The sequence below is a fragment of the Sipha flava genome, unplaced genomic scaffold, assembly GCF_003268045.1.
Source record: "Sipha flava isolate LNK unplaced genomic scaffold, YSA_version1 121_pilon_pilon, whole genome shotgun sequence".
Taxonomy (NCBI): domain Eukaryota; kingdom Metazoa; phylum Arthropoda; class Insecta; order Hemiptera; family Aphididae; genus Sipha; species Sipha flava.
Window position 1 is genome coordinate 1,790,271 of NW_020271747.1, and position 72,089 is coordinate 1,862,359.

Genomic DNA, 72,089 nt, shown 5'->3' on the forward strand with positions numbered 1-72,089 from the left:
TTGATATTTTATAACTATTAAATTAAAAAAATATGTTCAGATATCAACAAATATTGGCTTTTTATTTTATATTTGTAGCAATATTAAGTTATTATAATAAAATATGTGTACAAAAATCTTTCATTGTCTAATATTGGTGATCAAACCGTATATAAACTAGTGTACTTTATTTTTAACCATAAAAATTTAACAAAAATTATGTGAATAAATAATACTTTATGTATACATAGCAACGTATTTATAAATGGATAAAATAATATTACGAAATCAACATTAGATGTTTTCAATTCATTCTTATGCAACCCATCTTACTAATAATATTGTTTCTCGTTTAAATTTATTAAATTTAATCAATATAACAATAATCAAGTTACGCAAAACGTAATTTTTCGCAATCTAATTAGAAAGTTTCTAGTATTATACCAGATATAATGTCAAGTGACAGGAAAACGACAAAAATGGTGGATGAAGACACTGGATTTGTTAGAAAAGAGTTCAAGGCAAAGAACTTTAATGCGTTTTTCGCCAAACCAAGGACGTCTTTGTTGGACAAGTTACACAAAAAACCGAATCCATATGAAACAGATACTAAGCCATTTAGAGACCAAAAGTCAAGTATACTTCAACAAAAACCAAAAATGACTGACAAAAATTTACAAAAAATAGAAACAACAGCTACAACAGTCGACGTTAAAATAAATAAATGTGAAAATATTCTTAAAACATCGAAGAATTACAGGAAAAAAGCGTCCAAAATACGTTCAGGTACGGAGGACATCTCGTTGGTAAAACGTATTGTTGACAAAAATGAGACAAATTCCAGTCTCAGTCTTGGAGGTTTACACTCAAAAAAACAGGAATTAAGGAAAAGTCGTATCAAGTATACAAAGTTATACGAATTAACAGAAATTCCGGACAGAGCCAATATTCACACGTGTCAAATATCATCCAATGTACATAAAATGCTAATAAGTCCACAGCGAAAATCTGTTGATAAACCATTACTTTTAAAAAAATATACATTGAATAATGAAATAGTGGAGAAATCGCCGGTGAAACCAATCACCCCCGTTGATACATCAAGAAGTAAGTTATTGATATGAAAAGAATACGAATCTTACTAATAAAATAACTTATAAAATTACAAAAACTATTTCAATTTCAGAAGAGGCTATTGATGCACCAGGTCATTTGTTAGAAAAAATTTCAAATGCCTCTGCCGTTAAGACAGAGCAATCCGAAAATACCGAAAAGACATCAAAAAATAAACGGAAAAAAATACTGAAAGCAGGTTTAGGAGACGTGATTTTAAAAGAACCTCTCACTGTAAAAAATCCGGCAAATCAAAACCAGGCATATTTTAGTGATATACCTAGGAGTTTAAACTCTAAAACACAGAACAAGAAGAGAATTCGTATTAAATACACAAAATTGTATGAAATAACTGAGCTTCCGGACAAATTCTCTATTCCCACATATTGTACACCCAAAACACCACCCAATATGGACAAAATCCATATAAATCCACGAAGAGAATCGGTTGATAAGCTAGAGCTTGTCAACAATTATACAGTTTTGAATAAGGAAAAAAGTATTGAATTCGTTGGTGGAGCGAATCGCCTTCGTAACCAGCCAGAAAGTAGGTTTTCGATGTGCAAAAATGCAATACGAATCGTATTTTTAAGGTGGTAAAAATAAAAAACAATATTATTTTAATTTCAGAAGGAACTATCTTACCTATTCCTGAACTCGGAATGTCAAAGAGATAAACTGTCACTGTCATTGATGTTAAGACAAAGAAATGTGTAAGTACACCCAAAATATCAGAGAATTACTCGAAGGAAATGTCAAAATTTATGAAATGCGGTAAAGGACAATAAAGCGTAAAGAGTTTAGAGAATGACAATATATAATATAACGATGTAGAATTTATAATAAATTGAATGACTATAAAAAAATGTTGTCACAATATTAATTGTTACTTCCGCCTCACCACAAGTGAGAAAATGTATATATAAACATTTGTACTACTACCATTTTGCGCTTGCGTGAAACATTTCTATAGTACCACCACCAGTTATTTGTGTAGCGCCAAAATTAATTCACATACATTTGTAAAAAAAATAAAAATATAGTACAAATTCAAAAATCTTCAGTAACTAGAGAAAAAAAATTAAGTTCGAAGAGGGGGCGTTGGAGTAATGTACATACTTTTGCTCCTCCCCCAAGGTAGATGTTTTCGCTGCCGATAGGAAGGATACATGAGTAGCAAGGGTCAACAACCAATCGTAATAAAAATCGTAAAACAATTTTGCAGAACAACAATGCCAAGTATCATATTAATAAATTTACATTTTTTTTTTTTTACTTTTATTTTGTACTATTAGAAAATTAGATCATTAATATAATAAAGAAACAATACGGAAACAATAAATAATTATTAGACTTTTTTTTGCTCGTAAAACAAATCCCTTCCTAAAAATCTTTTTAAAATTTCGAATGTAGCTAACTGTTCGAAAAGGTTGGTGAACCCTGTTATTTAGTGATGATTGATAATTACAATCAAAATCTTATTACCGTCGTTATTAATTTCCCTTCAATTTCAATAAAGTAAACTAATACTGTACGAGTGTCGCTTGACTCGGATACGCTACTGCAGATTCGAGGTTCCTTTCCATTTATCCAAAAACGTATAGTAACTGTTGGGGCACACAAACGTCATTCTTAGACTTCGGCAGTGAACTTTATTTTTTTAAGGAAATAAATAACAGTAAAACACTTCATAAATATTATACATAATATATGTGTGTGTGAGAGAGAGAAAGAGTATATAACATATTGCGTTATATGTACATACCAATTTGTAATATATCGAACACACACACATACACACACACGCATATATATATATATATATTGTTATTATATTATGTACATAATATAATGCGAATGTCGGCGGCAAAGGTGGAGATAACAAACACCGTCAGTTCGAGTCATTTGTCCCAGTTAAATAACGTCATAAAATCACGCACGACTAGTCGGCAAACGCGTGTACATATTATTATATATACTCATACATAATTTAGCTAGCGCGCCTTTCACTGAGCCCCGGCGTAACTGTTGCAGCTGCCCCACTGGTCAGCGTTTTCTGACAGCATTTTCCACCTCATCGCACTCCAGACAAACAGTTTATAAAATATCATTTCGTTTTTGATAAAACTTATATAATAATAGTAATAATAATATAATAATACAGTGTGTGTGTGTGTGTGTGTGTGTGTATATAAAAAAGAACAAACGAGAGCCCTAAACCATATATACGTGCGTCCTTTACAAATAATAATTGCGGGTCGAAGAAGGGAACACCTGAGTCCGTCGTATACATGTGCTATATCCATATTATAACCACCTACGCACTAGAAGTTGATTTTCTCATGATCTTTTCCGTCGACTAACGGCCACCGCCGATCTCATGTTCAAAAACATTTGATTGTAGGTATTCATATTTTATAATGTATATATATACATATATGTGGTGTGCATGCGTATGTGTACCTGTGAGTGCGTACGCCCGCGCTTTTATGTGTGTGGATGAGATGTTAAATATAAACACTATTGAAATAATCTAAATCCATTGAAAATACTTTATAAATGTAATTATTGTAATGTTATAAACATACCCATATTTTTCTATAAACTTTAATTTGTATAGTTGAAATAAGTGTGATAAACACACTTTGCCAGTGGCAATGATATGAATTTTTTGTGATTCAATTTAATTTTTTTCTTGTTTATAGACACAAAAACTATCAATATTTTTGTGGGATTTGCTTATGGATTTGATATATTTTTTTTATTATTCATAAGGTTGTGGGGATATTGTTTTTGATTATAATATATCAAAATTATTTTATATAACATTATAGTTTTTGTAATTCACTTAAGTTTTTTTTTTTTTTTACCATGCGCCACTATCTAAAAACCGAAAACTTTTATTGGATACATTATAAACTAGTATTGCTATTTGATTACCAATAAGTTTCATAAACTGTTTTATTGTTAAGAAATATTATTTATATATTATAAAATTACATTAAATATAATTTTTTTTTACTATGAATATTCAAATTTTCCGACAGTACAATCGGATTCAAGCATTTAGAATTATCTAATGTATAAGTACTTGATATGTGGATTTAAATTAAACACCAATAAATGTAAACATATATTTTTATCAATAACCACATATAAATTTCAATGCTAACCTGAATGGTGATTCAATAATAATATCAATAACCAGTATAGCTACACTTATCTCAAATTATAGTTAATGATTTGGCTGATGGTGTACATTGCAATCCCAGGTATTTGACTGAAGGTGCAAACGCAACATTGTTTTGAACTACTGGATATTTTACTTAATATTTATTATTTGGTTTTCTATTTGAAAATGTTTATTGATGACAGTTGGTTTTTGGCTATAATTTTCATTATAAATTATAAATATTTATTATAAATACAATATATAAATTATAGTAATTATACAAACATAATTATAATATTGTAATACACTTCCGAATTCAAACTAATTTTAAATCTACAGATTGAATGGAAAATGTTATTTAATTAAAATAGTCAACCCACGAGTTATGATTTATAGTCTTGCACGTTCTGCAGTTTGCTGTCTTTGTAATTACGAAACTGCAGATATTATAACTGCAACAATATTCGAATAAGCAATTCATTAACCCGTCTTGTTGGTGATCACTTGTGAATGGCATTAGAACGCGAAGAAATACTTATGGAACAAGTTATTGTTCTGGTCATCCACGAATTGTGTTAATTTCTTTTGGTAGTTTAGTTTGTACGATTACGTCTCGATAAAAGACAATTTAAAATTCACTTCAGTGTTCTACGAGCAATAATCAATAATTGTATTATATTATTTTATTACGTGTAATACGTGGATAAAAGGGCTGTTGTTTAGATAGTTTTTGTTGTAATGGCAGTTTTTCCAGCTGGCCCTATAAGAGCGGTGCGCGCCCAAAAAGGTCAGATCTTAACCGCTGGCGACATAGCGTCGGCACCGACAGTGGCGGTCCTGTAATCAACAAGACGAAGAGCATGTGCAAAACCGTGTCGGTACGAATCAAAGGACGCCGATACCGTGTAATGTGTGTGTGCGAGCGCGCGCCTGGTTTTCGTATTATACATCGTTTTTGGGTGCATTACGACAAAAAAACAGGAACCCGAAAATCATAGCACGTGCCTCGTACGTGTATGCAATATTGTTTGTTCAAAGAATCGGATTACTCGAGGTAATAGGTTAAAATTTGAAACTAATTAGTTCGTTTATTATTGTCAATTATTGCAGACGTATATGTTTGAGGAATTGGACGAAGAACGAGAAAAAGGTACTAGATACGTTGAATTCATAGTTTCTCTGAGTTAATTTTAGTGATATAAGCATACATACGGTTTTATTATTATTATTCTCTAATGAGCGGAGTATAATTTAGAAATGAATTGAACATTTTAAAAATCATATAAATATATATATACTCGTATATGTATTAAAAATATCAAGCTTTGCACTGAACAATCATAGTCGGAGTAAAAATTATACCAAAAATGAAGTGTGAACTAAGTTCAGAGTTTTATGTATTTTCGTACTCTTTATCACTTAAATTTCGGACAAGTATACTAGTGCACGCTTTATAAAAATTAAAATTTTATAAATATTAACTATAACAGATATTATTATTATTATATTAAATAATAAAATAATAGCTATACTGGCCGAAATTTTACTAATTTTTGTACTAAGTAAATAAATAAAACGAAAATAGAAACGTTTTTGACAGTTCATACACTAATTTGTTTTTAAAAATTGTATTTAAATTTTATAAAGTTTAAACCAATAAATTATATTATGATTTTTAATACGCATTTAAATGTTGATCAAGATGGTAATTGATTACAGATCTATGGTTGAATTTAAAAAGATAATTAACTAAAGTTAGAATAATTTAGCAAAAATTTACTGTAGTTATTATGTATTGAAATAATTCAGCAATAGTAACTATTGAGTAAACTGTTAACTATAGTTAATATTATTAGTATTTTGATCAGAGAATTAAATGTTATGATTACTTAAGTAAAAATAAATTAATAATTTAGTGTACAATACGATGTATAATACGAAAGATACCACTTCTGATAGTCTAAAACCATGGTAAAATCCACTAACATTATTTTAAATTGCTCAGGAATATTTGACGTAGATTAAATAACAATTTATATATATCCTGTCTATTGTTTTAATTTTTTGTTGGATCATTCCAAAATTTCTGTCACATGGTAGCAACGAATGTCCTCGGATACGAAAAAACAGTTTTGTTTTCTGAAACTATGGAGTTCCTCAGTATCATTTGACACGAAATTTTTCTAATAGTGAAATAGAAACAAAATAATATAGTCAGGAAACTTTCGCTTAACTATTAATATTCCGTATTATTTTTTTCGTTTTCTAATAAGAACTTCTTCATCGTCGTTCTCCAATATATATATATTTTTTAATAAAGCGTGATTATTTTTTAATCAAAACGATAATATTATATTTTTACAATAAAATATATTGATTTACAAGAATTACAAGTATAGTGAAACAAACAAAATAACATAAATAAATAATGAAATTAAATAAAGTTGGCTGATAACAATAAGGTTTAAATTAAAATTGTATTGTCAAAGTAATTGGAATATTTAGTGCAAAAAGAGGATAATATATCCTAAGCTTGTCTCTTTTCTATACTAAGCACTTATTTTAACAACTGTTATTTCCATAAAAGTTTGACGGACCAGTCCCGTTTTTACACAAAATGTGTATTTAAGGTATATATAGTAAATCCATGCCGCCTCGTGACAATGAAAGAAAAACCTATGTGCACTACTTGCGGAAAGTAATTACTAGTTAGGTTAACTAGTCAGTCAATCAAATTTTCACAGAATGTTCCTAGTACAGAGACGAATTTAACTACTTCAACATTTCAACGCCTAGGATGCACAGCACTCAGTCTGAACACAGACACCATCAATCAAGTTATAATATTCCTAAAAAAAATCTGAATTATATAATTTTATATAATTTTAAAAAAAAAATCAAGCTATTTCAAAACTGTAAATCATTTTAACTAATGACTATTGTTGTCGATGTTTATAAAAAGAACACAAATAATGAAATTAAAAAATTCATCATCAAGTATAAAAAAAATCAATAAAATATATGTATTTATCTGATGATGAAATTTTTATTCGAAACCTGTCGTACATTACAAATATAATAAAACTCCAGGCTAATAATTTATTTATTTTTTTATATAAACTATTCATTTTTATATTAATATATTAATATATGAGTATTTATTATTTATTAATTTTTATTTTATTTCGTATAATTTGATTGTGGTTTAATATTCAAGTCCATATATTTTTTTTAAAACTCGTTCAAATTTCTAGGATTTAAGACAATCCCTATTGACTACTGTAAATTTACTATTTATATATATATATATATATATATAAAATTTGTTAATTTATGAGTATGTGGAAGTGTAGCAATATAATATAATATAATTTTTCAACATTTTAAAAAGGTATGTTAAAGATTTATTTATTTTCTCAAATTTCTCAGAATTTATTTTAAATTCTCGTAAAATATTTTATGTTTAACCGAAGGTTAAGGTAGATCTTCCAAAAAGAGGGATAAGGCACGTACCGTGTATAGTTTTCTTTAATTCAATACAATTGGATACAGTCAGATTTAGGCGTGGTCGAATTGGCGTGGTTTTTTTTTGGCGCCAGTAGATTTAGCAGGTGGTCGCATCACACAGCGTGAAACAATATTTTAATACAGCTATTATTGCTGTTTGATTTGATGTATCTAAAATCTAATGATTTTTCGAAGTCTAACTAATTTGTTACCGGCGAAGCAACTAGTAAATAACCAATTAACATAGTTAAAAATAAATTGTAGTTGATTCGTGGTTTATTGCTGTTAACGATTGCTTGTAAAAAAATATATATTTATTCTAAATAAACATTAACCACTAAACTTTTTTTTCTGAGTGTAACGAGAAATGTATTGGTTTTACCATAATGTGTATTTTTTTTTATTATTTTTTATGTTTGCGCTCACAATATCGACCGAAAGGATTACTCCAATCATCACCAAACAAAATGGATTCTAACTTATACTTTTAGAGGTCTTTTTTTGAATTTTTCTACAGTTTTCCAAAACATTGAGTAAAACGAAGAAAAGATTACAAAAAACATACATTTCGATCAAGGTTCGAACACTTTACCCCTATTATTTTGTCTTGCACTATTTTTATTTTGCGTCCATATATCTGTATACTTACAAGAATTTTAATACTAAGATTATTCTGAACATCACAATAATAGGAGATTCCCGATAAAAAAATATAGTATAGTTAGTACTTTGAAGGAGTAATAATTCATTTTTCCAAATAAATGCAAAAAGTTTACGAAAACTTGCGCAACATTTAAGGCCTAGCGGTTTTCGATAAAATCGACATTTTATCTTTGCTATAACTCAAAAATAAATAATCGTAGATACCTGAAATGTTCACTGAATGCTTATATAATCTTTTGCTAAAGACTTTTATTAGCTATTTGTAAATAGTGAGTTGAAGTATTTTTTATGCTTCATAACTATTTTTCGAAAATGTCGATAAAATAGTTATGGTTTGACAAAATTTTACCAAAATATAATCCCCAAAGTTCCTCCTATTTTTATTAATGATTGAAGAAAAAAGATTGCGTTTAATATTCAAAAAAAAAAAAAAAAATTATGAACAAAATATTGAATATCTGCGATTAATATTAACAAAACGATAAACATCAAGAAAAGCTGCTGCATTTGACATTTGAAATTTTCGATTTTTCCCAATTTTTAACCAGTTATAATACAGGAGAATAAAACAACATTTTACAATCAATGTTATTAATAAACTTTTTCCAGTAAATTGGAAAAATAATCCGTTGAATAAAAATTAAGACTGATTATTATAATTTAATTTAAAATAATTACAAACCATTTAAAATATTGAATTATTATTTGTAGATTTTATAGAAGAAAGAAGTTGGACTCTTAAATTGCTAGATCATTAAAATAGAGCAGACAAATCATTGATGCTGTAGAAACATTTTTCTCTTATGTACGACCCCAGCAAGAAAGTCGATATAACTACGTTTTTTTCACAAAAATTAATGTATTAACGTCTGACAACGTATTGTTACAATTGCGACGTAAAAAATTATAGGTTAAGATTTTACGATTTCGTACAGATATTATAGTATAATAATATATTATGTAAAGTATGAATTTCTGTATCGATCTCGCCCGACATACATATAACTCCATTAAATATCTCGCTGCACAACCATAAAGCTGTCTTTTCGATGTCTTATTTCTTTATATCCACAATCCATTCACGCCCGTACAGCATGTTATATACGTGTACGTATGTACGACTAACTCGTGGATTATTTGTGCGCGTGAAGGAAAAAAAAAAGATCAAGCGAGGTGGTGCCCGTAGTAAAACTTCACGGCCGACTAAGTAAAAACGCTTATTTGAATTCCGATTCCGCCTTGCGAATATTTGCAGAAATCTCGGTGTAGCCAAACAACGCGAGATACGTGTATTGTTGTTTAACGCGCGTCTGTGTATCTCACGTTACACCGCGCATCCTAAAAAGACGTTCGAACCGTATTATAATATGATCCGGGACACCGTACATCCCTGCCAATGCAGCTGAACGTCACACCGCGTGTACGCGGAGTGTGAAACTTCCGAAAAGCTTCATCGATGCGTTAAACGCGTACAATGGGACACGTATCACACCTTTTGAAAAAATAAGGAACCCGTTCAGACCAAATATGTACGTGTATACCCATATTTATATACGTACGTACCTAGTAAATGTGCATTATTATGCGTTTTCGATGAAGTAGCTACAGTAAGCAGGTACATTATAGGCGTGTAGAGCTGGTACACCGAATATAATACGCCATATTATTATGTACTGAAAAGGTGTGTGTGCGGTTTCTGTTTGCTAATCCTCGTCGCCTCGTGAAACCAATAGGACGGTTGACTGGTGCTTATTTGGTCCTTGTGAAAACAACCCTTTGAAGCCACCGAGAACACTATACTTATACGCGCGTTCAACCAACCACTTGTCCTCACACATCAGATATAAGCCCGTACGCAGCGATAATGATACAACGGCGTAGTGTAGTATATTATTATACTTCGTAGGTATCCATAAACATCTATACACCTGTGATAAATCTTAACACTTTTATTTTCAACGGATCAAAGTGAAAATATTGCTACTTAGGGGGGGGGGGAGCTGTAGATACACTATTATAAACGTTTGTATAAAACAATATTTTTTATTTTTTGTTTTTTTATAATTTTTTTTTTTTTTTTAATGAATAAAATAAGAGTTTATGAAACGGCCAACAGGATTTTAAAACTAGTTAATTTTATTGTTGATCATCAAAACAGATGACTTCTTAATACTTTATTCTTTATATGCTTCTAATATACCAATAAAAACGTTTTAGCTTAAAATTTATACGTAACAACTAAGGAATCAACGACGACGTCTTCATATTTTTAAATTACGACAATTTGCCGGTAAACATAATAATGATTATAATAGAATACAACATTGTTATCAATATATTTCTTGTATTTAACAAAAACCGAATAAATATGTTAACCGTTTACACTGAACATCGAGCAAGATGCGGCCCACTCGTAATAGTTATCGTTTGGAATATCGTGTTTATAGAACTTCTCATTAAATATTTTAATGTGAACTAATCGCAGTAAAGTGATCAGGATAAGCTTGTTTGGAAATCGTTATGCAACTAGACAGAACCTTTATGTGAACACTGACGTGTGTGACTAATAATCTGGTGACTGGCCCAATGAACCATTACATGTTTTTCTTGTTTTTCTTGGTCTATTTCTGCCTAATTGGGGTAGGTCGAATACCATTATACTAACGATGAACAGGAAACCAATAAACAACATCATATAATGGAATTGTTTTGGTTGTAATATATTACGCTGTGGTATACGATAATTACAAATGAATATCGATGGGACATGTTTTGTAGAAGAAAATAACGAGGACCATAAAAAATCTAACGATTTGAACCATTAAAAAAAACAAAAAGTAAAAAAGAATAAACCACAATTTATTCATTTTATTTCAAATAGGTGGAACACAAAAACCTAATTGTTATCTTTAATGAAAATCTACGTTTTATAAAATATATTATTTGAGAATTGAATTCAAATAAATCTGTTGTTAAATTTGTTAAATGAATAAATTTAAGGTATTATTATAATAATATGATATTATCATAAACCGCATTGTAGAGAGTTTTAAAACAAATAAAACTTTAAATCATTATCAGATTAATGAATCAATTGCAAAACTTGTTTTATAATCACTTTTTAAAACATTCTACTAGTCATACATTTTTAATAAACGAAATCGTATGCAATAACAGCATATCAAATTTTGATGGTGTAATATTTGATTATAATGATATTGGTTTATAAATATTATCAAAGGAAAATGTTTGCACTTATTGTTATCTACTTATTTACACTTTTTAGATGAATGTTTTTTATACAATTTTTAACTGTACGGTATCTGTAAGTTTTTGTGTGAAACGAGTAGAAACTACATTTTAGAACAGGTGAAAATATTTTTTGCCTCGGTTATCGCGATAAATCAATGCATTTTCGAGAACGCGTTAAAAGTATACCAAGATTAATGCGTTTTTGTTTTTAAAACACGATAATGTACATTAATGTAGATTATTTTTATGGTAGTTTCGAGTGTTGACTTGTCCCGAGAGCGATGCAGTGATGGGCGCGCGCAACCATTGCAGACAGGGCCGGGCATTGAATGATGTTCGTTTGTGTGATTCAACGGATAATCAACGGACGACCACGGCTTTAATTTCGATAGCCGATGTCAATTAAAACAAGATAACGTCCATTTTTCTGTTCGTACGGTCGTCAGCTATAGCGCACTGTGACGGCCCTCGTTAAAAATAATATGTGTTTTGATCACTGCGGAGAGGGTTTAGTTATCACAATGACCTCCAAAGTTCCCAGTTTTCATCAGGGCCTGACCTCGAGGTTGACGCCCCTAAGAATAATCTCCTTTTTCGGTGACTGGCAGGACATTGTGGCACCACCACCCACCGTGATCGCTGACAGGGTCGTCACACTCCGTCAGGCTCGTGAACGATATAACAGCACGTGTGTTGTCGTTATCTAGAACTAGGCGCAGGGTCCATCAACCGAGTCCCGTTTCGGACGTTTCATCGGGCGCAGAACATCACGTGTCATGCATCTGACAAACGGCTGAGGCGAGGCAATGTGACGGAGCCGATCGCTTGGTATCAATATATTATTTCTATTAAATTGTGTTATTTTTACTTTTATATTTTAAATATATAAAATATTTAGTTATAAATATATGTACACCAAGTTAGTGCTGAATTATCGGATTTTGCCCGGTTGATATTTTACTATTTTAAATAAAAGCAATTACAAATCCTCAACCTAAAAATGTTAGGATGATAAAGCGAACAATTGTCGTATATTCATATGGTATTTATTTTTATTAACTTATACTACATTCATTTACTTAAACGTAAATCGGTAATCGTTAGGGTCAACACATTGAATGATATAAAATATTCCCCAGGTAATCAAAAAGTGAAAAAATTAACACATTAACTGAAAACTGTTTCGACAGTGGATACTTAAAAATCTCTTCTCATCACATGTCTGAAGTATTAGAAAAACTATGTTAAATTTCAAATTCATACGTTTTCTCATTTTCGAGATTCATAGTAATCAGTGAGTGGAGTGAATGGAATATGAATTGTATAAATTATCATAAGCGAAATTTTGGTGATATTAGTGGGGAGGCTGAGCATCATTTGATTATTACACCTATAGGTACCCCTGTACTCAATTATTCATTTTAACAAGGCAATTTACAACGTTTGAGTATTTGACATACTCAACAATTAAGGTAAAAAAAACAATTAGGTGCCTTATCTTAAACATTGTTAGAGTAGGTATTCTAAACAGGAATTATTAATTAATTAAATTAAACAACCAATGTAGGTATTATTACATATTATTAATATTACATTAATTACGATCGTTCTAAGTTATGATAATAAGTTTATAAAATCATACGAATTTGATTTAATTTTTATTACAGAATATTTTTTATTAATTCAGTTATTAAAAATGCATTTTACAATTATAATAATTATTGTATTTTTAGTCACTTAACAACTTTTAAGGCTATGGGGGCTAATACCTGTATTTTACATTTCTGGAGGGGCTTAGTTCTCTCAAGCCCCCCCCTTTCTGATTTCCGCCTATGTATATTTTATAGATTATTTATTTTCACAATTTTATTCGCATAAAATATACTAGCTTCCAGCTCATAAAAAATGTGATTAAAATCATTATAACATAGTCAGCCATCGAATGACGTTGATATTAAAGCAATTATAACTAAAAAATTAACCAAAATAATGTCTTCATATATTTGTAAAAACCAACATGGATTTAGACCAAAAATGTCGATTTCAACTAATTTATTACTTTTTCAGTCTAAGATACTTGATTCCGTTAATAACCATGCCTAATTATAAATTAATAATTTATACTGATTTTCAAAAGGCATTCGATAAAGTAAACCACAGTCTAATTCTAAATAAATTAGTTTCATTCGGTATCCATGGTAGTTTTTTAGATTGGATAAAATCTTATATTAACTCTCGTACTCAAGCAGTAAAAGTATCTTTTAATATTTCAAATGACTTTTTAGTAACTTCTAGAGTGCCCCAAGGTTCTCACCTGAGCACTCTCTTATTTATATTATTTATTAATGATCTACGTTCCATATTTGATAGCTCAGTGGAAGTTCTCTTATTTTTTGATGATGCAAAGATATTCTCAATAGTTAGATCTCCTGAAGATACTTTAAATTTACAATCGCATTTGTATAGGTTTGCAATTTGGAGCTGTCATAATTGCCTACCCTTAAATATAAGTAAATGTAGTGTTATTACTTTTTCTCGATTAAATAATGGAATTTCTTATAATTATAAAATTGATAACTGTGTCATAACGCGTGACAATTCTGTTAGAGATCTAGGAATTGATATCGAAAGCAATATGTCTTTTTCAATACATATTAATACCATAATTAAAAAAAGCCTTTAAAATGTTATGGTTCATTAATAGAAGAAATAAAAACTTTAAAAATCTTTATACATTTAAAACATTATTCTTTTCTCTTGTCAGATCTCATCTTGAGTTTGGTTCTGTAGTCTGGTCTCCAAGTTATTCTTCATATAAAAAGGTGATTGAAAAAGTCCAATATAAATTTTTAAAACTTATATGTTATAAATTAAATATACCTATTACAACCAATTAGCAAAACTCGGTTTTCGGATTTACAAGTTGTAAATTAAGAAGGAATGTTTCATATATTATGTTCTTATTTGATTTACTGAACGGTCTTATTGATTCCCCGGAATTGCTATCTTTGATTGGTTTTAAATCACCAAATCGTTATTTAAAAAAATCAAATTTTTTTCATGTACCATTTTATAAAAACAACTACAATTCCGCATCTTTTTTCCCTAGAGCTCTCTCATTATGTAATGTTATAGCTGATCACATAGATTTCTTCTTTATGTCACGTAATTTATTTAAACAAAATGTATACTTTGGTTTAAATCTAGCAATATATTAAATACCATGTTTATTATTATACAGATTAAGGTATGGTAAATATTAAAGTTAAAACGTGTTATTATCTATTAACCAAATTGTATAGTACTAAATTAAATTAATTCATGTCATAAATTATTAATTTTATTCATTATTATTACTATTTTATTTTATTGTATTCATATTCTATTATTACCATTATCCTAATTATTGTTAACTCATATATTGTCATTATGAAACTTTAGACATTCAGTACTGTTAATACCAAAAGGTACTTACCCGTTTATAATATATAAATAAAAATAAATAAAATAAATTATTAGAAGTTTTAATCAGTCTAAAATACGTTACACCTGCCCGGGACTCCAGTTTGCGCTAATAATTATAAAAACATAGATTATTTATATTATTTGATTATAATTACTGGTTCGTCAACAGGAATCCTATTTGAAAAATAAATTATATTTAATTTTATTTAAAAAGTATCGTTAATTAGTAAATAGTACATACGTTGTTCTATAATGTAAAACACGTTATAAAATATCTTAACGTTAATTTATTTTTATTTGTTGTAGACTTAGTTAAAACTATTAGTCTCGATATTTTATAAATATCGATATGATCAAATGATTGCATATTATTAAATAATAATTACGTATGGTAGTAACTTATAAGTTTGTTACACCAATGTCTAGACACAAAGACACAAAATTATTGTTATTTTAATGGATCAGTTACACTGACTGTACATCCCCATTTATTTATTTTTCAACTTTTCAATGGATTTACTATGTTATGAATTTTTTTTTTTAAATTAATAACGCTAAATCACGTGAATAACATTAATTCATGTGAACACGGATAGTAAACTCAAGTGTATTAAATATACGTGATTGTAAATTTCCATTACGTAAAAACGAACTCCATATTCACGTACATATTAATTCACGTTTTCAAACGAGACCTCTAGTATATAGTAATTTTAAATGTATATATATTTTAGGCGGAATCGATATATAAAAATATTCGGCGCAATCGATAGGTTTCTTAAAGGTAAAAAGAATTTGTCAAAAGGGCCCATATAAAATTTCAGCCCCGGGGCCCAAAAAGTGCTTGATCCGGCCTTGCCTGTGTTCACGCCTATGGTTATGGTACAATTAATAACGCAAAAAAAAATTTGAAAAAGTTCATTATATGTGGTTTTTGGGTATTTGGTCAACGCAATCGCAATTGCATAGAAAGGAGCGTTCAAAAATTAGCATTCAATTCAATGTTGGAACGCCATCTATGCACGTGAACGCAAAATGTATCAGCATACCGCTACCGTAATAACCTAACCTAAAAATAATTTCAAAAAATTTAAACCTATCATTCATTCTCTGTACTCATTCGTTTCTCATGGCGACATATGATAGGCTTTTGTTTTCTATTACCTTGTGAGAAGCAAAACCTAAATTACTTAAGATTTTTGAACTCAACATTTCAAATTTCATAATCACACGGAGAATATTTACAGAATTCTTTCGCCGGGTCTTTTATCCACCGAGCAAAATGGCACAGACTGAAGCTGCAATAAAAGTAAGAAAAATTACGTCCAAATAGTTATAATCGATATGAGAACGTATTAATTAATTAAGCAGATTTTTGACTTCTATTTACTTTGTTTACATACCACTTCTATCAAAACTAGTTACTAATATGGAAAGTACATGCAATAGTACAATAATATACATGCAATTTAAATTATTTGATGTATTATGGGATTCTTGACCTAATCATTATTAAACAGTCTCCATAATTTACCTATTGCAATTTCCTACATTATACTTGTTTTTATTAATAATAGCTTATTTAATATTTTATATTCATTAATTCAAACATTGTGTTTATTTTTAATGCAAAGGATCATTTAAAAATTATTAACTCGTTTTTATATTTTTCAGGCTAAAGAATTCCATGAAACATTGAAGGTTGATGTATGTATGAAAATGATTTATGTTTTCAGTGTTAAATTATCTGCTTGGATATGCAATTATTTTAAAATTATCATTCAATGATTCAAATTATGTTTTGTTTATATTTATTTAATATTAAGTACTGTCTACATTACAAGAATGGCAAATGCCTATTGTATACATTGAATCTTTTTACTTTTGCATTGATTATTACATTTAAAATTTTAAAATATTGTTTAACAAAAAAAATTCCTTTTTTTGGTTAATACTCTTTAAATATTAATGAGAACTTAATTATAAAAAAATAATTTAATTTTATAATTATTAAATTTCCTATTTTACTTTTATACTTAAACTATTTATGATGCATAATTTATTTTTACGGGCGAACTAAGTCTAAACATTTTTGATTTTAAATAAAGTTACTTTAATGTTATGTTTATTAAATGTATGTCTAAATCACTTAATTTGGTGCCAATTTATTTTAATTAAAAAAAAATATATATATATATCAGATTTAGTATTTTTAAAATTATTTTTGCCTTTTCATTTGATTAATTTATCTTGAATATATTTATAATTTAATATTTAAAATTAGATACGTAAGTTTGTAAAGAAAATATTTTTATGTATCATTTTATTATGATTATTATTAATAAAACTTCCCAAAATAAATGTATTAATGTATAATATTAGAGAAATATATAATAACTGTATTAATTTTAATTTACAAATTTTTCCATAAAACATTATTAATTCTAATACTTCTTTGTTTTGTTTTTATGTCAATTATAGGCAGAAAATCGAATAGTTCAAAAATTTCCTGAACGAATTATTCATTTAAATGAATTATTAACCAAACCAGAATTTCGTATTGCTGAAATGGATATAAAATGTAATTTAAATGTCCCTTCAATGATGAAAATAGAAAACAATGTAAACAAGTAGGTTAAAATTGCATGTTTTTATTTTAATTAATAATAGTTGTATATTAAATATAATAGTGATATTGTTATGGAATTACTCAAGACCAAGAACATTTTCAAATTTAAATATATTTTTATTAAAGTAATCTGTATCATTTGGAAATGTTATAATTTTATCTTATTTATTATTTTCTACTTATTTGATTTAACATTATACTACTACATATCAAATATTTTTTTATTTATAGTTGTGAAGGGAAAAATCCTGGAAAAAGACCACGTTTAGATTCAAATTCTCATGATGCAATTCCAGAACAAATGCTCATACCATCTAATAAAAACCTTACTGAAGTTATTAAAATTCTTAAACCTAATATCAAACAATTAGTTGAAGACACCAATGCTGTAAGTGGAATATTTGATGCATGTAATAATTTACAACTAGTATAAATATTTATTATTTTCAGTTAAAAATGTGGGTATCGTTATTAATACCAAAAATTGAAGATGGTAACAATTTTGGAGTATCTGTACAAGAAGATACCCTAGCTGAGATACAACAAGTCGAAGTTGAAGCTACAAATTATCTTGAACAAGTATCTCGCTATTATGTTTCTCGTGGAAAATTAATTACAAAGGTTTGTACTTAAAATACAAATTTCATTAAAAGTAAATATTAAATTGATAATTACTCCTTGGTATTTAATTTGATATTTTAGCAATAAATTATGTCCTTTACTTAATTTTGTTTATTGTTGTTTTGGCACTTTTAAGTGCATATACTTCTTATTTCTTGGTTTAGGCCTTTAAGACAATACCGTTAAATACAAAACTTGCCATATATTCCTGTCTTTTGATGCTTCTCTCCAATTGATTTTTTTAACGTCCACAGTCTTCCCATCTTAATTTTGATTTCCCTAACAGACTTTTTCCCATAGGTATTTCTTCTATCATCCTCTTAATAATAGATTCTTATTTACATCTTGCATGGCCTGCCAGATCAATCTCACAGCGATTTATTTAATTATATTGAGCCTCTGGAATAGTTTTTGGATTTTATCATGTGTTTTCTCCATTCTTTTATTCCACTATCGAAGACTGGGCCATACATTTTTCGTAGAACTTTTTTTTCAAATATTTTTGGTCTTAATTCTACTGTTTTTCTCAGTGCCTATGTTACAGCGCCGTATAGGACAATCGATTTTAATAATGTCATGTACATTCTTATTTTTAAGATTTTGGATAAAGCCCTAGATTTCAATACTTCTTCTAATTCATTTAACCTTTATTTGTTGTATTCTGGACGACACCTATGTATTAACCTCATTATTCTCTGTTATAATCAATCCCAGGTATTTAAATTGTAACACTTTTGAATTTATGTTCTTCTATTTCAATATGTTCTTGTCCACAATTCTTACTTCTTCAACTAACCATTAGGTATTCAGTTTTATCATCATTAATGGTAAGACCTACCTTTTTTACCGTATTTCAAAACAAATCAAAGTTAAAATGATTCATTCTCTGGTGTTTATGTATATTAAAAAAGATAAAACTTAAATAATAAGGTTTATATAGGTGTAATATCTTCTTCTTATCGTGTCCAGGCTATAATATAGGTGTTTTGTTATAATCTCTTTTTACTCCTTTGATTGGCTACTTGTATTGCCTTTAGTATAATATACTTGTATAGCTGCGTCTGTATTCGCCAGATCATCAGGTGTGCTTGGCACAGGGTAATATGACTTCGCCAATCCAACATCGTGGTACCCTGTATGGTATGTTAGATTGTATGAGCTCAGCCACATCACCAAGGGTTTGTTTGCATGTATAATGGGACATCTTAAATGTTACTTAAATGTTAAGGAATACAAAATTCTAATATAATTTTGCATTTCTTAATAATATTTAAGTATTTAACAGAGTCTGATATTCAGATATTTTATACTAATTGAAATTGCTTTTTTTTAACTTATTATTTAATTCTAGAATTTTACCATTAAGGTAATTTTTATCTATAGACAATTTGTATGCAAATATAAATTACCTCAAGATGCAGGTATTATTCCACATTTCAACCAATTTATTTAAAATCAGGAAACTTAAATAATACTCTAGTTGAGGATTTTGCGTTTATAAAGTCATATAAGTAGGGCTGTGAATTTATAGGAAAGTGCATTTTTTTTTTTTTTGTGATTGTAAAATATAACTTTGTAAATATATAATTTGAAATTAAACTATGAATCCATTTATACATGTGAATAGCATTAAGTATAGAAAATATCAATCAACTTTTTATTATTATTATTATTATTATTTTTTTATTGATCCAATTAAATTCAAACCTGGATACAAATTTGATTCATGTTCTACTGAATCAAATAATACTATTTTCACTTTCCATATTTTTGAAATATTAAGAATATAAACCCATATTTCAGTATATTTTCCAACTCTAAAAAAACATTTAAATTAACGGGTAGACAAATGATAAATTATCAACCTATATGCTTGTAATTATCCCAAATATCATGTTTAATCAAATGAAAAAACCATTGTATCACAGTGTAATGCTCATATTGTAAATCAGTTAATACTTTATATTACAAAATTATATAATATAAAAACAACAACTTATATAAATAAATATATACTTATAAATTATAATGCATATTTGGTAATTTTTCAGTGCATAAACATCCGAATACTAATTATTAAATACAGTGGAATCTCGATAAGTCGAAATTTAAGGGAAATGCAATTTTTTTTCGACTTATCGAGGTTTCATCTTCTTAAGATTTTCGAGTTACCAAGGTTTAAAATAAAAAAAATTGACTCAAAGAGTTATTAAAGTATATTTATGTATTAAAGTTATTATGTAATATTAAATACAATGTAAAATGTGAGTATGTACTTTATTTAAATTTAAAAAAAATCATTATGAAAAAAATATAATAAATAAAACACGTGTTGCAACTTTATAATAGATGATTTGTTATTTTACTTTGACTAAAAATTTAAGATTTGCTACTACATTTAAAGCAGTGTACACTTTATCGTCCGTATTACTTAATTGTTCGGTGAATGTCCTTAGCAATATTAGTGCTGTTGCATTGAAACACGATGCGTAGGCTTAAATGATGCTTCTTCGACGTCATCAACATCTTCAGTATCACGAACGGAGTCAGTTATATCGTCGTCTGTCAGAACACCAGAAAGGCAACGTCATTATCGATTTCAACAAAATCATCAAAGGTTTCTTCTGCGATTCCATAACGACTTGTATCCGCGCCCATTATTTGTTATCCGTATCACTATTTTTGATTATAGGCATCAATGTGCCGTCTTTCTCAGCTTCAAGTACGAATCTAAAGCACGATTGTTGTCATTGTTACGTTTCTCCACGTTTTATCAACAATGCGCTTAGCTTGAAGAATATCGATTACTGTAGATTTTTTGTCATCCATATCACTTATAATTTTCCTCACTATTTCTTTTCTATAAAGCGTCTTGAACGTTTTAATAATTCCTTGGTCCAAAGGTTGCGATTTTGAAGTGGTATTTGGCGTTAAAAAATTTACTTTTACAGCTTGACAAGTCGATATAATATTGTGAGCCTGGCAATTGTCTGTAAACAATAAAATTTACATTTTTGTATTTTCATTTGTTTGTCTATTCGTAATAACCATTTCGTAAACAATTCACTAGTAACCCATGCCTTCTTATTTGCTGTGTAGTCATCATCATTTAACACCAGCAAAAGACCTAAGTTTTTTCGATTTTCCAATTATTAAAGGTTTCAGTTTATCTGTACCAGTCATGTTAACAGCCAATAATAGTGTGAGTCGTTCATTGCTATGTTTACCACCGTTACATTTCTCATTTTTGAATGTTAAAGTTTTATTTGGCATACATTTGTAAAAAGTGCAGTTTCGTCTGCATTAAATATATTACATGATTTATATCCTTCCAGTAGCTCACTGAAATTTATTTTCCATTTATTTACAACATCATCACTGACAGTTGTACTTTCACCACAAACTTTTTAAAAACAATATCGTGTCGTTTTTTAAAATGTTCAAGCCACCCGTTACAGGCCTTAAATTGTTCGTGGCCTAATGACTGCGAAATGTTGTGCTTTTTCTATTAAAATAGGACCTCCGATACTGACATTGGGATCTCTGCATTGTTTAAACCACTTAACCACACATTCTTCTATGACTGAAAAATCAGGGCCTCTCTTCCTTTTCTGGTGTGTTGGACAGTTGAAATCAATTTCTTTACTATTCTTTATAGTGATAGATAATGTATTGGCTGGTATTCCAAATTCTTCGGCGATTTCCTTCTTCCTTCCACTTTTCACTACTTCAAGAACCTTTTGTTTTTCTGCAATAGTAAGCGTTTTTAATTTACTAGGAATTTCTACATTCATTACTGTACATAGACACCGCACACGCGTAACCGATACAAATGAAAAATACTGTTGTGTGCCGAGGTTAGTTAATACATACGATAATAAACACAATAAACGCTATTAGAAAAAATCATCGGAACGTTTAGACAATTGTTTATAAAGCTATCCGTCATTATTCGTCTATATTCGGAGCACAATATGTTCGAGTTATCTGTAGTTTTTTTTTTTTTTGTATAATCAAGGTTTACGCTAGGAAACAGGATTTTTTCGTCTTGTCAAGGTTTTCGACTCATCGAGGTTCCACTGTATTTTTATTGTTCCATTGGGTGTTATGGATATTTCAAAAAATATGAAATTTAATCATGTTAAAAATAGTTTCAAAATTTAAACAGAAACATTTGATTTTAACCTAATAAAAAATAAATAGTATTTTATTATTTTTATAGCATAAAAAAACTTCAATTTGCATTAATATTAACCCAGACTCCTTTAAACCGTTGTTAATTATATTTTGTTATTATAGTTATAATTTATATATTTTTTTTTAATTTTCAGGTTGTGAAATATCCATTTGTAGAAGATTATCGCCGAGCTGTAGAAGAGCTTGATGAAAGACAATATTTATCCATGTCCCTTACCATGCATGAAATCCGAAACCGTTATTCTACATTACATGATATTGTCATCAAGAATTTTGACAAAATAAAAAAGCCACGATCTTCAAACACCGACAGCTTGTACTAAGAACATTAAAATTATACATAAAACTTTTAAACAAAAATTTTTATCCTTATCATTCCTCTAAATTTTTAAGTTTTTGTCAAAATAAAAAAAAATTATAAAATTAAAAATGAACTCGAGAAAGAGATGTTACCTCCAACTTGAAATTAAATATGTGTAAGATATAATTAGTATATCTTTAATGTCTGTAATTACATATTTCCTAATCCTCTTCAGTTCTAGATTTTCAAAATCCATAATAAAATAGTAGCAGTTATCATGAAATATTTTTCTGTTATTAACTATTGTTTTAAGGTATTTTAAAAATAAGTTCTACTATTAGTTAACATTTTTTTATTTATTTTCTTTAATTTCTTATAAAACAAGTTTTTTTTTGATTCTGTTTAAAATATCAAATTAAAATTAAAAATTTCAAATTATAATATATCAAATTTTATATCAAAGTATCAAATTTTGAGACTTTGATTTTTATAAATAAACATAAAATGTATTAATAATTAGTAACTTGGGTATCCCATTTAAATATTACAAATGTTCCTATTAAGTGTATTTAATTCTCTTATTTTGCTGAAATCACAATTTGACACCACGTTTTAAACTATAACTTACATGTCAAATTTGTGTGGCAGATTCTGTTAACCATAATTGTTGTCTAAAAAGTATAATGTGTCATTTTAATATGTTAAATTTGTTAACTTTGTTTTAACTCATAGGGTTGATTTTGTTGCTCAATGTTTTTTTATAAAATGAACAAAGAGACTATGTTTTTTAGTGGCTAATATGTTTCTCTTAGTTTGTGAACACCAGTTTAATATATTTATTAGAACATTGTAAGTTTTACAATAATGTTTTATCAATAATATTTTATCATCATTGTCAAAAATGTAGCAGGTAGATTCTTATTATTTAAATTTTAAAGGTAACATTGTTAGGTTTCCATCAAACCAAATGTTTAACATTGAAATATGAAAAGAAAAAATATTTACTTTATAATATTTCTTAATATAACAAATAGTTACATAAAATCTTTAATTATAGCGGAGATCAATTTTCCCAACCAAATATACTAATCTTAGTCATTCAAATTAGTAATATATTTAAACACTGAAAATCGATGTAAATTTGTTATTATGGCAATTGGTATCAATCAAAAGTCTATTTTTTCCTAATTTCTTTCCCTAACTATGTTTCTCAGAGATATTATTTTAAATGATAAATACTTAGATTTTAAATTAAAAATCTTAAAATGTGAACAGATTAAGATCAATTTTCAGAAATATTGCATTGATAGATTGCTACATATTAATAGTTTGTGATAGACTGATCATACATTAAACTATAAATATTAACATAATACTATTATGTTACATTTATAAATATCTTGTTTATATTTGTACATTCTATATTGTTATCATTTTTAATATTTTTGTCAAGGTGTAATTTCAGTGGGTTTTTTATCTAAAAGGTTTCAAGCAGACTATTTAAAATTGTTTGGGGCCATAAGAAAATAATTTCATTATCCTACTTTTATTTTTCTTCCGTAAATTATGAACAGTATATCAACATAAGTAGTAAAATTACAATTTAAGAATTGAAAGAAAAGAATTAATAACTTTATCTAAAAATTAGTAAGGTATGAACAATTTGATGAAAAATATGCAGCTAAAATAAAATAATTAAAAAGATAACCTCAATATTTAGTTTTATGTTTATTAAATATTTTTATGTTTACTAAATTACATTTCTTAAAATTGTTTTGTATAATATACAAGTATATAACTAAGTAAACTATCTGACCTGATGACAAACGTCCTATTTTAAATGCGAATATTGAATTCGAAATAATTAAAAAATAATTATTTTTCCAAAACGTAGTTTATTATTTTAATAATTTTTATCAAGATTCTTAGTTTTATTTTTAGGCGCGTAATGCATAGTTTTGTTGTTATTCCGACATGGGAACAGATAAAATATAATTCTGCATGTGAAAAACATAGATTTTTTCACACATTTTCGGCTATCGATACAATTTTAATTATAGTTTAGAACCGCGGTCGCCAACCTTTTGGACCTCACGGACCACTAAATACATACTCAAAATTCTACGAACCACTTTTAGCTTAAAATAGCTTTTTATATAAATACCGTTAAATAAATCGATGAGACATAAGCGTGTGCAGACATAACTGGCAGGGTAGTCAAACATAACACATTATCATTTAATATTAACAAAAAATTTGCATTCGTAACTTCATTTAATTTAAAAACTATATTTCTCCCGTATTCTTACATTTTTTTTAACGTTAACTAATGTTTCGAAGTGGTTGAAAATAATATGTTTATTTATTATTGTGATCATATTGAATATTTTGGTGAGGGTGGGAAGTTTCACAGAATAGTCAAGTACCTACCCTGACTACCCCGTGTGCACGCTTATGCGATGAGATATTTTTTTTCGGTCATACTTAACTTGTTATTTTAATTATTTGCTGCAAATGGATCTATTATCCACTTAATACCATTTCTAGGGTTTTATTTTTTGGGGAAATGGGTAACGACAAAAATATTGTGTAAGTAACATTTAAATTTTTCTGCGGACCATCTGAATTTTTTCGCGGACCATCGGTTGGCAACCACTGGTTTAGAAGAAATATGGATGATATAGATTTAGGTTGTCATGAGTTATTTTCGACGTCTAATATTAATTAGAACATAATCAAATTAACTTAAAAATTAGCTGTCATTGGCAATTTCTTAAGGTAATTGAATTTAATATTCTAATTTATACAAAAAAAATAAAAAAATGTATCCAAGTAGGTAAGTAAATAACATTATTATTTTCTTCAGTGTTATCTAATCGATTACAATTTGAAAAAAATTGAAAATGCTTAAGCATCACAAAGTTCATTACATATTTCAAAACTTTAAAGTGTCTAAAATTGCTAGTATAAGTATTCACTATTCAGTAAATGCTTCGAGTCAAAAATATGAGCTTTTTAACTAAAAAAATGTAACGGATTTTCGTGATATCATTATTTAGTGTATATTATATTAATCAAGTATTAAGGTACGGTTTTCAAGCTTTTACTAGCTGAATCGACCGCATGATAGAGTAAATTCTTTATCGTGATTTCCAACGTCCGATCGTGTCAACAATAAGCAAAACTACGGTTTTAGTCTAATTTTCGAGTGCATTAAATTAAATTTAAATTTATCATATTATAAAATATAATTTACCACTTGTAGTGAAATATGAATCGAGAAAAATAATTGCTCGATGTTTCAAACAACCAATTAAAAATGATTATCAAACTATCAAAGATTCGATGATAAATTCCAAATCCTAATTTTACGGTATTTAATAAAATCATTGACATAAACATAAAATGTAATATTTTTCATACCATGCTTCAGTTCTGTACACTTCTCAAACTCAATATTTAAGCAGTAAAGCAGTTGTGCAAACGATAATATAGTGTAAATGTTTATTATTTGTTCCAATAATGAAAATAACCCATACCTACTTTTTGTTTAACTGTGTTATGTGCTCTTATTCAAAATGTTAAACTATATATAGTTATCGACGAGCTATCAGCCACTTTTCCCTTTCGAGCAAACATCAATGTTAATACTGTTAATTAGATCAAACAATATGCTTCATAATATAACGGTACATTCATTATATTGATATTTATAAAACACAAATACTATATTTAGAACTCATACTATCAAGAATAATTACCTGTAGGTATATTGTTATCGAGACCACCAGTGGAGTGGCGATCAACAATTTCAGAGACAATTGCTTTTGAAATTTTTTATAATAGTGGGTGGGTAGTAGCGTGAAGTAGTAGTATAAAACAAAAATATTAAATCATGTTGGATTGAATCATATAATATTTATTTGCTATAACTAGTGATAATCAATAGTAAGTATTACTAAATAGTAAGTGCACAACATACCATCAATAAGGTAACAGTGTAACACTAATAACACCGATTAACCAATATATGATAGATATAGTTTCCAGTGTTTCGAGGAAAAAAAATATCATTAGGCTAAAAATAATCCAAAATGTTCTATCGTCTTCATCGGTTTACGACGTGTACTACGTGAGTTCGGCGAGTGCGATAAACGCGTTGCGGTGCGTACGATGCGGTGACCGAAATAAACATACCTGTGGTAAAATGTGAGCTTTTCCGGGAATTCTTGAGTTGGGTCTCAAGATATTTGATTGCTTAAAAAAAACACGAGTTCGGTCCGCGGTGTTATATAATACTTAATCGTTGAGTGTTATTACTCGAATTGGGTCTATGGTTGATTTTATCTTGTTGTTATCTTAATAACCCAACTTAATTTTTCCCAGTGAAAGATGTGTGTTATAAATTTCTTCCGTAATTTTAACTATATACCAGGCAGGCCCTATTTTTATATGCACCCCGATACACAATGTGCACCACGAATGTACAAGTGTGCCCTACGGTCTACAAAACAAAAATTAAATAATAAACCAACTACTAGGAAATATAAGTATTATTGAATTTCTTAAAATGTAATGCATATATTATGTATGTAATATATTCCTTTTTCCAAGACAGTAGCGAAACTAAATTTTCATTTAACGCAGTAAAATCAAGTGTGCAGTGCGAAATTGTACAAATAATAGGGCCTGATACCAGGTGTGGCGAACCTATGGCATGCGTGCCAAATATATCACGTTGACCAAATTTTAATGGCACGCGCAAAATATTGAAAAATTGTACAAAAAATTTTTTTTCTTTTTATAAAATGTTGCTTGTAAGAAATTCAAATAAACAAATTATATATGTTTTAAAAATGACAATATTCCTTATGATTTCAAATTTTTCGTCAAACTATGTTCATGAAAGCTTATTCGCCATAAAAAATGTTAATAAATCGAAGGAATGAAAGGTTTTGACCAACGAAACAATTGCTGCTTGTGTTTCACTAAGATTGACTAAAATTTAATAAAAATAATGTAATAAGTCTATAATTTTGTTTATAGTCTTAGAAAATATAATTTTCTTTGGGCACGTAAACGATTTTCAAAACCTAAAAAGGAAAAATTTGGTACTTGAACCTAAAGAGGTTCGCCACCCCTGCTATATACCTACCTAATTATAAATAAACTATTAGTGACAAAAATAAATTGCAATATATTTAAATTTACTGTATTTCCGAACTGATACAGGAAATTTTTTTGGCCGAACTTCAGCAACATTACTTACCGATTCTGCTGGTGATGTTACAACTAGTGATGAGAATAATCTAATGATTTTAATAATTGAAATAATGGTAACAGTAAATAAAAGTAAATAGTCAAAAGTAAATAAATTAAATTATTCAAAAAATTGCGTGTTTTATTAATTTCCCAATGGGTACTAAATTAAGAAGTCAACTGTCCATCAATATTGTATTTTAATTGCTAAAAATAATAAAATTACTGAATTTAACTGAAACTACAAGGACGTACACCGTTTGGGCGAATCGACTCAAAATATAGTCTGTTTGGGTGAATAAATATATACCGTTTGCAGGCGCGGATCCAGGGGGGGTGGTAGCCCCCCCCCCCGTCAGCCGTATCAAAATGTGTTGTACCTAATTTGTTATACTATTAAATTACATTATTTTGTGTTATAGCATTCTAATGTATTATTAATTGTTATTGTCACAAATTTTCGTCTTTTATTTTTATAACATAAATATATAAAGTGTCGATAACAACAATATTATTGCTACCGTATGAGTGACGACAACCACCAGCCGGCCAGCCTAACCGACTCATAGAGTTTTGTTCTAAAAATAGTATGATATTCCATGTTTATTTTGTTTACAGATATTAAAATCTTCCTTATTCCTGACTGCCTGAAATATACATATTTATAATACAGATATCAGTTTATTTCTAGCAGTACCTATAATAGTAATAATTGTTGTGTTGACTGTTGACATTAGATTAGACACTCTTTAGTCTTTAGTTTGACAACCGTAGATATACACGCGTACTTGTATTACGTATAATTTTCTTAGTAATCGAAATTATATTTCTCGTAATACGCTGTTAAAAGTGACCGCGATTTATTCTTTTAATTTAATTGGTGACGTTTGTATTATAGTTGTAAGTTGTTATACTGTAATTATTTCATTTTATTCGTTTATTGAACAAAAACATAATGTCTAAGACGAAAAATGTCGATATTACACATTTTTTTTAAAAAAAAAGTGCAACTTGTGCAAGTACTGTGGAAAATGATGATCGAACAACTGAGGAAAATAAAAATCGAATTGCAGTGGATTCAAGTGAGTCGTCTTTACCATCCAAAAAAAGTATTCATTATAAATTTATAAATAATCAGGAATTGCATTATGTACTATTGCATTTATAACTATTTATATATATATAATAATAATAATACAATATAATATACTCGTATTTAGCAGTAGGTATCTAAATATGTATACTTATTTATAATCCCCCCCCCCCGTTAAGGTAGGCTGGATCCGCGCCTGACCGTTTGGGCGAGGATTATTTAACTAAAAATACCGTTTGGATGGTATAAAAATGGTTATAATATACACTCAACAATTATTTAACAAAATTATATAAAATATAAATAATTAACAATAAGTTATATTTAAAAAAAATATTGATATAATATTATTATATTTATTATATAACTATATAAGTAGAATACTTATAGAATAGTAGTATACGAGTACTTGCTAACTACTTATATCGTTAGTAATCTACAGTCAAAAAATTATAAATACAATTACATATAATATAATTAGTTATTAGATAAATTACGGGTATGTCACTGATATACATATGGTTACATGAATAAATTATGGATATAACAATAAAATTAAGTACATAACAATTCGAGAAACAAAACGAAGAATACAAAATATTATTATTAAAAATTTGAATGGTGGGTCTTCATTAGCCTGGCACAGTAGCGAAATCAGGAATTTTTCATGGGGGGGGGGTCTGACAAAATAAACTAATATACAAATAATAAAAAATTATAATATATATATATCTAGAATATGATATTAATATACTATTATACGTACCAAGGGGGGGGGTCCAGACCCGGAGTCCACCCCCCTGGTTGCGCCACTGGCCTGGCACATAAAACGAATAAGCGGAGAATTTTGGATATAGTTGGAAGACAAATATGGAACATAAAAATGGGCGGAATTTCTATTCTGACGAGCAGGAACTCCAAGATTAATATTACGTCGAATACAGGTAAAGAAAAAAAACTGGCAGAATTTACATTAGACCTTTTATTACCTTTTTATCTTAACTGATATTCTGGCGGAGTTTATAATCGCCCTAGAAAATAGACCAAAGAATTAAAGACGTTTGTTCGATGGCCATCGCGCAGTTTGTTAGAAGTATAAGATTAACTGTAACATATTTTAACGGGTGCGTGGTCCATCGCATGAATCGGAGTTTATAATCATTATTTATTATTTTATTTTGACTTGCGTTTCATAATTTCTACAATAATATTACAATTTTACTATGCGTTTTGAAAATATATATTTCGGACGATTTTAAGTATTTGTATCTATGAATAATTTTCTTAACATTTTTTCTCATAATTTATATCTTTATCTCTCTCTCCAGTCTTCAATCCTTAGATTGGTTTGCTGCAGTTCTCCATGCTTCCCTATCATTACTCAATTCCTTTAGTTTTTTATAACTATTCTTCCCCATGTCACTTATTATTTGCTTCATATACTCCATCCTTGGTCTTCCTCTTCCTATATGGCCTTCCACATCGCCTTATATGACGGTTTTTGTTAGACTCTCATGGCGTAGTAGATGTCCTATCATTTTAGTTCTTCTTACTTTTACGGTATGCCATAGTATTTTCTTTTCTTTTATTCTATTTAGTACTGCTTCATTCGTTATTCTATCAATCCATTTAATTCTTAACATTTTACGATAACACCACATTTCGAAGGCCTCTAGTTTTCTTTTCTCTATTGCACTGATTAATATCTTTATACACCATTGATCGTACAATTAAATTTGATCTCCTTTTAGCTTTCAGTCAATGGCTGGATTCAATAACGAATCGATATAGTGGAACCCAATATTTCGATAACAGATTTATACTAGATAGCAGCACTTATTTTTAATTCAACGTGGTAAAATTATTTTGTCGAACCGTCCAAAGGAGTGGTGAGATGAATTAACGCGTAGTTAAGGATAACTCGATTGCGTTGCCAGAAGGCGGAATATTTCAAAGAACGTTACCGTACAAGCGACTTTATTGCGAATACATGCGGTGTCATTTAAATAGTCAAATGATCAACCCTAAGCGACTAAACTCTGTGTATTAAAATCATCTTAAATAATTACGTCATCGTATTGTACGTAATCACGGCGTGTTCCTTTTGTGTATAAATTATTATACACATTCAACGCATGATTCTAAGTATAATGTATACTTTAAACTTATTATACTTGTAACCGGTTTGTATTCGTACACGATACGCGCAGTAATATATTATTTCTATTCAAAACGTCTATTATAGCGCGTGAAGAAACGTTAACCTAGATAGATGTCGATGGCTTCGCTTGGTTATCATTTCTACGCCAAGCCTACAAACATGTAAGACAAAATCAGTACCGATCAGTACCAATTAAAGTATTTCAACGAAACCGAAATAAGACCGTATCTACCGTGTCCGTAGATAATTTTAAGCGTTCCAATCGTGTCGCCGTATAGTTCTTCGAATATATACCATCGGTGAACTGACGCATTATTACAACGCACGCAGTGTTGTTGTTGTAGGTGTCGGGCTTATAATTTATTTTTTTGGATTTTGTGTGCTCTGGATAGTACGACGTACATAGAACGAGAACAGTTCAATCCTATTGTACATTGATTTCATTGCGCCCATACTTTTGTACACAATAGAAATCGAAAACCGCCGCGAGTTGGCACTCGTTTCTTGTGTTCACTCGAATGCGCATGTATTATTGATCACAACAAAATCAATTGTCGCCGTCGAGAATGACCTTCACGCGCGCGCTTATTCTAATGGCACAAAATCGTGGTGCCTGTACCAATAGATTATATGGATTATCACACCTGTACGTCGCGCAAACGGCAGTATCAACACGTTTTCCCGAGGGACAGTAGCATCTGCGACCGGGCAACAGGAGCCTCTCCGATCTGTATGGAATTACCAACGAAAACCCATAGCGTAACACGACCGTAACATGTCCCGAAGAAAGGTAACACGTAAGACCCAAGGGATAAAGCCGACATTAAGGATACCATTCGCATCGCGATATCGAAACATTCACGCACGTGGAGCGACTTCTTTCGCGTTAGGTACACGCAGTAGCAACCGAATATTGCGGCCGACGCGCGAAACTTCAAAACGCGCCTTTGTGTATTTTATATTTAAAAATATTATAATCATTAGATAAAATTGTCAACAGTCAAACTAATACAAAGGACGTTGCGGTTTTCGTAAATATAACATATTTGTTGTCAATTTTTAACATTAAATGCAAACATTCCATTTTTGCGCCCTCCCAGGAATTGCGCCCGGGGCGTAGGCGCCTCGCGTTCATTTAGACATCCGTCCAGGTAACTGAACTTCACAACTAGGAGCGCGATAAATGCCTCACCCCATCGGGTCCGAAGCTAATATTATACACTATCGGGGTTGTTTTATTATACAATGACTACATACACACGCACGCACATGTATTTATAAATATATAATATTACTTACCAATGTTGCTACTTGCGTTATTATTATTGCTATTATATGCCCTTCCGGACGAACAGTCTTTTGTGATCGTGAAATGTGCGTGTATGTTTTGGCCCGTTGCATATGTGTGCACGATTCAATTCAGGAACAGTGGGCGATCCGAACGAATAATAATCGCATGCGAACGTGCACGTATTTAGCAGTGCACCGACAAAGGACGTCGTACATGGATCGACAAACGCATAATGCCCACGTATAGATACTACCTACGTCCTACTTATGTATAGGTATATGTGGTGTATTAATTACACGACCTTCGAGGATTCGAGTCTTCCATTTCGATTATTATTATACTGTTTGCACTGTTTGATGCCCCGAAAGTACGTACCTGCGTTATGTGCACGGTGTACGCAATGCAGCGCTTATTTTACTCTCGATTTTTTTTTCTTATTATCATTGTTATTATTATATTTTATTACGGCAATCCAAACCGTATTATTCGGCCTGTACACTTTATTCAGTGAACCAAATAAGACAAATAAGAGTATCATCACCCTCGGATAGTTTTTATGAAAAAGAATTATGTAAATTGTTTACTGTTAAAGGTGTACTACGTCTGTAAAAAATAAAAATACTCTCGAATAATTCGTGCATACTTTTTTATTCTCGTAGTTTTTTTTTTTTTTTATCTAGATGGTATACCAAAAATCTATTCAGATAAAGGTAAAAATAAGCTTAACTAAAATTATCTTTATAAAATATACAACACAATCATAATTCATCTAGATAAAAAGCAAATACATTTTTAAAAAATAATGATTTTATATTAAAGTATAAAAAAAACAAAAAAAAATATTAAACCTATCATGAATAAAACATTTTGTATTTATTTGAGATTGAAAACATTTAGAAAATTTTATTTATATAGAATAAAAAACTGTAGGCAACAATTTGATATTACATATTTATTTCTGAATTTCATTTAAGCGTTGACGTTTTCCGTGGTTAGACCAATCGTGCTGGAAAAACACTAGTGAACGGTTACTGGTGATAGATGAGCAATAGTTCGCTTAGCTCGATGATCCACTTAGCTTGTCACGATATTTAACAATTTATAAATATAAAACTAACGAAAAGTAAACTGCTTCGCATGAATCAAAGAATTTATTTTTAACATTTTAATAGTTTTTACTAAAAAACATTAGTTGATGACAACGTTGATTGTTAATTATTATCCATTACCCAAAAATCTATTATTGTCATTATTACCTATATTATATATATGTATATATTATATATATACCTATATATATTATATATATGTGACAAATAATAGCTACATTTGGTCAAAATGTTATCCCCAAATGAGTCAATACTCATTAGGGTATAAAAGTTCCTCAAAATTAAGAAAAACGTATCAGTAGTTTTTCTATCTTATTAATTTTAACTACATAATTTTATTGTTGAATATTATTTTCGCAACTACCCAGATGATACGCGGCTAAATTCCTGAGTTCCCGAAGCATTCAAAATATTAATTAAATATTATGCATAAAAAAATATGTCTAGATAAAAAAAATTAGTTCATCTAAGATTTATAAATAGATAAAGTTTAGATTTCTATCTAAATTCAATAATTGATAGTTAATATTTTTATCTAGAAAAATATATCTAAACAAGTCTCAACACTGATTACGACGATAAAAACCGTCTAGTGTAATAATGATATTGATAAATGTATAAATATTTTTAACGCAAAGTGAGCTTGTGCTGCGTTTCGTCGATCATTTTTTATAGTCTGTTCGATGGTAAAATTCAATCTGTACCGTGATTACCGTGATCAAATCCGATAAAAAAACGTGACAAAAATGAACTTTAACCATCTGCTATTGATGTACTTCAAAGTACAATGTGAAGAGGGAAAGGTATAATAGAAAAAATAATACCTGCACCTCCTTGTGAATATTCACATACGGATATATCATAAGGGCCATATAGTAAGTCAATAACTGAAAGTTCACTTTTCAAATCATACTTCAATCAATTATCGTGATCAGAATGTGGTTAATACAATTCAGTAACAACTTGGAATTTCAGTTCTTAACTGATGGTCACGAGACAACGTTCAAAATCTGTTCACTCGAACAGAATCCAGTACAAAGCCTAGGACTAGGGGTTTATTGGTACGTATACGCGAGTATACGTCGCACAGTGGGAGGAATTGCATTTCTAGCTGACCAAAAATAGAAAATTTAGGTATGGTGATTAACGATTACAACCAGGAATATTTGTTACCACTGATATGACGATGGTAAATATATCAAATTATGTAATAATTGTTAATTAATGAACTGATAGGAGTAGGTAAAGTACTGAAAGATTATTGAATTTAGCATATCATATGGTAATCGCTTGTTATTCACGCAGTTTTCATTTTAGTTTGTCCATTGTTGTTATTTCATAAGTAAAAATCTAATTGTTTTTTGCTAAATCAAAAATAGATTAACCAATAGAAATAATTAAGTTACATTTGTTCTCAGTACTATTTATTAATTAAAATGTCGTAATAAAAATCATAGATATCATGAATTTAAAGAAATTCAAATTTATTTAATTTTCATTTTGTAGACATTTTTTTTAGAGGCTCTTAGAGGTGTGAATTATTTTTTAGTTTAAGCTTATATATATACACTTTGAAATATGACATTTATAAGTTGCCCCAATTTGCCCCTTATTGAAATAAATATATTTTTCTAGATGAAAGAAGCAACGTAAAAAATCGCTGTTTATTCGAAGTTTTGAAAAATAATGTTTTTGCATCAAGTACTTATGAATCACGAAACACAATGATTACTTACAAAACTCATAGGCTGGGAGAAAAGTGGGAGTTTAGAAGGCAACGAGAAATTTGATTAATGTATTAAAAAAAGTTGAAGAATTTAGTAGTAAGTTAAATAAGAAATAGTTAGACTCAAATCACTTTTTGACTAAATTTTTTTTAAAAAAAATGATGTGGTAGGATTTAAAATTTAAAACTTTTTTATTGAATAAATGTAAAGAATAGTATGAATCTTTTACAAGTTCTGATAGACCACGTTAATCTTTTTTAGAGTCAAGTGATCGTTCTAAGCGCAGACAAATAAAAAAACTTGAGAGAAATAACTTCATCATATAAATGAATCTGTACAGTAAAATTGACATTTTATGTTGAAGAAAAACGTGCTGCATTCGATCTTGTTTCCCTCGCAACCGAGTATTCTCCTCAATGTGTGATAACGATTAGAAAATTTTATAAAAATGAAGCGAAAAATAAATATAGTTCTTACACAGATGATAAGGATGTAGCATTTATCATTAATACTCGCATGACTAAAAATTCGTATCACAAAACTAGATTAGGTGTTAAAAAACATGAGGTTGATATATATCCTTCGTATGGTAGAGTTCAGTTAGCTAAAGATAGATGATAACCTGAAAATATTATTATAAGCGAAATAATTCCACTTTAGAGGCAAGGGAAAGTCAAAGGAAGATGCCCAAGAGGCAAGTACCTAATAAAAACTATAATCGATTCAGAGTACATTATTCTCGAAAATCATAACGTATTTATACAAACACATATTTTTTTAATTTCTTATTAGTGTCATCTGATCTATTAATTACAAGTTTAAGAACACAACTTAACAAATCAAAAACTAAATTACCTCCAGAAGCCATTAATTTACTTGATATCGAAAGCTCAGAACAGAAAAAAATAGAAACTTGTAACAGTGAAATAAGTAGTAGTTATTCTGAATTTTTATTTTTATTAATTTTTTTGTTATCCGATTAAGTATCAGATAAATTAAATATTTGAAAATAATGCATTTTTTTTAAATTTCTTACATAAATTTTTATTGTTAAAAAATAAAATTATTGTGTTTGTAATATTATCTAACTTCATAATTTGAATGTTTACTTGCCTCAACTGTATTTTCTAAACAGTTATCTATATCGAGATAAGTATTTTAGTAAGTTATTAAAATTAAAGTAAGAAAATATTTGTGCATATTAAATCAATAAAAAAAATATTTATTTGTGAGTGTCGAACTTTGTTTGATAGGTGCTAAATTTTTGGCCAGCTAGAAATGCAATTCCCCCACTGTGCGTCGTATGCCCTTCAGCAGATTTTCGATTTTTGGCGTATACTTAATGTGAAATATTATTTTAAGAGTATGAGCTAGAAGCTTTTAGAAAAATAACAATAAAATAAAAAAAAAAATATTATTATTATAGTTTACTGGAAAAAATTATTATAAATTATGAAGTTTGAGTGAAATATTTATCTGTTAAAGATTTCAGTATAAGCTGTATTTAATATATTTTAATTTCAATTTAGTAAAAAAAATTTTGAAAAATATATGTTATCAAATTTAATATGGAGTATGGATATTCAATCGATGGTTCTTAAATCTGCATCATGCAATTTGTATAACGCACGGCAAACGTACGAGTATGTATATCTTGTGGTGTTGTACTTTATAGTCTTATTAAGTTATAAACATGTAAGGAATTCATTTAATTTATTCGAATGTAGAGAGAAAAAAAATTGTTAGGTGAAGCGAGAAATCCATATTTTTTAATGCATAAATATATTTACTAATACACCACTACCTAGGATTGTCGCTATCGCATTTCGCCTTTCGAACTGGACTGCAAGAACACGTAACACATCTTAATGTTATATATAACTCGATATATTTTTTATTGGTGGGGGGATTTATTTTTCAGGGACGTATATAATTATTTTTTTATTCTTCGCGATACTGCTCGTAAGCTTAGTGCCTTAGCAAGTCCATAGTAACATTTATTCCCAGCTTGAATTCTTGCTGCTACCTCATTTACTATATTATTTTTTCAGTCAAAATAGTACCGAGATATTTGAACTGTTCTTCCCTTTTAAATTCATAGTGATCTATTATTATGGATTGAAAATACGATAGCCTCCGTCTACTAAAAAAACATGTACTCGATTTTTCCTTCGTTTGCACAAGCCCTACTTTTGATGCTGTTTTATACAGCGGCTGTATTACAGCCTACTGAATAACATCTTCAACCTGTCCTGAGACTCTTTCATCAATACTATCTCAGCATAATTGCAAGTATAAGCAATTACAAGTAAACCTATCGACGTGTCTTGTAGTCTAATACCCTCATTTGGTCTAATTTTAATTTCTATTATTACCTTTTCCAAACTACGTTGGACAGAATCGACAACAACGAATCACCTAGTCTTAGCCCCGAGTTCACTGTAACTGGGTCAGTTATTGAATTTCCCACCTGAACCCTGAACCCAAGGTCTCCCTCAATGAATATCATCATACGCTTTTTTGAAATCCACGAAAATTGTATGCATTTATTTATCAAACTCTTATGATTTTGATACAACTGCCTAATTATAAACATCTGGTCCGTCATGGATCTGCCAGCTCAAAACCCTCCTTAATAGTGTTCTATTATTTGATATGCTTTATCTTTAATTCTGTCTAAAACACAATTCGAGAATATTTTATACGCTACATTGAACAAGGATATTTCGCGGTAGTTGTTGCAATCTTGCTTATCTCCTTTTTTGTGAATTGGACATACCACCGCCACTTTTCAATCATCTGGAAGTTTCTCAGTTGTCCATACACTGCTAATCACTTATCAGATCCCTCGTATAACTTCTTCTCCTCCCTTTTTTAAGAGTTCCATTTGGACGCAATCCTTCCCTGGGGATTTGTGATTTTTTAATCTATGTACTTATACTTACCACTCCGATCACTTATGATCAGGGTGGGGCCATTGTAGCATCCAATGAAGAGCTCTAGTCGAGGGGGACGCCACTTTTCCAACGCCGTTATAACTCGATATATATGTAGTTAAAATTAATTTGATCTGTTCGAGGATGCCAATACAATATTAATTTAGTTATTGGAAGAGCGAAAAACATTAGGTACGAAAACTTGTCAATGATGGATAGAAATATGTATTTTGGCTATTAAAACATACCGTTCTAAACGAATTATTTTTCTTTAAACCGTATTGGTCAAACCAACATAGGTCATCTAGCTATATAGTTCTGCTAGAAGTGTATTCTACATACGTTTTACATATATACAAGAAAATCACACGAAAAGTTATGTAAATGCGTTACTCACCACGAAAGGGTGTAACGTTTTCAAAGTGAAAATACTAGTCAGGAATGTTTTGAGAATATGTATATGAACTTCGAGTTCATTTGCAATATATGCAGTCCGTTATTAATTTATCGACAATTAAAATCTTTCTTTCTAAAAATGTTGTGCTTTATCATTGTGTTGTGATACACACCTTAGCATACATTATTGTAGTACATACTTTCTTGCTTCGTTCTTTAATCTACTCATATATTATATACCCATTAACAATAATAATAATAATACAACATAATGAACACACACACACGAGTATAATTAAAACTTAAGGATTTTTTTACCTGAAAACATTTTGTCGAAAAATGACGACGGGGCGTATCGTGTAACTAATAGCCTATGCTACATATATATTATACGACCCGAGTAACTGTTGGTCATTATCATTTGGGATACAAGTATTTACGTGCAATTATGTTGGCGACACCAATCCCGATAATCTTTATGATGTCGCATTCCCAATGGTCTAACCTACTGTATTTTTATTTTTATTTTCTTGTCCCCTTAAAAATACACGTTCTGGTCTCGGTTTTGAGTTTGGTTTTACACTATTACGTTCAAACTCTAACTATAAACACCGTAGCTGCCCACGAATCGGCGCCATTTTATAAAATAGTACCTTAACTGCGAACAATAATTTTTTTTCGATACCATTATTCCGCAAATAATATTTTTAAAATTATAATAATTAACAAGAAAAAATTACATTATCTTATAATTATTATAAGCATTTCACATATTTATACGTGTCTAGTTTATTTTCGTTGTATAATTCTATTTTTTTTATTCACATCTAATTATCCGACATTCAATTTTATTAACGATCGAAATATGTGATTTACTCGTACGGCGAGATTTTATGCTCATATACAGAGTGGTATTTAGACTTACTTCTAGGGGGGGGGGGGGCTCAAATTTTTTCTTCAATTCAGACTCAAAATGTACAAGTTAAACTTTTGGTAATATTTAAATCAGGTGAATCCTTAATATTTGTGGTTTTTTTTTTTTTTAATCTAATGCCGGATCCACTTAGAATCAACTTTTATGTAGTTCTTTTTTAATACGTCTGTGTTTTGAATGTTATGCTTATGTTTTATTGATTTTTCACTAAGTATAGACCCGACAAAAAGCCCAATTCAGTATTCACAGCAACGTGTAATTTGATTTCTATAAAATAATTCACATTGAAAAAATTTGAAATGTGTATCTCACATATAATCGATTTCTTAAATACGGATTCAGGGGGGGGGGGGGCGATCGCCCCTTCGCCACCCCTAAAATAGGCCCATGTACACATACAAAGCATAATCCTATCCGTAACAGTATCAAGGCTTGTACAAAAACTAGGTTAGGCTTAGACTATAATTCCCTTGGGGTGAAGCCCTTCCCCCTATCACCACTAAAAATGCCACGTAGTGGCACTCGAGTTTGCGAGTGGAGCTGGTAGGCGTAACGAGCGAAATCCTAAAATTTTAAAAATTTAAGTTTGAACGTATATGTTGATAAATGTGTAGAGCTCCAGTATATCAGATATTTGAAACAATTTTATGTCATGCGAATTTTTTGGCATTATAAATATTTTTAGAATGCGGAACTACGGTGCGTTGATTTTTTCGACCGTGCGGAAATACGGTGCATGCGAATTCACAAAATATTTGTATCCATGTGGAGCTATGATGCGTTCATTATAAGGGCGTCCGTCGATTGCGTTTGTGATGCGTGTAGGTTTTTATTGAAAACAATAACAATAATTTTTTATATTTACAGTCTTTTAAACTACGTATATTATATTAACATTGTTACAACCACCATTAACAGCGACAGTAAAACGCGCATATCATTAAGAACTAATGACATTTCACTAAGCCACTGTATAATAATATATTCAATATATTACGTAGTATAGTAGAATTATAAAAAACGAAGATTTAGGGATAGTAATAATAATAATAATAATAATATTGTCTGTGCGTCATAAAATAATATGATTTTTCGAGTTAATGTTTATTTCTATTGCATGGCATTTGTGTGCAACAGCAGTCGTATATGCGCCTGTATTTATTCTCGCCCGGTCTGTCTGGTCTTAAAATATTTTTTTTTAATTTTTACCCACACGCAGATTGCCATCTGTGCAACAAAATCATAATAAAAACAAATGCATTCAAAACATTAACATCGAGGTCATTTTCCCTAATAGGATACAATATCTTCGTGTTTTTTTTTTTTTTTTAATGCATTTGAAGAGGTTTTGTTTTTGTTATGTTGCCAAATGGCTGTGTAAGTAGAAATAAAGAATGGTTTAAAAACACTAATACTAGATATCACTTTCTGTTTTCAAATTAATCATTTTGATTTGTAATAATCGGCAATCGCCGAATGTCTCGCATACAATTTTTTTATTATTATTATTACTTTTAATACTTTTTTATCGGTTTCAATAACACATATTTTATATCGTATAATGTATCTGGAATCGCATTGCAGGATTATATTATATTATTTTTTTATATTATTATTATTTTCAAACAGCATCACGATGACGAGTTAGCCGTCGGACGATGAAAAACCAGTTTGGTTGTCATTCCCCAACAATAATTTTCTACTACACGCACTCTCACACACACACACAACCCCCACGACCTACCAAAGATATTACCTGGTCACATGGAGTTCAGTGACCATGTCAAGGATTTACTACACACAAACGCGCGCGCGTACTCACAAACATTATCTGGACGCTGCGAGCGAGAAACCTGTTGCGTGCATGTCCGTACAGGACGAGTCCCCACTACAGAGTCCTGCTCTACTCACGTACGCACTCACGGACGGTATATATGTGTATACACTGTCCTATGGTCGAGTCGTGCCGGATAATATTTTATACGTAAAAATACAAACCGGTTTTTCGACCGTACAGCTTAGAAAAAAAAATGCTTTATATTATTATTATTATTACTATTATACATGTACGGATTTATTTATAAACACGCGGGTGTGTGTACGCGTTCGCGTACAGGGTCATGCAAAAGTCACGGGGTCGATGAAAGAGTAACGCAATACGTTATACCATGCGCACCGCGGGAATAAGGACGAAGGATTTGCACCATAGACGTAACAATGCCTGAGCGTTGAACAAGGGAATAATCCACCGGTCAAGGGGGCCCCCGTGTACCGTTTAACCCGGAATCGTTCTTCTCCGTCGTCGTTCTCTTCGAATCCGTCCGAATGGTCTAGACCAGATTATTAGCATCGTATGGCACCCCCGAGTTTCAAACAAGAAAGAACTCAAAGGATACCTCAGGTGATTTATTACGCAAACAATACCGTGCTTGTAACACGTAACATAATCTAAACATCTCCGAATTTAATACCTAATGCGCGTGCCTACGATTAACATAGAATATACTGGCCGGAAAGTAGTCGCTGCTCGTGTACACATTATCGACGTGCAACATAATATATAGGTGACGGTGAAGGCTTGCGCGTACCGTCATTTTGCGTCCACCCTGTACATTGCTACTACCCATACGGCCGGAGAAAATACATTACACCATTACACGTATATACACGCACATCTACATCACACACTCACACACACACACACACACTCATATATGAATATATATACATTATATATATATGTGTGTGTGTGTGTGTACCTGTATACGTGTATAAAATTCTGGCTACCGCGCTTTAAACACGGTATACACACGCGTTCGTATGTGTATACGAGTAAACAGTAGCTAACTCAGTTTTTTCTTTTTACTCTCTCCAAAGCACCCGACCATTAATCAATACTATTGTGTGTACGGCAACGGTCGTATATTACATAATATTATATACGATTTGTACGTATATATGTACACTCGCGCACACGTACCTGTACAATATCCATTTAAAAAGGAAACGTTGGCTTTATTATTTTTTACGCGTGTAGCTAATCCTAAAAAAAAAAATCGATGCCGTCTTAAGTACACATACCTATTGTACGAATTCGAATTCGTTTTCAATATGATATTTGAAAACGTTTTCAATGTCCCGTACATCCGGGGTTGATACTGCTCACCGTTTTCATCCGATCCCGATCAAAACTACACGCGAACTACGTTGTATCATTATGGTATTCAGCATTTTAGCGTTATAATTTTTTTCACGAACAACTATAACCGTTAAAAACGTATCGAAATAAAAAAAAAAACATTATTTAATTATTTTATTTCTTTTTTGATTTACCGTGTTGGTGTACTAAATGGTTCAACATATACATTAAAAAAATAACAATTGTACAGGTACATTGTGTATAATATGACGTGTACGTACGTGCATGTACGGGAAAATTATATTCCGAATTCGCTCCTAACATTGTTAATTATCATTGTTGCACACTTACATTACTGTTACATCATAACTAATAACATAGTCATATTTATGCACCACAGAAGATCGATGTAGCGACGTAAATATTTTTCAGTCACGTCATTAACCGTCATAATAATATTTCGAATTGATATGCAACGTAATATAAACACCTATGTCGAACGCGAATTCCTCAACAAGTATCAGTGCTCAATAATATTATGCAAAACCCGTGACTGTGTTTAATAATAATAATTATATTATAATAAACCTCTTCTGGTTGAAGTGTTTTTTCTTTTTTTTTTGTTGTACGATTTTTTCCCTTCCTATTGTCCATTTAATATAATTTATCAGCTTCGAATTTCGTTTATTTATAAACACAAAAATAAAACCTAGTAACCTGCCAACATACAAAGAATATTAGAAAAAAAAATTTAACGAAACGCATTGTTCAACACAACTGCAGTGACCAGAACTAGTGACTAGCACTTCTGACATCCGAGTGGCAAATCTGATTAACTTAATTTTTAACCAGGATTATATTTTCACCGGTCAGCCACAAGTATCCAGAGGGGTTCGTAATCCCCGGGTTTTGTATCATGACACCGGAAGAATAGAATTACTGTGTGTATATATAAATATTTAATGTTTAATGCGGAAACAAAGAAATAATAATTACTTAATTAAGCTAATGAAACCTATTTTGACCATCTCCCGTCAAAAAAAATTGACCTATTACACAGCCTACAACTGAAAACCATTAATTACCCAAAACATAGGAATTATATTGTATGCAAATTAAATTATAGGAACCCGTTACATCCAATTTATATTGTATATTCATGCGGAGTTCCCCCAACGTCGTTAAAGTGATCAACCTTGGTCAAGTGAGATATTGTTTATAATGAAATATAAATTTGAACCACTTAAAACCATCAACACCTCAACTATAAAAAAAAAAGTTAATGATTATAATGAAAACAAAACCGAAAAAATAAATAAATAAATAAAATCCAAGAGGACCTCATGTCGTAAAATTATTATTACGATTTCTACAGATCAACACGAGGTTGCGTGTGAGTACAGCTTATGCGTTCGATAATTAAAACGCAAATGTAAACGTATTGAAAGTCATAATAGCAATGGTAGTGCAAGTACCCCAACGATGAAGTTACACGCTCACCGACGTATCGCGAGAAGTAAGATGTACAATTGCAATTTTAATACATGCGACAAATTATTTTCCGCGGTGCGACGCTGCACCCAGTGGCACAGCAAGGGTACGGCGAACTGTGCTTAAGTAGTATTTTTATCCTACAATCAAATCGAAAATTTTCCACTGTACTTTTTGAAATACGTAGGTGTTGTCTATTTGTACACACTACGTATGAGTTTAATGATGAAATTATGAAAATAGCACAAGAGCATTTAAATAAAAAATTTCTTATGAAGAAATTATCGATGAATTTGCTAGTCACAAAGTGAGAAAAGCAAATTTTCGAAGTTTAAAATTAACAGTATAATAATAACTTTTAAATATAAATTGTATACTTAAAAAAATTAGTAAAATTAAAGGTTAAACAAAAATATCGTAACATCAAATTTTAATTGGTTAAAATTAGTTTTTTTCTAAGTTTGCCAGGGACACTAGCGAGTCTTCCTACGCTACTGGTTGCACCGAAAACGCGGACAACGGACAGTGGCGATATCCGGATCGGGGAATTGTTTTGGGGATGAATTACGTTCGTAATATTTCTCGATAATCGGGTAATAATTGTGCGAGCACAGCGGCAGAACGTAGTAAAAAAAAATAATAAAATCCCCAATCACTACACATAATATGTTCAATGTAACCAATTATATACGCGCAACAGATTGAGTTCGAAGTACGCAGAGGTCAAACCGAAAACTGTGCAGCGGTTACGGAGACGTACATAATAAGCTTTATCCTTTACCGGAATGTGAATAATTCGTTGGTTCGGTAACGTTCGGGTTAGTAAACAGTCGCTGTTTAGCCGTGTGTGAAACGAACATAAATACAATTTATACAATTGAAACGGCATTCACGGCAATGTTGTATTAAACGGGCCGCGCGTTATAATATAGACCATGCGATGCGCTTGGAGTGAATGGGACACATAAAAATAACAAAGTAGAACGGGTCCGGGAGACGTATAAGGGAAGATTGTCGAAGAAAAATACGCGATTGTCGTTTGTAACTAAGTCATTCAGAAATAAATAATTCAACAATGAAATGAATTATATTGACAGGTGAGAGGTGATTATGTTAATCTTGGTCTGCGCGCACTGAAAAAATATTCGGATTTCTATAGGTTTGTCAAATCGTTACATACACAAATAACTTCGGGATTTTAGAATTTTTTTTTTTCCGATGAGATTACGAATGGTGGGTGGGGATGAATTAATATAACGATCAGGTGGTTAAACCAGGCTTAACACCGGGAGTCGGGATCGTTTAATAGTGTATAATAATGCATACGCATGGGATAGAATATTTTAATAAAACATGATTTGAAGAATAATAATCGTTTTCGACCCGTTATAATAATAATAATAATAATAATAATGCTTGCACGTAAAGATTCCCGGAGAAATTTCAAACTGGCGATAAATTATAAGAACAACATATCCGTCATGTTATAATATTATAATGTGTAAACCCTTCATCGTTTCTAAGCTACGATTCTTATTATTATGATCGATGATTAACGTCGTAGACGACGGTGTGTTAGAAATCATTGATTTCATTTAGTCCATTTTATTCATCAGTCAAAAAAGCATAAAAAAAATTAAACCTTATCTTTATCTACTACCGCTAATTGTTGTCCTGCACAGCTATCAACAACAAACGTATGAATTTCGGTTTTCTCCACCCCTCCGACCCCCTCATCGAAACGAGTTTAATTTCTGTGCTAGATGTATGTGTAACAATTATTTATGTTATTGTGTGGTATGTGGCATCACGACGTTTCGTTCATTTATACTTGTCTTTCGTGCTCGTAATATAATGTATACCGTCTAGTTTTCCATTATAACGAATACGAGTAATAAATGAGTTTTGACGCGTTGTACGGTCTTTAGACTCGTGCAATGCGGTCGCTTATCTCGGCGTAATAATACTATAGATGTCCCTGCAACATGGTTTTTTTTTCTATACCCAATAGTAGTTAGCTCTGTCGGTTAGGCATTTTTTAATAGATTCCAACTAATAGTGAACTCGTTCGATTACATATACGAGTATAAAAACTATCGAACGCGCTCAGTTTCGGTGAAAATAATACTATACCTACACCTAGGTACGTATTTAGGTAGGGGCTATGGATACTGTTGTTCAGAGTGGCAAATTTTTAAAAATTCAGAGAGACGACAAATTTTTAAAAGATTAGAGGGATGAAAAATATTTATTTCGTTGATTACATACTAGACGCAAACACCAGTGGTTCCAACCTATTATGAATTTAACCCTGAAATTTAAAATTAAACTATTCGCGACTACATACAAAATAAAAATTAAAAAAGTAATCCTGGTAATTGAAATCATAATTTCTAACCAATATCAATCATTGTCCAATTTTTTCTTGATTTTTAACATTCAATTAATTTATCGGTTCGGAAATAGCACTTGAAAAATCAACTTAGCTATTCACACATCATCATTAAATTTTTCAGCGAATGAGAAGTTCTTTTTGTTAGAAAAATATATATTTCTAGACGCGAAAACATTACACGAGAAAGAATTTTTCTCCAATAATCAAATTAAACTCCCAAGCATAGCCAGTGCACTATCAGAAAATATTATAATGCAATCAATCCATACTAGGCCATTTTTCCGAAAAAAGCTATTACATTTTTTAAAAATAAAACTTTTGATAGTAAAAAGAATAAAAAAACTATTTTCAGTCTACAATGACACGAGACCGCTGTTCAGCCTTAGTGGTATTATCATTTAAAGCAGAAATAACCACTTCATCGGACTTTGAAAAATTTATCAATGATTTAAGAAAGACTTAAAGAATTAAAGAAATTGAATTGATTTACATATTAATGTTAATTTAAGTTTCATATTTTGTAATACAATATATGAAATACATGTACAGAAATTGTTAAAAAAAATTAATATTTATCACTAAATTTTTGTGTATGTGTGTGCGGGGGGGGGGGAGATGACGGAAAAATATGTGTTTCCCCTATCCTGAAATCCATAAATACGCTACTGCCTATACCGGATATTCTTACGGGCTGCGATGGGTAATTTATTTTCTATGATAATTTTATATAGCCTACGACTTTTCTCCGCAGCCCATACCGATGATTTCGGATTAAAACACGCGGACACCTGAACGTGTGTAATATATTATTATAAAAAAAAAAAAAAAACGAAACGAGTGACGGGTCAAAAAAACACTGTGCACGCGGAACGTAAACCCATGTACGATGATATTCTACGCAATGTGTCGTAGTTTTTCGGTTTTCTTAAAAAAAACACACCTAATAAGGTAGGTGCATATGACGTTCGTAGGCACGGATTTATCCACATGTTTATTATACTCTCGACGTTTCGGATACGGCGTGTCATTAATCACTGTATAGGGAGTGCGAGTAACTCGTTGGCACTCCCTTGAATACGTACACGTGCATACCTACTCGTATATACGCAATTAAGGTCAAGAGTGTCAAGACGAATTTCCATCTGCGGTCGTCGTCGAAGGGTGTAGCAGGGTTTTACTGTAACCACATGTGAAAACGTCGCAGTCGAAAAACTAAAATATTGACATCGATGCAGTACGCGTAGGGATCGTAATTCATTCTTATTGACGTTTGCGACATGCACTCAGTGGTCTTGTATACACATTTGGACACAATATAATACGTAAAGCAGCGTGGGTTGTGTGTGATACGTGTCGACTTAAGCGTTTTTTTTTTTTTGTTCCATACTCTGCGAGTTGATGCTTGTCGTTCTCGTTCACGCCGATGCAATACAATCGAAAAATTATTATCATACCTCAATCGACCGAAACGAAAACAAACAGTCAATTTTATATGTGAGTGCCATACACTTACACCAAACTAATTGACCCAACCCGAAATTCGTGTTGATTCGGTTTTCAATCATTCAAGTATGTTTATGTTTATATTATGTTCCACATTTACAACAGTAATACTAATTTATACAAGTACAAACCATGCACTCCATTCGTTAACTGTTGCAGAAAATAGAATACTTGGTTTCTTGTCGTTTTTATTACGACGTAATATTATAATCTACTAATAAAATAAAAGTCAAAAAAACATAAGTTAATAGTTCGGAACGAATACTCGAGAATAATGCACACCCGAAAAAATACGGTTCCCGTTTTTAATGTGTTCAGACCATTATATGGATCAGGTGCGTTGATTGCATTAGATATTTTCTTTAATTGCGATAGACGATCTTAACTTTGGCTTTTATGTTTTAATTTCAAACAGTTAATTACGGCCCGTAGTTTTAATACTATAAATCATAATACGTTAAAAAATTATGTATCGTGTATTAACATTTTAACATACTTGGTTATATTCGTTTACTTGAGACATTTTATTATTATTATATACATTTTTATAAGCGACGCTGTCCACTCGATTATGACTTACATCATACGAACGTTGACGTACTTATTATTAATTTAATATACAGTATTTTTCGCCATATTTTTCACATCATATTTTCGACTGTTTGTATTAAACGCTGAAAACGATATATCATAATAGTTTTCATAAATAGTTATCAGCGAACCGAAATAGTTGAAGTGGTCGACAACAACGCGCACGGGGTACGTACACATGTGCATTGTGCAGCTCATCTCGTATAATTAGAATACACTGCAGTCGCGCGGATATATTATAGTAAACAAGTTTCGAAGTATTTACACGCTTGTTTTTCGCTGTTTAGCTTAAAATATGCATGTTGCACTAATTGTCTTTCTCTCTCTAAACGCGTGTAAAACACAATACATATGCAACATTGTGCCGTTGCGTACGTTCGTTATATGTCGAAAACTCGAAAATCAACGGTGAACGTATACGCGTGCAAACTCTGACGGTTTTTTTTTCTGTATACAATTTCACACCCGCGCGCTAATCACACGATATTTACCCGCGAAAAACGCGGATTCGTACACAAGCGTGGAATGTAGCGAATCTCCGAGTGCGTTGACTTTCATATGTACCGCTTGTACTGTAATAAAATGTTATCTCGAGGATATTATATTCTACCGGCAGCAGCTGCCGGACGAAACGGACGTATCCGTTACGAGATGAAAAAAAAAAAAGTTGTTATAATTATCGAAGTCGGAGAAAACGAGCATACATAATACTAAAATCACCGTAGATATGTATATTATTTATTTTATTTTTTTTAATATATTTATGTGTAATATTCGCAGGATAATATGTGCTGCGGTCCTTGGAGTGGTGCGAATAAAATGTTGTTATGGTCATTGTGATTTTCGTTTGGAGTGGCGCCCGAAGACGTGCGTCATCGAAAAAAAAAAATAACAAACCGACACGCATATTATGTTTATGTATTTTTACACAGGCCGATATCGAAACTCCGTGGGGTCGTTATCCTGCGCGTCGCCTAGCAGAAGAAGTGTTCGTGTATATAAATAGGCTCGCGGAGTCCATTATAAATCGTCGTCCTGGATCTGTGCGTACATCAGTATCAAAGCACAAGCCTTCTGTTGCAGAGGTCATCATTGACCGTTGAACCTGCGGCGTTCGAATAGCCGCGAATGGGCGTCGACTAATAATAATAATAATTCGTTTTATTATTATTATTATTTTCGTTTTTTTTTTTTTTTTTATTATTCCGCCACGCACATTTGCCGAGCCATTAAAATCGCGATCGACACGTTCGAACACGTTTGTATCCGAACGGTCTTGTGTGTATATATTATATATTATAACACACACACACACACACACACACACGCGCTCGCGCGCGTGTGTAAATGCGTGTCCATCCTGCGAGATCATCGTGTACGCGTGAGCATCATATGCGTATATATTTACTTCCAACTATATATATTATTATTACGTATGTGTGTGTTTTCCGAAGCCACTCCGAGGTGAATGTCCTAGTCCAGTGTGTGGCATTAACCTCCTGGCGGCATATCATTCCCTCCTATTCCTCCTCCTTCTCGTCGTCCTCCCCGTATGCTCTTCCCCTTTATTTTTTTTCTTACACTCACACGCACGCATTCGTCCTGCGCTCTACACCACCACCATCACCACCAACACTACCGCGGTCGTCGCCCCACCACCGCCTCCACCGCCACTACCAACACTGCCACCACTGTGTTACTGTATACTATTATTATACTACTATATTATACTACTTCACAATCTTCGCCACAATAATAATGAGACGAGTTTATATAAACAAATAAATCTGGAGAAGAGAAAAAAAAACACGACGATGACGATGAAACTTGCTAGATGCGCGCGCGTGCGAATGGATATAAATATGTAGTGGCACGACTACTACGCATTAAGAATATCGTGTAGAATTCACCGTCGTGTACGGTTGTAAAGTCGTAAACCATTTAATTAATTGTTTTAAGAAGTATTTTTTTCCTCGGATAAACATCGTTTTCGTTTTAATACTCCAACGGGATTTTACCTAATTTCAAACATATTATTAAAAAGCAAAACAACCGTAAAACCGTCGATACAAATTAACGTTCACTATTGATAAATAATTGTATAGTTTTAGTGCTTATTCACGTAGTTTGTTCAATAACAGTATAACGATGATAACCAATAAACTAATTATTATAATGCAACAAATCTGACCGCGGCGAACACATTTCGCGCTTTGAAATGAAACCGACAAAATCGAATACAATATTACACTTTTCATTGGCAACAAATTGAACGTTAGTCATACAAATGCAATAATTCAAATTAATTTAGCACTCTGTGATACTTGGAAATCGCATTGTTATTACGAAAAATTTGAACGAACTGCAAAATGTTCCATGAAACAATAATATAATACGATCACGAATCTTTGCAAAGAATATCGTTCGTTCTCATCAAGGCCGTATCCAGAAATAATTTTCGGAAGGGTGGGCAAATTATATTTACCGTAATCTTACTGAATTTAGTTTTTAAAATTTGGTTAAAAATGAGACCAAAAAAGTGTTAATTTTCTTTTAATAAAATATGTAATTAAATAAACAAAATAACATTAAAATAATATACACAAATTCAGTACATTTTAAACTAATAAAATCCTTATATCTTTTTGAAGAGCAAACTGGTATAACACTTCTTTGGGATTAATTGTAACATCTTTATGGGCACTTAATAGAGCTAGACCAGTTAGTCTTTCTTGTCCGGTAGAGTTTCGTAAAAATGTCTTGACGCGTTTTAATATCGAAAAATTCATTCGGAAGTTGCTGTAGAAACTGGCAGTGTGGCCAGTACTTTTAATAAAAAATTAATATTTGGAAAAAGTTCAGAGTTCAGTGTAACAATAATTTAATGATTTTACAGCTACATTTGGACGATCTGCAATTCATTTTCTTTTCCACAATTTTTTTCTGAAGATAATTATAAAATCTGAATTTAAACTAAAATCTGGATCTAAAATTTAAGATTTCACACACATTTTTGGTAATAATAAATACAAAAACCATAAAATTATCTATTGTTTAGAAAATCGTTCTCTTAGTTGACTAATAAAATACTCATAGAAAGGAATTACATTAGAAATACAAAATAATCTTCAGGAGTTTTGGTATCTACATTAATTCTATTTTTTGAATTACTGACTAGTCCATTTAGTTTGTGATAGAAATTCTTTTATTTTATTTTTTAATAGTTCAGTTGATTTAGCCGATATTTTAATACGAATTCTCACAGATTTTATAATTCCTATACAATTACGAATTTGGTGAATATTTGACGAAGCAGTTAATTTAATTGGAGTTTAAGCCATTAATAATTATAAATATTTATGTTGGTATTAAAAATAAATATTTGTTTTAAACATTTGTAAAATAATGAAGAAATTTCGGGGGGGGGGGGGGCAAGACACGTTGGATCCCCCCACAGATACTGCCTTGGTTCTCAAACTCACATACGTCTCACACACACTGCTATCGGAGCACAAAATTTTCAATTATACTTTAATTTTTTGGTTACTACGGTATCGACAATCAAGAAAATGTGCCGATGAATAAAAAAAGTCGAATTGACGTTTTTTTACTATAAACCTATGAAATACGTTGCCGTTGAAATTGTTATTGTTCGTTTAATTTTTATACATTTGCCATACAAACAACATAATTAAAATAAATATTACTGCAAATTAATATTATATATTAATAAATTAAAATTAAAATTATATAAATTTTGCTGCATGTGATTTGAATGCAATGATGGCATTCGGTAAAAAAACAATTCTGAGCGGGTAAGGGAATCTTTTTTAATTAATTTTTTTCATTTCTATGGTGATAAACAAAGTATTTTAAGAACAGCTTAAGAACGATTTATATAAATAGGTAATTTATGTAATTATAATTTATAATTAGGAAATATCATAAAAATTAAAAAAAATATAAAATAAAAGAAAAAGCTCAAAAGTCGCTCAAATGTTTTGAAAATTTTACAATGTCTAGGTAAGGATAATATAAGTAAACAACCCAAATTTCAAGTTTTTATGAATGTTTTTAAACGAATTACAACAAAAAAAAACTCCCAAATTAAAATTTCTATAAATAACTCAAAAATGGCTAGAATTATAAACCGTAAGAACAAAATCCAAAATACAACAAAAAAGATCTCTTGTCATTTTTCATTTGAAGCAATATTTCTGGTAAAAAACGTCGTCCGTAATTATTTTATATTAAAAAATCATGAAATCGTACGTTTTTCTCCTTTAACCGCTTTTATTTCGAGTACCGTTTCGAAAATCGAAAAATTACCTCTCTAAAGTACCAAGTTACCTCAAAAACATTGCCTTTCAGAAAAGATGCTACGCTTAATAGTTTTGAGCAAGTTTAGAAGGAGAAAAAGTGTTTACAGAATAAAAAAGAAAAATAAAAAATAAATAAACATCATTGTAAAACCATTACATTCCTCGCTCCGCTCAGAATCTAAAAGAATTATAAATGGTTCGACGACAATATGATTGAAATAATTTATTAACCGATGATAAGTTTTTTTCAATTCACGGTATTAAATTTAAATTAATTTTAATGTCTTATAAAAATTAATATGGTAAATGGTAATGTAAAAAAAAACATTCAAATCGGTGCGATAAAAATACTTATCTTCAACACAACCTACACAAAAAAAAAAAATGACGATAAAATTGTACACGTATGTACTCTCAGATACTCAATGAACGTGAAACATTCATAATATAAAAAAAAAAACCTACTCAAAGAAGTCTGCCAATGAGTAATCAGCAATCAATGTTTCAATAACGTCCAAAGTTCAGTACAAATCCTCGCAATAACAAATCATAATTCCAGAGAGTCTCAAGGTTATTCTGGTTCAGTTTTAGCTGTAAATATAACTACCACAAAAAATTCGTATATAATTAACCTACTATAGCAAAAAAAAAAAAACAATGCGTAACAATCGTAAGCTATTCAACTATAACAATTACGATTCCATATCTTAGTGTTAATTAATAACGAAATATATAAATAAAAAAATAATACGTACATTCTGATGTTAACTGCAGTTGTATACGGAGTATAAATAATACAATGATGTGTATTTGTTTTCCCTGCATAACTGATTTATTTGTTTTGTTTAAAACTCGCGTACCGTGACGCATTTTAAAAAAAAAAATGTCCAGTTACAAATACAATACTCTCTTAATGTTACTAATTTTATTGTACTACAATTAAAACGCAGCCTTCGTTTAGGTACTCGAATACGAATTAATGTGTTATGCTCATAAGCGTGTGAGTGTAAAAAGAAAATCGTTAAGTGATGATAATTATTAAATTATGACAAAACATCGATGTGGCTACCAAATTATTTTACCGAATCATTTACAAGTATGAAAAGACCATGTTTATTGCAATCGGTGGTTAAGTGCAATTTGGTATTTAATTAACAATTCTTGTTAGCATAACGTTTTTAAATGTTTGGATAATGTTTTACGACAAGCTGTCAACATGGTGGTGGTCGTTCGGTCGAGTTGACCTAAAATTAAATTTATTTAGGTAAATTGTAATTAGTTACACCCATATGGTACAGTAATACTCGTATGTACCGTAAATAGAGAAATGTTTAACCAACAATGTCTTACGTCATAACAATAGCATAAGCTATGCATAACTGTCCTAAACGCTATTTATTTTACCTAGCTCAGTGTTATATGAATAACAATAATAAATTTAAACTAAGGGTTATAATTTTTTATTTCAGCGAGAGCGCTAAATGTATGCATAGCGAGTAGAAAAAAAAAAACTCCGAAATCACTATAGAACTAACTCATTCTTATTTATAAAGTAGGTACTTAACATTCATTTTTCTCTCAAGCTTTATTCACTCAAAATACAGTTAATGTCTTCGTCACGACACGTTTTGTCTCCAATTCAATACACTTGGACTGGTCCGATGAGTATAGAAACGAAATAGTTCAATCTAACATAATAATATATTCGGACTTGGTGAAAAGCAACGGAAATTGTAGAAATATATAAGTAACTACTATAACTATCAAAGTGAAAAAAAAACAAACCGGATACAGGTTTTGGGTGTGACGCTGCCTGCAGGATTTGAGTTGATGGAAGGAGGGGAATATTTTAAATTCGAAAGCAATGACAAATAATCGTTTTAAAATAAAATATTCCGAGTAAAATTAGAAAAAAGTATAAAGTACTAACGTTTGAAATATTTACAAATATCACATCAATGACACTATTATTCGAAATATTCCATTGATTTATAATTTATTTCCAATATGGCGATAGAAATAATGTTGTATAAATATATAAAAAGTTTTCAAACGAACCTAAAGTTTTACCCTTTCTATGATATAGTAAAAATTGCATACGATTTTTAAATTAAACAAATAAACTTTTAATTCGTTTATTGTTTGTAAAATAGTATACAGATGATTGGTTGCGAGCAAGATCAGCTATATTTATATATATATTAGTTAAAGAGTTATAAATACTCTGTGAATCAACATTACCGACAGGGTATTAAAATTGTATACAAGAGACTTAAATCAAGACTCCCTCGATGTTTACGTATTGCTGCCACAAATATTATAATAATGTGTCGACCATATTTAACTAAAATTACAAACTTTAATTTATCCCATTGTTTAAACATGAATATCCCTATTGTTGGTTGTTTGTGTTCATATAGTATTACATAAGTGTATATGTAAAACTATGGCATTGTAATAGTAAACTTGTAAAAACACATAACAAATCAAAACATTAAAAATAAAAAAACAAGTCCATAGTAAATTTCACAGTTTTTTTTTTCAGAATTATACAGTAGTTTTATCGAAAGTGCATATTTTAAACTATTAGGAAATTCCAGAAACGACCTACTATCTAAAATAGGTATCAACCATAATCACAGATTTATAATAATTTGATAGTTGAAACTTTTCGGTCGTATTTACTGCCACAAAAAAAAATGTCATTGAAACATTGTACGACCATTAATTATTCGGTTCAAATCTGAAGTTTAGAAAAAAAGGATACTTGAACGTCGCTTTAAATATTTTTAAAAAAAAAACCCTATGGATGATATTTACCTTTATATGTATAGACATTTATGTATAACATGATAAGCACTCTTTAGATTTCGTTTATTCGATTGTTTTGTTATGTGTGTTATCTTGGAGTAGTTGTCACACGTCAGGATTATGCATATATAACAACAACAGATAATAAACGGTTATTTTTAGAAAACAAATATGTAATTTATTTTGTTTCCTGACCTCTTGTTAACAAGTTCATTGGTAGCCGGTATATGTATACGTAGATGAACATAATAAAAAATATGAACAGTGTTGTATTTTGTAAAATGTGTGTATAATATATAAAATGTGTAAATTGGAAAGAAAATCATTGTTATACATTTCAAAATATAACAGACATTTTTTTTTTTATGATAACGTCCGTAGATAGAACATGTTAAACTCTTAGAGCAGTTGAAACTTCACAGCAATACTTCTATCTAATACTATTCCCGTTGAAGTATCTCTAGCACTCCAGCGTCACATAACCCTAATTGAAAATTGGTCACAAAAATTAAAAATTAAAATAAACGCCGATAAGTCCATACATATTCATATCATAAATAAAATAATAAGTTCTAATGTTCCAAAAAGCTGTTATTTCCTTAACAATACATTTCAAATATCTCACTATCGTTTTAGAGAAAAGACTTACCTGAGGCCTCCACCTCAAAACAACAAGGAAAATTATTAAAAACGAGACTACCACCTTTTATGACCAAAACTTAAATCTAAGTTTCCACTAAAAAATGAATAAACATTCAATGGGCAAATCATTGATTTGTTTATCTGATTTTTAAATCTGAGGTTGTGCCAAATAAATTTAAAAAAAATTTAAGCTTTCTAATCAATACGCCTATGCTAAATTACTTCCGCTTCTTGGTTTGTCAGCAACCTACTCTTTTTATAAAGACCTTAATATCGAAACCGAGGATAATTTTACCATATCAATTACAATTCATCACATAATTCCTCCCTACGATATCTTTCCATTCCAAACTACTCATCTCAAATCAATATTCATTTACGATTGCGAAACACCCTCCACAAACGTCTTAAAATACGTTGGAGTCGTGATCTTCTTGATTTGGGCTTTTAATTAAAAAACAAATACACTAGAATACTATCACTGGATGGCTTCCCTTCTCTTGCTTATTTTTGTTTATAATAATTTGATATAATTATATGGTTTCCGAAAATTTGTTTATTGCGCAAAAAAATATACAGATAATAAATGTAATTTTATTTTAAATAAAAAAAATCAATAAAAAAATTGATTGAAAACGTAATATTAATAATCAAATTCACAAAACGCATTATCGGAGACAGCTTTATATTCGTATATTTTATGCGAAAAGTAACTTTTTAAAAATAATTAATTCTATTATAAATTAATAAAAAATAATTATGATGTTGAATGTAATTATAATCGATACCCATACTTAATAATAGTATATGATTAACCTCTTCACATAATTTTCTTCAAATGTATTTGAATTTCAATTACAAACATAATTTGATTGGGAAATAATTTAGCAATAAAATGAAATAGGTACTTCAATATTTTATCCATAATTATGTGTAAAACATGAAAAAATTAGAAGTAAATATAGTAAAAACCTTAGACGAATATAGATAGAAGAAAGTTTGTAAATAGATTTGAGGTTTTGAGCCTTTAAAGACTTAACTTTCCGTTAAATTGTTTACCCTTGAAATATGGTTGATTTGTTTCAATTTTATAAAGTGTATTTTATCAATAATTATAGATAGTTTTGGAAATTTCTGATTCAATATAATTGATTTTAAATACCAATACCATTATTAATAATTATATTGGTCTTAAAAAATAATTAAAAAAAAATTTACTTTTAAATCCATTAGTGCATATGTATTGGTTAGATAATTAAGCATTTATAAATGAGAAATTAATGTTAACTATTCTTCGATTTCAAACAAAGTAATATAGTACAAAAGTGTCCTTCGATATTATATACATTTCTTTAAAATAATTATTAGATGTAATTAGAATTTAGTAATTTGGATGTGCTATTTTTTTTTTTATATGACTCCCCAAGGGAATAATTTGTTTACGATTTAAATATTTCGGACAAAGACCTTCTTTTATTTCTTCATTTATTTTCTGCTTTATACAGCTTTAGTATTGTACAAAAAATCAGAATAAATTATTATAAAAAAAAAAACATTATTATTTTAGTCATGCGATAAGATAAGCTGGATACGTCGAATGATTTCAAAATTATTTTATACTATTTTAATTACAATGATTTAATGTTCCATTGAGATTTATTTTATGTGCCACAAATTTATGTGTTGCGTCATATTCAATTGTTTGGAAATTGGATATAGGTCATTGTTATAACTAAATGATCGAATAAGGAAATGTGATTAGATATAAACAAGTAAAATAACTACCAACTAAAAAGAGTATTTTACATGTTTATTTGAATAATTCATAGTTCAATGAAACTCATATAAAAAAATTCTTAATAACATGTATCCATATAGTATTTATAATACACTCCTGCGAAATTGTTCAACAATATACAAATTTTTTATTTATTAGTTATTGCGAAAACAAACAAATTAGGAATGTACCTATGGAAATGCGTAATGTTATCTATGAACCACGATTAGGTTAATTAGTAACACGGAAACATGTGGCTATTATCGATAAAAAAAAAAGAAAAAACAATTCGTTTGTTATGAATAAAAAAAAAGTAACCTGTATCAAAAACTTACATAATAATAGTGTCACGCCGAACGTATTGTATTAGAAAGTCGTCCAATTTTTTTAAATCGAGATATTCAATCGGACAATACTTTTTCATAATGTTTATACGTACCTACATAAAACATACCTATATAAATCATACGGTCGATGAACTTCTAAATCCTTTAACGGACAACTGTGTTCGTGCTGAAGGAATAATATTATTCTAATCAATGCCACCCAGAGATTATTGAATAAATGTACGAAAAATCATTTCACAATTCCCTAAATGAATTTCAGAATATTAATAACGAATGTAGTGAACTGAACAAATGTCGAACTAAGATCAATTTTTTCTTCCACTAGAGTTTTGTCCAGTCATAATATATCGTAACTACTCGTTGCGAAAGACGGTGAATTGCCGTTCGCCCAGTGGGTTCATGGTAAATACAAAATACATATTTATGCGTAGGTATACTGCCACGCGCGTAAACAAAACGAGAAATTTATAATATACGTGAATCTATTTTTAAGACCACCGAATTAACGGGCCCGTGGATGTACGGTGTTAATGATCCACAATCGCCCGACCGTTGTGTTCGTCGCTGTTCTCACACTTGTTTTTATACTCGTCCAGCTCAAATCTTGTGAAAAACTAATACAAGTCGAATGTACAACCATATCGTGTCCTCCAAACCCCATAGCATGAACTACAGAACTCATTTGTAAAAACGGTTTTCGTAATATTTTGAACAATATAACAGCTGGTTAAGGTTAAAAAAACCCTACATATCCAACACACCCACAACTTATGTCCTACCTGAAACACAATTGCCAACAGATTATATCTCAGTTGATAATAGTAAAGTAATGACGACCTTCATCAAAATATCCCTGTTTTATTATTATTACCGATACTAACACGTTAGTAATGTAATAATGAAGGATTCTAAAAAAAAATTTTTTTGGAAAGTAGTTAGAATCAGAGGCGTCTCCAATCCTTGCGTTTGCCCTCGACGTATTTTACTGCAAACGGATTTTTAAAAATGTATACTTACAATGAAATCTTGGTAAATTAAGTCTACGCTATAAGCGGGTCGGAGAATAAATAAATATTTACCTCAATCTAAGATATATGACGTGCATCATTAATAACTCGAAACTCTCTGCGGTAACTAAAATAATTTTTGTTTACTTCATTTTACTCTTTATAAAAATGATAGCATTGAATTATGGGGAAATGATTATTCTTATTCGCCTTGTATAACACTATCTGATTATAGTGATAAACATCGTTGGTACTAAAAATTAGAAATTTTACAAGGAATTCAATACATATCATTGTAAATGTAGAAAAAGCTTAATTGTGTTATTTTAGAAACTATCGTATGATAAACAATAAATTAAAGAATTAGTGTTTGGAAACTATTACTTTATTAACTGTTCATTTATAATTGCTTATAACTAAATGTGGTATTATATGTATCCTTATAAATATTATACGTGTACTATATTGTTGTTATCTATGTGCATTGAAGTTTCACGATCTATACACTTAGCTATTAATATAAATATTGGTTCCTCTTCTCTATTCGGAAAAAAAACTTCGGGTAGTCCCCGGTCAGAAATACTGCGTTGATCTAATCGATCTTGAACCTAGCAATAATCATCGTGCAATTGATCAGATTATAATTTCTACTAGCCTTGGAATATGACAAGGTTAGGTTAGATTAGATCAAATTGGATAGATGACGGGTTCAACTTGCTCCCGGACTGCAAAATCCCGGAACGCCACACTGTGCCGGAGCCAATATATTTGCGTACAAATATACGACGTTGTGAAGTATAATAAGACAATCTCGTCCCGCCAAAATATACTAAAATACATACATTTTAAAATTAAATTTCTAGTGATATTTTATTTCAATTTTTTCGTTCAAAATTTTGTATATTTAAATATATTATTCAATAATAATTGCGTATACGTACGAATCGATAGCGAAACGACTCTAACGTAATAAACACGTAATCAACTGCATACGCATTATCGAAAGATATGTGTGCAATAGTGACTATAATACGAACTACCGATCGCGGACGAAAAACTCGATCTTTAGCAATTACATGGAATCTCAATCGTTAAAATGTATTTTAATTTTTTTTTATTACAACCGGCTTGCGTTCCTCAGTATTAAACCAGCATCGAGAACGCTTTCAATTCAACTTTCAATCGAATCACCGCGTAGTGAAATACTATGATATTACGAGTATTTTGCTTATTCCAGTTCTGCACTTGAACACTATAAAAGTACCACACAAAGTGACACATTTATACGACGTCACGTCGTACTGTTCAACTATATTGTTCTTCGAATGATCACTGCAGTACACTTTAGTTACAATGAATATAAATATGGTTTTATACATCGGAAGTCTGAGGTGTACAAGTGTGGTTAGTGACATTTAACAAATTCATTAGAGCAGACATTTAAAAGCTTATGCTTGAACAATAATCAAATGTTGACAATTGTTTTATACGGTTAGATATTATCTTATACGGTCGCACGAATTGCCCTACTACACACGGGCGCGCTCAGGGGCGTTCCCAGGAATTTGGTATGGGGGGGGGATGTCATAAATAAAAATTTATTATTTTCAATCTTTATTCTTTATTATTATACAAAAAAAAAAAAACAAACAAGGCGGAAATTCATCCTTCGGGTTTTTACACTAAATTGATCAATTATTTGTTCTGTAAATAATGAAATGTTTTGATGTATGTTCATTAACGCCAATCCGTTTAACTGTGACTGCCCCGTCGATTTTCTTAAATACGTTTTTAAACGTTTAATACTAAAAAAAAAGTGCAGGGGGGTATATCCTCCATCATCCATCCCTGCGAACGCCACTGGGTGCACTATTACTTTATCACGGCAATGATTGTGTATGATATGTATGGCCGTATAACGCGTGGTTCGTCATTAGTCATTGCGTCGATATCGCTACGCTTCTACGCGTCAAAGTTTGAACACAAAGCGAATATTATTTAGGATTCGGCTCGGAAATATTATTATTACGCGTACAATGTACGGTCGGTTGCGAGCGGCAGAACAATGTTATCGTGAAATGTATAAAAAAAAAACTCGGTCACGCCGATTTCCGGCATCATCGTTTTACGCATATACGTAACGCGGAATGACGACGGCGATGACGACGGATAAAAAACGCGTGCGCGTGTACGGACAAGTTGAAACGAGTTTTCGACATGCGGTTAATGCGTGCACAGAACTGTTCTGTAGGTATTCGGGATAGATTATATTATATTATTATAATATATTAGGGACAGATATGGTCTACGGTCATTTTTCACGCGGAAAGTATTTGCTGGACGATTGCTTGATTATTGCTAACGATTGTTACCGAGCTCTCATGACTTCCCAAAAACCTATACGCATCCTTATTTGTTTTACGTCCGTGGTTTTTAATTTTGAGCGCCTAATTCATATTGCTTCAATAGTTATCAATACATGTCGTAATACAATATTGTTTTATTTTTATACATTTTTCTTCTACGAAAGTTATTTTTCTATACCGAAACCAGTGTCCTCTATAAACTACTGTGAAATGTATTATAATAAATAATTATTATATTACATTTAAGTATATTTATTTAGAACTATAGTTCTCGTAGCAGTATATCACTAAATGTTGCTCCTAGTGGTCCATTGTAAAACTATGGAGCTTGTCATCCAAAATAAATTTAAATGCAGAAAATTACCGTTCAACATCACAGAACAATATTTAAACTTAGAAGCCATGTTACTCGTTATTGTGCAGGGAAGTACAGTACTTGTACCATTAATGTAAGCGTTGATCATACTTAGCGAATCATTGGCAGGATTTTTGTTCAGTAATCGAGTAATCTTTGTTCTGATTTTTTCTGAAAATACGTCAAACAGTTCAGCTGCTGTTGACAATAATTCCTCCATAACTTTTAACGAATTGTGTAGTAGCAAATTTCTTGCTCCTAGACTTGTAGTTAGTTTTGGTATTTTAGAAAAATGTGTATGAATCAGATTTAAATCGTGTGTATTCACGGGATTTCAAATGCTTCCTTGGCATCACGGATTGATAAGGCGTCAGAACTTTTAAATTGGTTAATTATCTTAACTAGGCTCGATATATATTATTTATAGGTACATAACGACGGCAGTAGAAACTCGTCCGGTCAATTAGTTCGGTCGGCATGTCTATATATAAAAAAATAAAAATAGAAAAATATATATATATAATATGTGGTTTAACACATTGAATCAGTGTGTTTCTTGTATAAAAATATAATAATAATATGCCATTTACATCACGAATCAATGAAATGTGTATACTTGGTAAAAAAAGGCGATTATAATACATCGGATACATTATTCAAGCGATTTTTATACATTGAAATATTTCCAACTTGGTTTTAATAAAGAACGAATGATACACAATTATATTATTAGGGGAAATTATTAAAGGTCTACTTCTAATTTGTTTAATATCAGTTTCCATGTGATTTAGTATAGTAACGGCTTCAGAAATAAGTATCGAATCATTTCACTGATTATTCATGAGTTCAATTATTAATATTTTAGTACTTAGTTTATTATCAACACGATCATTAACGTATCAAACAGTTTTCGTTAATACCTCAATTGGTGTAAAGATCGGTCGACTTCTCCTGCCTCCAACGTTAATTATTTTTGCTATTATACGCCATTTGTTAATATTCTGATGTATGTATTACCAGTTCTGTAAGTTATTGTTTTCACTATTCATTTGCATCCAATTCAGGGGGGCAATTTCAATGAAAAATCTGGGGTGCAGAAATCCTTCTATCTTTTTCATGTTCCTTAATGGTTATAGATACCCGCTACCCGTAAAATTCTACAGTTAATAAAATATTTGGTAAATATTTGAATATTTCTAAATTTAAATTGTTTGCTTTGATTTTATATTTTTATTGCGCAAATAACGAATTACTCGTCTGTAAACACAAATTTTTTTTCACAAAACTTTTAGATTCTAAGTGAAGCGAAGAATATTATGGTTTTATAATGATGTTTGTATTTTATTTTTTCGCATAGAAATACTGGTCCAAAAGTTTTTTCTATGAACTTTTTAGATTTTAAATTGGCTTGCGGTGGTAATTTAGATAGGTCATTTTTTTTAATCTTAATTGTTTTTCTATGCTTGAGGAAAAAATTGATCCTGAAACGGTAAAAATACACTGTAAATAAGACTTTCACTTTTCAGATTTTAGTTATTTAGTCATAATTCCAAAATTAATGAGGCTAGAAACTTGAAACTTATACCTTGTAGCAAATATATATTTTTTTCGTATTTTAGAACATTTTTAAATAGCGATTTTGATTTAAATATAGAACTTTAAAAATATCTAAGTTTTTATGTAATAAAATTTTTATTTTTGGATATTAAGTGAAAATTTAACATCAGCTAACTCATATACGAGTATTTATTTACCAATACTAAAAGTTTTTTAAAAATCGTTTTCCTGAAACTTATTTTATAAGCGTTTAAGTGAATGTTTTACCTAAAATTTTTACGGATTTTACTCTTTTTACATCAATTTTCAACATTAAATATTTATTAAAAAAAATTAGTCAATCCAATCATAATGAAACTTTGAATACAGATAAATATTTGGTTAAAAAAAATGTAATAAAATTGTAAAAAGTAAAATATTAAACAGGTTGATAAAAAAAAAAAAAAAGAACCTATCAATAATTAGACTAAAAATGGTAAAATATATTCATAAATGGTTAATTTTTATACTGAACCTTTACTCAGAATTATTCAATATAATGGTTTAAGTTTAGGGATTTCAAAATCTGGTAACCCTACTTATTACTATTATTCAGTTCGAGCAGGGACGGCCTGGGAAAAAAATTCGGGTGGGGAAAATTTATTACCCTGGCCACATATGGCAAAAAGATACAATAAATAATTATAAGCAACTATTAAGACTTGATAAGCGTTACTATACAAATTTTATTTTATCAATAAGTTGTAACAACATACTCGTAGTACATAGTTTCTACAACTATTACACATAATTTTCTTAGCACCTCCGGTCCCTTATTCGCGTCGACGAAACATACACAATAATAAAAATGCTTTTCTGTATCCCAAAATACCCATATTAAGTACTATTCACACTACAACGGAACGGAGACGGGACGGAATCCGTACGGAACCCGTCCGGTCATGTAACAAATATTGTTTCTATGTTTTTAAATGTAAGCGTTCATATTTATCCGGAACGATAACGGAACGGTGCAACGGCCCGGGGACGGGCGATTAAAAATATTCTTTGCGACTATTCTTGAACGGGTTTCCGTCCGGATTTTCCGTCAAATCGTATGAGAATCGGCATTCGGCGGACCGCATGTAGTCAAAAACATATTATTTGTTCATATAATCACAATTTTATTTTCAGCGTTGAACGTATAAGGTACTTACAGGCTATAACCAGTGTACATATTTTATATTATTTAAATTTTAATTAAATTAAATTATGAATATTAATTAATTGTTTATTAATTATATTTATATTTATAATTATTTAATACATAATTATTAAGTTACATTATGGATAAGGAAAAGTTAATTGAATGTGTTCGGGCCCACTCTGGGCTTTATGATTTGAGTGATCGCAAATATAGCGATAGCGCTTGGAAAGAAAAAACTTGGAAAATTATAGGAGAAGAACTTAACCAACCAGGTACATATTTACAGATGAATACTGTTATAAATTTTAACTCATACATGATTTAAAACCATGATTAATAATTATATTGTTACAAATATAATATTATTTTATATAAAAAGTACCTAGAAATATTGGAAAGTTTAAATTTGTAGAAAACGAAATATGGCAAGCAATATTATATTATATTTATACAGTTATTTTAAAACTTTAATAGTTTCTCTACACATTATAATAATTGTATAATTAATAGTTATAATAAAAAGTTAAAAACACATAAATCTACCTACCTTGATGTACATATTATAATATAATTCTATATACTCATATAGGTATAAGATAAAATTTAGTTTATATTAAATATAGTTATGTTGCCATGAAACTGTTCCATCTGGTGAATTGAAAAAATCAGTAAAAAGTTCTCTCACATTAAATGCTTGTTGACTAGCATTTCCACCTTGGAACGGTATGTTATTTAACGTAGACGTAGTAGTTTCATTTAACTGTGTACTCAATTATTGTATTTAAAAAAACTAACACTTTTTTAAATTTGTATTATATTATATATAAAAAAAAAATATCAAAAAAATTGGTTTGAAATAAAGTTATTGATCGAATAAGTTGTGTAAATCTCCGTCTATACTTTAGACAGTCTATTTTTTTTTAATTGAATTTAATTAATTGTTATACCTTATTGTAACAGCTAATCGTTGTCTAGGTGATATACATTTTCTAAAGCGTGTATTTTGCCGTTGAATCTCACTTTCAACTGTATTCAGTAGTTTTTCAAAACTGTACATACTCATTCTAAAGTATTGATGAAATTTAGACTCGTCATCCACAAGCTCTTTGTACAGCGTGATGAATTCGCCTTCGACAGAACGCTTCTGCCAAGCTGGATGTACCCACAGATTTCTTGTTTGCTTTTTTATTTTTTCGGATTCTTCTTCATCTAATATTAATGCAATCATCGCCAGCTCTTCATTAGAAAAATTAGCCATTTTCGATGTTTAATAAACGAGAAATAAGGTGCTTACAACTGACACGTTAGAACACAAATGACTTACATTTTTGAAAATAAGTTCATTAAATATTTAATAATAATAGTTGCTATCTTTAGTCATATTGATTTTACGTTATCTATTTAATCTAGCCCTGTCCGTTCCGTTTAGTGTGAACGCAACAGAACGGGTGACCCGGACGGATGAAATTCCGGCACGGTTCCGTCCCGTCTCCGTTCCGTTGTAGTGTGAATAGACCTTTAACCTTCCAACAGGCGTGCCGTTGTAAATAATACAACAATTTTATATTTATTTGTTTATTCAACTTATATTCTATTTTTATTTTATTGGCGATCATGGGTATTCCTTTGAAATGTTATTATCTATGTTTTAGACAACTTTTGAAAAGTAAAAACTACTTTTAAAAACTAATTATTTAAAAAAAAAAGTGTTACGGCCGTTAGGCCAGTAACAAATCCCAATAGGTCAGGCCACCGGGAACCTTCCGGTATCCCGGTGGGCCAGGCCATCCCTGAGTTCGAGGACCGAAAAGAGAAAGAACGAACTTCCACCACCATTATTTAAATAATAAATTTATATATTGATACAATAAAAACTCTGTTTTTTTATACATAATGATTAATAAGTATTTTAATGTGATTTAACATGAACATATTTGGGGGTGCTAATTTCAAAAATAAGGATGCTAAGCACACCCAAGCCCCCCCTCAAACTGCCCCAATTATCCGAATTGCATTTCGTTATCGGTATCGCTGCAGTGATGTCATCGTTTTTTTAAGTTGATCGAATAAAACCTATAACAGAATAATGTCGTTTTTCTAATTTAAATACGGTTTTATAATTGTATATTTTATAAATCTTTATTAGAACGCAATAATCAAAAATTATATGAATGGCAATTAATGGCTGGATGTAACGAGTATTCACGGGTTATATGAAGACTTTAGCATTGGAGAGAAAGGAATGGAGATCTATTTTTTAACTATAACAAGGCTAAACCTTTAGGTAAGAAGACGAATAATCAACTATCAAATATTGTAATAATTTTGTTGTTTAAAATATGTATTGTAAAATATAATAATAATTTATTCATACGAATAAAACGGACAGTTGCCCAATGGTACAAGTATTTGCACAAATATATTTAAATAAAAATATTATAAAAACTTTCTAGTGAACAATAACATTTTGAACTGTTGACATTAACGATCATGAGCACGGTAACCGATGTAAAAATCGACCGGCAAATATTCACATTCTCCCTGTAAAAAAGGTGACACGCAAACGTATAAACGCACATAGTATTTTTCACGAATAATTTTGATAATATTTTTTGAAGCTTTTAGCGTGTCCTACTACGTAAACGTGCGTACCTATGTCCACGGATCGGTTGTACGTGCGAATCGGTGTTATGTGTTACCGACGCTGAATTATTTTATCACACGGTCGTTGTCCGCTTGATGTTTTACTGCTTTTCAAATCGGCAACGGATGTGTAAATACATATTGTTCGTAAAATTATTATGTGTGCGATGTGCCCGAGCGAGCGGACATTTTTTCGACCGACACACAAGATATTATCCCGTTATTCGTTTTTATTTACAGTTAACCGCGTGTTCACGTGTACCTGTACATACCTAAATATACGTGCACGAAAATGACAAAAAACCCGTTTCGCATCCTGAAACTATAAAAACGTAGCTGACCACTAGCCGCCGGCTCCATTCCGAGTGTACGGAATTTTCGCGTACAGGTTGTATATAGGTACGTTCGTGAAAGTACTTTTATCGTACGCGTGTCGGTCGTGCCCAGTTCGTCGGTCGGCCACCGGCACCTATAATCTTACCGCGCTCAATGTCGTATTACGCACGCTGTATAACGCGTACATTACGGCACATACGTATCTGTACAGAGTGATTGGAATTCTGCGTTGCAGCGAATCTTTCGCGTTTACAGACGAGCAGATTACCGGAAATCGTATTACAGGGGATATGTTTTAAGGAGTAGTTAAAGCGATCTAAAACTGTTATTTACCGCGCTTTCACGTGTACATTATGATATTTTACGCGAGATTCCTCGATCACCCTGTATGGTTAACGCATTTTATTTTGCATCTCACTCGCGCACGCCTTTAATGGGCCGCCCGACGGCCACGGAAAGAAAATGTTCGCTTCGTGAACACCTAAATAAATCGCGTGCGGCAATACGTACCAGTAAAATCGCACCAATTTTTTCTACTCTCGTGATGAAAATAGATACTTATTCGAACAACTTAAAAATGTTTTTGATTTATCATAAAATTGATTACAGTTTCATTGGCTGCTTATGGAGAGGCCATCTCTTACGGGTAAATGCATTTATACACGTATAAGAATTTATTTGGATAAAACAAGTGTTTATTAAGTACAATTCGAACTTGAAGGTGCTAGAAGTCCGGTTTAGTCATTGATATTCATGCGATTTCTTGTGTGATAATATTCGGTTGTCACAGTCTCCTATTACAATACACTAATCAATATAAGTGTACACAGATGGCGAAACATAATAAATAATAATGTATAATATTTACATCGTTGCAATGCACTGCAAACTTATGACGATTATTGTCGACTGCATTTGTTGATACTACGTCAGTGCCAACTATTCCATAAACTAGTACAGCGTTTCCCAAAGTGTGTTCCGTGGGACAATTCTAAGGGTACCGCCAGATGTATGTGATTATTGAAAAATGTATTTTATATTATATTTGGAAAAAATATTATTTTATATTATTTAAAAAAATTGTGTTATAAACTAATTTTAATAATGAGTAATCATTAAAAATATTAACAATATCATTAACATATTTTTTAGAGTATTGGTTTTCCTTTTTTTTTTTTCAGAAAAATTAGAGTTGAATTGGAATTAAAGACATAAGGGTTCCGCGAAATACAAACTATTTTAAGGGTCCCGTGGTTGTAAAAGTTTGGAAACCGCTGGAATAGTATAATATCCGTATTATAATTAAATATGGATCTTAGTTTATATATCATTACAGCACAAATAGTGTTATGATATGAGTTTTCATGACTTAACTTAATAATCTTATTTAGTGTTGACTATACAATGAGAACGAACAAGATTAGCTGAAGGTATAAAAATTTAAAATGTATATTATAGTTTGTGTTTACGCAAACGTTATCGGATAAACTTAGCAGTGTGGTAATTACTCTCGCTATGCGTCTTCCAATACTGCCGAGCTGAAATTAAATCGCTACATCAACTTGTGGATGGTATGTCGAAGATGGATTCGAGAGGAAATAGAGACCGTCGTATGATAGCGATCGAACAGTGTTTGTGAAAATAAATGTTGTATTTTATTGCAGGACCGCGCTAACCAGGTATGCAAGGTGTTTAAAAAACAAGGGCCGTCGAAAATTTAACGCAGATTTATAAATCAAATCTCAAAAAAAAAACTATCATAATAATTACTTGTAAACATAATATAAAACATGTTTTGAACAATAACAAAAAATAATTTTAGTGATATTTTTGATGTTTAACAAAACTCTGGACAGTACTCAGATATGAAATTGGGAGGGGGAGCAGGCATTTTTTTTTTTAGCACAAGCGTTCAAATCGGTTAGAATGGGCCTGTTTTTGTGATAAAACATTTTAGCATTTGCGTGTTATTATAGGTTCATTAAAGTGTTAACGCACACCAACGTAATTTGATGGTTTGTTCTAGACCACGAAGCCGTAAAAGTACAATTGTCGATCAGACGATAATTATTATTGTGAAATATCCATGAATATTATTATACCATTATAAATTTGAAATATTTTCAAAAAGTTGCAAACACCGAAGTATTGATCCTTATTAATAATTTATATATATATATATATATATATATATATGTGTGAATCAAACCTTGTGCTTTATTATTAAGTATTAAACATATTTCAATATTTTTTAAAGAATATACATCTTTAAAAAAAAATTAAATATTGGTAGTAGGAGGAGCATGATCCCTGTGCCCCCTGAGCCACTACTTGCTGCTCATTGTATATTGCGTGCAGTATGCCAGATCGGGCGTAGCCTGTTTCGCCAAAAATGAAATTTTGAGTGAAACGACTATCTGGGCGAAACGGACAGGGCCATTTTTGGGCGAAACAGGTCCCGTCCACCGAAACCGATATTTGTTAAACAAAACATTTTGTTAATATATTATGTCCGTAGTGTTCGTGTTTTGTTTACTTTTTTTCTCGACAATACTTTGTGTGATCAAAATATTATATACTATTGTTCACCTGAATACAAAGTTTAACCCGTTACAATAAGACAGCAATAATGTTATGCTAAGTAAAAACAGCATAACATTAATTATATTCTTGGTCGAAATGTATATCAATTTCGTCTTAATTTTATTTCTGGTGATAATGTATATAAATAATAATAATAATAATAATAAGGGGCTTACTAATTGTGTATTGAGTTTAATGTATTATACGACAAGCGATATTTTGTAACTATCAAATTATTTTACAATGGCCTGGATAACATTTTTGATACTACCAAATATGTCATTTAAAGAACTAGGCATTTAGAACAATAATTCGGTGAAATTTTTACCAGTGGCATAATTGTGTAGACAACTGGAACAACTGCCGCTTGGCGTTTTACCCGAATGGCAAATCATAATTGTATTTGTACATCCAATCACAAACATTTTCAAGCTGTCCTAATAGTTTTCAAAATATTTTCAATAAATTGTGAACAATTGTCATTTTTAAGGGTAATGATTAGGCCTGACAAACTCATGTCTAGACTTTTTGTAGGTATAAAAAAAACTAAAATGATTATTATATCAATTACTCCTAGAAATATTTGTTTTTTTTCTTTCTTTCTGGACAGTTTGAAAAAATGCAATGATTCATGTTTTTCTTCGATTTCACATACAATTTTTGTACAGTTACATTTGTGGAAAGTTTGTCGTTATCACATAATGTGTGTCGATTGTATTTAGGTATAGCTGCGTAGTATGTAATAATATATACATTCGCAAACATGTAAATTAATTGATAATTACAATTTAGAATTCTTTTTTTTTTTTAACACATAACGTACACATAACATTTTATCTATAAAAATTAGTTCATCCGAATAAATTATGTAAAATTACGTATTTATTTACATATTATTATTTGCTGATTAAAAAACAAATAATAATTAAAGGTTTATCAACAAACAGTATGGTTAGGTATAGAAATTAGGTCGATTTTAATTACCTATAGTAATAATAATAATATATTACCTTACTAATAGGTAAAGTCAAAATATATTATTAGTTATAGCCTATAACTTATAGATAACAGACACATTAAATAGTTATTTTGAGTTTTTACAACATATTAAAACCACAAATTCGTCATATTTTATTATGATTAACTAAGAGTTCAGGGGTGAGCTGGGACGGCCCAGTATTTTACGGTAATAAATGGCACAAAACCATTTTACAAAGGTATCAATTTAGTATA

At 30.3% G+C, this 72,089-nt stretch overlaps 1 protein-coding gene across 2 annotated transcripts; it reads left to right on the forward strand.

Annotated features, from left to right (window-relative positions):
- Nucleotides 1-16,246: 16,246 nt before the first annotated feature.
- Nucleotides 16,247-23,085, forward strand: LOC112694030 (proteasome activator complex subunit 3). Of its 2 annotated transcripts, XM_025569357.1 has the most exons (6): nt 16,247-16,460; nt 16,826-16,858; nt 17,633-17,781; nt 18,012-18,168; nt 18,231-18,401; nt 22,733-23,085. In XM_025569357.1, the coding sequence occupies exons 1-6, from the start codon at nt 16,434-16,436 to the stop codon at nt 22,919-22,921; spliced, it is 726 nt and encodes a 241-aa protein (XP_025425142.1). In that variant the 5' UTR covers nt 16,247-16,433; the 3' UTR covers nt 22,922-23,085. The 2 variants fall into 2 exon arrangements, with proteins under 2 accessions (XP_025425142.1, XP_025425143.1); XM_025569358.1 differs by lacking the exon at nt 16,826-16,858.
- Nucleotides 23,086-72,089: the final 49,004 nt, after the last annotated feature.

What these genes read in the sequence shown, in the direction of transcription:
- LOC112694030 (XM_025569357.1), top strand. Translation starts at nt 16,434, where the DNA reads ATGGCACAGACTGAAGCTGCAATAAAA. An exon ending in ATGAAACATTGAAGGTTGAT is followed by an intron (nt 16,859 to 17,632) that starts GTATGTATGAAA and finishes TGTCAATTATAG; the next exon opens with GCAGAAAATCGAATAGTTCA. An exon ending in TAGTTGAAGACACCAATGCT is followed by an intron (nt 18,169 to 18,230) that starts GTAAGTGGAATA and finishes TATTATTTTCAG; the next exon opens with TTAAAAATGTGGGTATCGTT.